Genomic DNA, 72,089 nt, shown 5'->3' with positions numbered 1-72,089 from the left:
TTCAACATTTTCTTTTGTCTCAATCCTATATCCTCTCCATTCTTTTTAAGCTTTTAACCCATGCATCTCTATTTATGTCTCTTTTCATTTGTCTCTTTATCTGTATTTTTTCTTTCTCCAGTTCTTCATGATTATTAGACCATTTTTTGTTCTTTCTTTACTTTTTATCTCTTGTGCAGTTTCAGCATAGTTTTTTGTTTGTTTGTTTTGGTGACCTTTAACACCTCAGTAAATAATTCGTGAGTGTGTGTGTGTGTGTGTGTGTGTGTGTGTGTGCGCGCGCGCGCGCGTGTTTATGCATGAATTTAGAATTACTTGGTGAATAATAATGGGGTAGAATGGGGTTAAAGGAGACACCAAAGAATGTATTCATAGAAGAAGAAACACTTCACTTATTTCTATCCCTGGGGAGGTTAATCAGAAAATTTCTTTTCTAGTGCCCATTTAATAGATATAAGTCATGTACATATGTTTCCTATATAAAAATATCCTGAATCAGTTGGAAAAAGAAAGAAAGAAAGAAAGAAAGAAAGAAAGAAAGAAAGAAAGAAAGAAAGAAAGAAAGAAAGAAAAGCATTATGTGGGATATGTCTGTGAGGGTGTTTCCATAGGTGGTTAGCATGTGACTCTGAATGGACCAAGTGGGAAAGAGCAGTCTTCAGTATTGATAGGCTCCATGCAACAAGGTGGGATCTTAAAAATAATAATTACAGGTGATGAATCAGTATATCCCTTTAGAGCTGTGACATACTCATCTCTGTCCTCAGACATCAGAAATCCAGGCTTGCCAATCTGAAGATGCCAGGACTTACAGCAACAACCCTCTATCTGTGTATTCATGTTTTGTGGGGTCAAACAGAGTTAAAACATTAGTTTACTATGTTCTGGGGACTTTCAACTTGTTTTGAGTGACACTCCCAGCATCCCAGTTCTCCAGACTACAGATAGCCTGTCATGGGACTTTTCAGCCACCATAATCATATAAGCCAATGCCCTAATAAATTCAATCTTGTCCATCTATTGACATATTCAGTGGTTTTATCTCTCTGGAAAACTCTGACTAATGCAATTTCCAATGTCAACAATAGTTTGTCTCCTATGAGTATTTTCTTGTATTTCTGGAACTTTATGATGATTGAGGTTTTCTGAGGAGTAAAGAATACTGTTGCTAATACAGACTTGACTGGGTGTTGAAGAGTGCTGAGAACTTTAAATATGAAGATGAAACTTAGTTATATTTATTCAGCATAAAATCTTGCTAATAAGGCAAAAATAGCTTGAATAAATATAATCCAGAGTTATTGTTTTATATAAAACATTCCAAACAAAAATACATTTTCACCCTCTAGCCCTCTCAGGGAATATGGTCAAGCTTAGAGGTGAATGAAACTGCATTGGATATATGGGGAGACTGCAAAAAGAGCAAAGGTGTCAGTAGAAACAAAATACAAAACAAATGGGAAATTTGAACAATGTGCTAATAATGAAGTCAGATCATTTATTGCTACCTTTTTATATTTGAGTTAAGGATGTCTAAGAGGAACCAGTGGTTTCTTTATGATAGCTCATTATAATGTAAGCAATTGCTTCCTAGTTTGTTTCCCAAACTCTTGAAGGCTAATACAGTACTCCATTATACTACAATTGTAGCATTACATATAAATAAAGTCATTATTGTTCATTTTATTTATCCCATTTCTTAGCTATGGAGATATGACACATTTCAGCAAGATAATACAAGTAGATCAAACTATAGAACTATTTGTTACTTCTCAAAGCAACTACACTGTTTAAATACTTACACAAAAGTTTTGTAAAACCACAGCATCATCCAAATCCAAAGCCATGATTATGCCAAAAAAGGAAATGGAATTTACACATTCTTTACTGATCTCAATATAATTTGTGTTATATTTCTAAGACTAGAAGTAACTTGATTGCATAATGTCAGTTTCATAGACTGAACCAATATATCTGTTTGCAGAAATGCAGTTTATTTGCAATTTAGGAATTTGTACCGTCTTTTTTATTTTTTCCTGGTAATTGAAACACAATAATATACAAAAACCCTACAGTTATTTGGATTAAGTATATCAAACTTAACCAGTCCAAAATGTTTGTAAATTTCTTCCAAATTCACTAATACAAGAGAAAATCCGGGGGGGGGGGGAGTAGAAAAGATAGTAAAATAAATTGAACATAATTTTCTTATTCATATATGAATGCACAACCAGTGTAACTCCACATCATGTACAAACTCACATATTATATCAAAATACATCCCACTGTTACATATATCTAAAAACAACAAATAAATAAATAAAAGAGAAAAGACAGAAAATGGTATAAAATTGATTTTTTTCAAATATTTTAAACACTGTTGCATGGCAAATAATTCATGATTGTGGTGTAAAGAAACATGACCTTTCAGGCTGAAGGACATTCTCATCATATGGGATGACAATGAGAGTAGAGCTGTGCTCACCCTGGACAAAGACCTTTAGACTACTTTGCACAGTTAGTTATCTATTTCCCCAGAGAAAATTTAAAAGCTATCATTCAATAAGTAAAATAATTAATATCTTAGATATAGTCATTTCCTGATGAAAGAATCTTGATTTCTCTTTTGTGGTCTCTCACTAGTCTTTAAAAACATTTTTATTTGGGTAGTAAGAAGCTTGCAAATAAGACACTATTTTGATTATGAAAGTAATGCACACATATTTTCAAACACACAATAAGCAATATACATTAATAGTATGAAACTAACCAGTTCCCAGTTAAGCTCAGGGGTTGAAAGAAAATTAAGTGATGATAGTCAATTAGCCTTGAATCAAACATCTCTACATATAATCTCTGATCCTGCTATCTACCTGAGGAACACTGAGTAAGAACATTATGATATATCTGTAACTTTTTACCATATTCCCTGTACTTTCAAATCTCCAGCCCCTTCCAATTTACTTACCACACAGCACAGGAAGAGTTTCTGGAATTAAGAACCATTTGCAAACTTATCTCCATACCGTTCTCAACAGCCTATTCTGCTATTCCTCTATAACCAAACAAGTTGCTGTTTATTTTTTCAATTTGCCCTATGGTCATGATCACCTCTTGCAGAATATTTTTCTCCAAAATTATTTTAAATATTAGAACCTGAAGGTGTTATTGTGTTCCTTCCCCATATGAATTCCACCCCATATATACAGAGTTGGGGAGCAACCTAAAGGGAAAGAGGAGTATTAGTAACTCTACAAAGCTGTCTGAACATGGACAAGCTCTTCGGGACAGCATTGTGGACCCCATTTGGTCTCATCCACAGGAAGAAGACTGGAAGTTCTCAGAGAAAATCACTTCAAAGCCCAGTGGCTCCCTGAAACCCATATCAAGGAATCTTTTTAATAATGCATGTATAGAGATCATTTAAAAATTCTTACTTTCTTCTTTTCAGTGTGTCAATCTTTAACTTGTCTTGCCATGCAATCCCCAATTCAGTTAAAGCTATTACTCTCTTTTCTTATCATATAAAAATGAGTGATTTTTCACTAACTATCTTAATCCTATTGCTTGAGGGTTTATTTATACCTCTATTCTCATTTTCCTACACTGAACAGAATAGTTCATGATACTACTTTACCCTTAAACACAAATCTATCACTAAAAGAGGCTGAAAATATCTGGCGATTTCGCTAAGTATTCTGTTGTAAGTGAATGAAATATATCGAATTTATTATGAACTGCTTTCATTTTCTTTGTATGATTTGTATGATGCTAGGCCATTATTAAAATCAATCTTCTAAAAAAGAATGTGTTTAGTATTCTCCACGGAGTAGTCAACTAAGGTGGCTGCCCCAGTACCTGGGTGGCAGGGGACTCTTGTTCCTTGGAGTAACTTCCTGATAGGCTGGGGTCAGTGGTGCTGTCCCAAAAATGTGCTCTAACATGAGTCCAGGACTCCTGTGGGCCTAGTCTCTGTTTCTCTTTTTTCAACTACCTAATCCTCACAGCGGGTGTAAATATCCCTCAAAGCATTGAAACTATCAGATGCCTCAGATCTGTACTTTGCCCCGTTCCAGGTGGGCTGCCTAGTGAATGATTAATTGAGTGTGGTAATTGTTTCCAGGATTAAATTATATTGAGCCACTGAAAGGTACTTCCTTGTTGATTTCAGCTGAATTAAATAGGTTTAAAAACAAGGGGACCCCACAAAAAGCAGTTTTTAGAGGTTTGTGATCTCTAGGGGAAATCAAGGATATATTATCCCTAAAATTATTTTCTGAATAAAAAAGTGGAGTTTCATTTTTTTTTTTTTTTTGGCATAAGAATGAAGCACTAAGTCAGAGAAGGTTGAGAATAACTATATTAGACAAGAGTAAGGAGACATTATTTCTAATTTTGGCAATCTTACCAGAAATTTCAGGAGAAATCAGAGAACACAGAAGAAATTTCTGACTTTAATGTCTTTAAGGTGAATGTAATCATGACTCTCAACTTCATATCAGGAGCCCCATCGATTTCCTTTGTAAATCATTCAGCTCTTTTGGAAATTGACCGAGCACTCACTACTAGGTACAAGATTGACATCTGCATAGTTCATCTATTAGACTGTAATCTCCTGTTTGGGGATCCCTACATGAAATTTATAATTTGCATATATGCCAAATTAATGAGCACAATCTACTGTGAAGCAATGTAGAGAAAGAAAAGCAAAGAAATTCCCACAAAAGCAAATCATGAAGAATTTAAAACAACATACAGTATCAAAAGAAACAAGAAATTCTAGTCTTCAAAATTAATATGAACATATATAAAGGACTCTGTGTTTATTCTTATTAAGTGTTTCAGTTAGAAATCAGATGATATTTAATACTCTTTTAATCATTGAAATGTTATGATTCTATTTAAGTTCCAATGCATTTACTGGACAGTAAGACCTTCTTCTTTTGTAACTTACAGTTGTGGATTAAATTCATATTCAATCATGATATGTCCATTCTAAGAATTTCTGTTTAAGCCTAGCTGGAACCTCAGAAGAAAATTGTTAAGGGTGAAGCAAACTTCAACCAAGGTATAAGTATTAAAGGAATAGCCCTCCTTCCAGCAATCAATCATGAAAGTTCCCCCAAAATTAATTAGAGATAAAAATTCATATATTTTATGTTTTTAGTATTCTGTTGTGAGGAGAGAATGTCTCTAGTAAACATGTTAAGTACTATTTACAACAATGATAATAATGGTAATAGCAGTTTTCACATCCCAAGCAATACTTTGTAATGGACAATATTATATGTGTATGTATACATTTAATTATTATAATCATGCTATGAAATATGTACCATAGTTATCCCATAAGAGAAGTCTAAAGCATAGAATTGGCAATTACTGGTGCATGTAAGTGGTTTTTGTTTCCTGTAGGAGAAAACTTAAATATCCATCAAAACATTCAACTTGGGATAATTGTAATTTACCTAATGTTGCTGGCATTTCGCCTAGAAAATGTATTATTACAAATTTCAAATTTAAGTCCGGAGACTCCACCATATTATAGAACACATCATACAAAAAAATATCAAATTTGGAGATTATAGTTCTTATTTCTCCTGTTTATTGGCTCTATGATCTTGAGGCATTGACCTTTCCAATCCTGTAGAATAGATATATTAACAGTTTTCTCTAACAAAGATAAAATTTCACCATATAAGATATGTGAAATTATTTTGTAAACTGCAAAGTGAAAAGCAAACATTAATAATGTCTATTTCTGGCCTTTTGATCTTATCTATACATTTATTTCTAGTACTTTCAGTATTTTTGCATTTCCTCAAATTTGACATATTTAAGTTACTCTTCTAGTAACTTATTTAACAAATATGTGTGAATTAATCACATTAATTAATTAATCCAAATTAATCACTAAATGGATTTCTTTATTTCTTGAACCTTTACTTAAAGGGAGTTAATATTTGGCAAAGAACTATCTGTGTAATACAATCTCTGGGAGCCAGGAAAGATCTCTCTTAAAAAAATTATAATAATAGAGCTACAACCTGAAAGAATTTAAAGGATGCTAAATAGGTCTGAGGAAGCTAACTATGAAGCTGTGGAGTTAGGGGAGAAGGACAGAACAATCCAGGCAGAGTTCAGAGCCTATGAAGTTCCCAGAGGAAGAATGAACTTTCACTAAGAAATGTTAGGAAGCAGTGTGATTGGAACATTGTCATCAGGGAGGAGAGTTATCATTTGCTTGAGAAATACAAGGTACTATGGGTAGCAAAGAACATTCTGAAGAGTGGAGTTGATAGGAGGAGAATCTAATTAAACAGACGAGGTCCTCAAATGAAGAGGCACGATGGGTGAGTTGGAGGCTGGCTCTTAACAAATCTTGAGAACCATCCATATAGAAGTAAAGTTCTCCTACAAAGAGTTTCCCTGAGCTGAGAGATCCCTTCAAGGAGTAGCAGCATGTGGATAAATAACCAACAACATCTGAACCCAACCCAAAACAGAAGAAAATTCTGAATCCTAGAGGAGAGCATGTGGTCATTATATCTAAACAGTTTACCACCAGGCAGAAGAGAAGTTTACCTCAAAAATGGAAGTAATTTTCCAAGAACAATATCACTTCAGTAAGTAATATGGTCTAACAACCCACAATGTGATCAGTGTGCATAAATATGTAATTATATTTGTGTAATTTATAAATTCAGACATGTCAAAATTTTGCCCTTGGTTTAAAATTACAATGAAATGAACTTAGGTTAAATTTATTTTTGTGCAACTTGAAATCAATGTTAAAATCCCAACCAGGAATTTAATATTCTAATGAAGACTAGATTTTTCTTACTCTGAGACATAGATTATTATTAACTTTAAAATGACAGCTTCATATTAAAGGTAAATGAAACATCATCTTGAATGGGTTTTAAGAAATATTTTCCAGGCAAAAAGGATTGGCTTATATTGTGTTCTTATATTATGATCTTTGGACACCAGTAAATTATTAAGCAAACATAAAGAGGACAAATATCAAAGAGCAAGCAAAAATCCAGCTATAGCAACATCCAAATTAATTACTAAATGGATTTCTTTATTTCTTGGACCTTTACTTAAAGGGAGTTAATATTTGGTAAAGAACTACCTACTTAAAGTACAATGAATCAGGAGGCTAAAGCAGCCATCAGTTGACCTTTGAGAGAACAAGAAGAGCTTAGTGGAGGTACATGCACAGAAGGATTAATGAGTCCTTGGCTTGGATTTGCATCATTCTGTGGTACAGATGGTGAGACTGTGTGAAGTTGGAACCAAGCCCAGTGAAGAACAAGGTGTCAATTGTTTTATACCCAAGGTTATTTTGACAAAGTAAAATCTGGGATTTAGTTGTTTCAATAGTGTAGCTGAAAATTCCTTAAACTAAAATAGAAAAATAAAAGTTATGAGAATAATTCTCTTCCTTATATCATATTCCCTTACTAAAAAAATATTGTCATTCTCCAACCACCAATATCCACATTTGTCTTCCTGTTTTCTTTTATTATTGCCTTCCGTGGGAATGTGACTCAACCTCATCTCCATTCTACTAGATCCATTATTTCCTTCCAAGTCAGCCCAAAGTGTGTCACACTTATAGCTTCATTTTATTAATTGTATCCAACTTTTTATTCCTTTATGCTTTTTCAAATATTTTTCTTTACTCATGTACTAAATATGCATTCAAGATAAGTTCTAAGGACTGGAAATATATGGAAAAGCAAATGCACATTTCCGAAGGTGAAAAATATTACTGATTAGAAGGGAAATAAATAACTTTTAAAAGACACATTTAAAAATATGGATTTACACATGTTTACAAAATGAACGTGAGCATAGGAAAGACTTCAAATCTTCCTACAGGAGCTGTGGAAGGCCATTGTAAATGGTATTAATTAAGCTGAGTTATAAACTAAAATTAGGAGTTTACAAGAAAGAGAATTAAAGACAGAGTTGTCCCTGAACCAGGTGCAAAAGCAAGGAGGCAAAGGAGAAGGAATTGGGAGGGACTGGACCATAGAATAGATAAGGTCTGAAAGACTTAAAGTGTAATGCATGTGCTTCCTCCACAAAGAAAACTTTTTTTCCCTCAGGATAAATATTCAACACATATCATAACAATACAAAAGAGATTCTGACAATTAGATAATAGTTTTCTTTTTTTTTTTGGTACCAGGGATTGAACCTAGGAGTGTTTAAAACCACTGAGCCACATCTCAGTGTCCTTTATATGTACACACACACATATATATGTGTGTGTGTGTGTGTGTGTGTATGGGGGGAGAGAGAGAGAGGTTTTTGCTAAGTTGCTTAAGTCCTCACTAAATTGCAGAGGCTGGCTTTGAACTTGCAATTCCCCTGCAGCCCCCTCCCCAGCTGCTGGTATTACTGGCATGAGTCCCTATGCTCACCTTGATCAGAACATATCTAAGGCATAGAACAGTAGCTGTGTTTAGGAGGGCACTGCTGTGCAAAGCTCAGATTTATCTGTTGCCTATTGAGGGAAAGTCCATGTTGGCCCTGAAGGCAGTGGACAGAATGGCTTTGAGGAAGAACAAGGGCAACTTGAAGAGATAAGAGCAGTGGCAATCAGCCAACTGTCATTTTAATAACTGGTGAATAATATTAATGTGACTAATAAAAACATATAATGATTTAAGAATACATATTAAAGGGTCCAGATAGAGGAAAAGAGAAACATATGTCCCTGGTTGACACAATGGAGGAGACTCTAGAGTTCTTATGATGCCTCATACTTTTACATAACATAAGGAATCCCTGGAAATGCCTATTTCTTGCAGCCTAACACCATCTACTTACCCTTAGATTCCAATCAGAAAGACTATGAGTTAATAGGATCTAAGGGGGATAATGTTGAGGTAAATAGTGAAGATTTTCAGATAGAAGTGACCAAAAAAAGGAAAAGTTCTCATGATACTGGTCTATATTATTTTTATGTAAACAAAGAGAATCATCCCTTAATAAAATACTACTCCATAAAATTGACCTTTCATAATTTAATTTTCCTTTAAGGAAAAAGAATATCAATTGTCTGCAACTTTTACATTGAACAGAAAGTTTATTGTTCTCTAACATTTTCCACACTATCTGATTCGAAAATTTATTTTTATAAAACACCTGCTTTCAAACACTCTGACAACAACCAGCTCAATAGGTGACTTAATTAGCCATAATTGAAGGACAAGAAAAAAATAAAACCATGAATTATTTGGCCTATCCCCCAGCCAATGCATCTTTACCATCCATGCTACACTAGACTACTGTCAATGATATTTTTGAACAGTTTTGTTGTCTCCCAGGAAAAGTTCAAACATAATAAATGTGCAGCATCAATAAGTTAATGGGTGAGCTACTGTACAAGCCCAGTTAGATTTTCTGAGTTCCTTTAAAATTTCATCATACATATCATAATAAGAATACATAATCATGAAAGTCTTTAAAAAGTATTGCATTGTTATAACCTGTGAATTTCTTTTTTTAAAAGAGAGAGAGGGAGAGAGAGAGAAAAAAAATTTAAAAAATATTTATTTTTTAGTTTTTGGTGGACACAACATCTTTATTTTATTTTTATGTGGTGCTGAGGATCGAACGCAGTGCCTCCCGCATGCCAGGTGAGCGTGTTACCGCTTGAGCCACATCCCCAGCCCAAACTTATGAATTTCTTTAGAGGAGATTGCACTAAGTAACTGCACCTACATCCTCTAATGAACAGGAAAGCATATGGTAAAGCTATTCCCTCTCCCCCTGCTTGCTATTATTCAGCCTGAGTATTTCTGTCTTCCTCAGTATCTTCAAGGATATAGAAAAGATTCATTTATTAGCAATAAATAATTATCTGGTTCCTCATCTTCATTTGTGAGATATTAAGCTCAATGTCCTAAATAGAACTAGAGAGAAAATGTAAAGCTTGAGACCAGAATATTAATAGCAATAATGACATCACCATAGTTCTCCTAAGGTCTATCTTGATAAGATTTTTTTAATCACAGCTATTAATAGAACACAGTTTGGTTGTTGTAAAAAGAATGTATTTTGCTAACATATTTATTTTTGCACAAGTAACCCAAACTTTGAAACATCAGTCATCTTCACATTAGATCCAAAATTCTGAGTTGTAAGCAGAGGGGGAAGAGAAAATAAATGTAGATGAGCAACTAGTAGGTGGAGTATGATTTGTGGCACAAGGAGCAGAAAGAAATCATGGTGATAAAGAAATGAAATACATGTTCTACAAAAATAATTTTAGCTGAGACATATCTATTCCTCATCCAAGGAAGCAATTTAGTACTTACCAATTATTCTCAAGAAACATACAATCTTGTGTCATCAAGGTTGTTTTAAAGCAAATTCTCTTACCCATTAGCTTATACCACCCCTAATACTTAAAGACTTGTAACATAATCAGTTAAAAAAAATTACCATTGTATGTAGTAACTCAAACAACCTTCAACTTTTAAAATATACCAATGACTTTAAAAAATTAATATTTGATTCTTTATAGTAACTAGTCATAGGCAAGGGAGATATGTAAAATGACATGTATGCAGAGGGTTTTAAAAGATATTTTATTTTATAGATATAAATCTCATGGCATACATCCATTTAACTCCCAACTAGTTGATTTCCATAGATTGAAATTATTGTAGTTATCATGTGTAATCACTGATCTGTTTATTGGCCAAAGGTGAAAGAAGTCATCATTATAAATTATGCTTTTCATCTTTTAATTGCTCACAGCATTCTCAACCTATATAAACTTCCTCCTCAAATGTTCTAATACACCATTATTTCTAGCATTGTTTTAACACTCACATTGTAAAACTTTGTTGTACAACATTGAGAAATAACATAACTATGATTTTGAAAATGTATGAAATGTTGGTATCTTTCCTGTTCATATACAAAATTAAACCACATCAAGGCAATTTTAACATGAGTATGTTATTGAAAAAAAGCAATTGTCACGGAATGAGTTTACCAAATAAACAAATAAAAAGTATTATTTAATACTAAGAATAAACCAAGAGATGATGTTTCTATTAGCTTTAAGATACATTGGAATTAGGTAATTATACATGCAAGCTCACATTTTTTCAGCTCAATGGCCTATCATGTAACAAATACCTAATATAAACTTCATGTACCAGAGACAATCTCCTTTCTTAGGATACCTGTAAAGAAACTGGAAAGAAAGAGTTACTTTCTAATAGTAACAACTTTCCAGAGGAAATAAAGACACAAAATCCAAGTTGGATTTGTTAACTTTATTGAGGTCCATTCATTCACTAATACCAACTCATCTTTAATTTTGTTTATCTATACATCATTTATTTGCTCACAAAGTGTACTCATTTTCTTAACTTCTTTTAATAATCATCATGAGTACACACGTACTATCACTAATCATATGAGTTCATACATTGTTCTACATTTTTAATATGACAGTTTATCTCTTCAGCAAGGAAAGATTTTTTTTTACATTCCTCAGAGCATTTATATTAACATTGGATGTAATGTAGGTGCTCAATAAACAGTTTTTGAATAACTAACTGATTCATTCAAATGAGTGCATAAAAATGTTCCATAAATGTAATTTGTTTAATTGAATTGCTCATTCAGGGGAATTCTTCTTTCTCTTAGGTATCAAAGAAAAGTATAGTTTAACCAGAAATGTAAGTGTTCTTTGAACATAGTAGCTTATGTATTCTGAAACAAGACACTGTATATTCCTGTTATTACTATTAACAGTACTGTACTTACTGTGTATGAGGAACATAATAATAATTTTAAGGAACAAAATGCAGGCTTTAAGCTGGTCATAATGATTAATAGCAGTGATCATTAAAAGACTCAATTATAAGTTTCATTGAAAGCTGTTTAGGACTGATTATTGTGAATACACAGAAACATACTGTTTGCCTTTTTAACACAGAGCTTAGACATACAAATAATGACCTGAAAGATTCTCACTTCTAAAATTGAGAACACAGGTTATAAAATACCGACAGTGATTGTAGTATATGGAAATGCAGAAAAGGCAACCTAATAGTGGGAGATGATGGAACCAAAGTGACTAGAACAAACATTTGGAAGGTTTAGGTACTTTAGTGGTTGAACGCGTGTATGATATTTTATGATGCAAAAAGACAACATATAGTTTTTAATTTAATAATAAAAGTGCTCGTATTTGACAAGCAAAACGTCTTATACATAATGGTGTACATAATGATCAAAAAGTCACAACTAGAACTGTAGAATTACAGGCAAACTATTAAATGTGAATAATAAATCAAAATATTATTCCTTTCTATACCTTTTTAAATTTATATATGACAGCAGAATGCATTACAATTCTTATTACACAAATAGAGCATAATTTTTCATATGTCTGGTTGTATACAAAGTATATGCACACAAATTTGTATCTTCATACCTGTAATTTGGATAATAATGACAATCACATTCCACCATCATTGATAACCCCATTCCCCTCCCTTCTACTCCCACCCCTCTTCCCTATTTAGGGATTATTTATTCCTCCCTTGTTCCCTCTCCCTATCCCACTATGAATCAGCCTCCTTATATCAAAGAAAACATTCGGTATTTTAGGATTGGCTAACTTCACTTAGCATTATCTTCTCTAACTCCATCCATTTACCTGCAAATGCCATGATTTTATTGTCCTTTATTGCTGAGCAATATTCCATTGTATATATATGCCACATTTTTTTATCCTTCATCTATTGAAGGGCATCTAGGTTGGTTCCACAGTTTAGCCTTTGTTAATTGTGCTGCTTTAAACATTGATGTGGCTGTGTCCCTGTAGTAGTATGCTGTTTTTAAGTCCTTTGGTTATAGACTGAGGAGAGGGATAGCTGGGTCAAATGGTGGTTCTATTCTCAATTTTCCAAGAAAACTCCATACTGCTTTCCATATTGGCTGCACCACTGTGCAGTCCCACCAGCAGTGTATGAGTGTACCTTTTTCCCCACCTCCTTGCCAACACTTATTGTTGTTTGTCTTCATAATAGCTGCCATTCTGAGACCCAGAATAGCTAAAGCAATCCTTAGCAGGAAAAGTGAAGCAGGTGGCATCATTATACCAGACCTTAAACTATACTCCAGAGCAATAGTAACAAAAACAACATGGTATTGACACCAAAACAGACTGGTAGACCAATGGTACAGAATAGAGAACACAGAGACTAACCCACAAAACTACAATTATCTTATATTAAACAAAGGTGCCAAGAACATGCATTGGAGAAAAGATAGCCTCTTCAACAAATGGTGCTGGGAAAACTAGAAATCCATATGCAACAAAATGAATTAAATCCCTTTCTCTCACCATGCACAAAACTCAACTCAAAATGGATCAAGAACTTAGGAATAAAAAGTTTCTTCTCAGCAAAAGAAATAATCTGTGAAGTTAATAGAGAGCCTACATCTTGGGAGAATATCTGTACCCCTCACACATCAGATAGAGTACTAATCTCTAGGGTATATAAAGAACTCAAAAAGCTACACACACACACACACACACACATCAATAATTGGGCCAAGAACCTGAACAGACACTTCTCAAAAGATAATATGAAATCAATCAACGAACATATAAAAAATGCTCATCATCACTAGCAATTAGAGAAATGCAAATCTATACCATTTTTGATCCATTTCACAGGGAATTTCTCAGTTTAGTTTAATAGGTCAAATAATCTCTTATAAAATTCAAGTGCAATCCTATTGTTTACAAGTGTTAGAAACAGACTTGTACAGGTACAGAGAAAAAGATGTATGTAAAATAGGAAGAAATCAACATTTTTCAAATTCTTACTACACGGAAGTGTGTTAACATATATTCTCTCATTTTTCACAATTAAATAAAATGAGATTATTTCCATTTCCATTTACTCATATTTATAGTTAAAAAATAATCTTTCACTACGCATTGGTACAGGAATTTAGCCCATGTTCTCCACACCACAAATCTTAAGGTCTTGATGATGTTTTGTACTAAGTGGAGAGTAGGCTCTGGGTGCTGCTATGTCTGGTGTCCATGAAACACATTCTCTCACACAAAGATGGCGTCATAGACTTGAATTCCAAGGTGATTTTATGTAGGTATCTGATTTGCTTGTTCAGAGCTCCCTCTGCACATATATGTAGTGAACAGGTTAGGTATTGACTCAAGACATGGCTCAAATGTTTAGCATCTTTTTTTTTTTTTAATGGTAAATCCATTCCAAGTTCTAAACGGTTCTCTGAAGAATATCTAATTCTTGGGCTGGGGATGTGGCTCAAGCGGTAGTGCTCGCCTGGCATACGTGCGGCCTGGGTTCAATCCTCAGCACCACAAACAAACAAAGATGTTGTGTCTGCGCCGAAAACTAAAAAAATAAATATTAAAATTCTCTCTCTCTCTCTCTCTTTCTCTCTCTTAAAAAAAAAAAAGAATATCTAATTCTTTACCAGATGATTGGCTATAAATAAAAGGTATGGCTTTTGGGTAGGCAGTGGAGTGTTGTACATTTTTGCCATAATATACCTATGAAAGTGCACAAAAATTATTGAATGGAACACCGCATAGTGCAATCTCCAAGCTAATGTGAGCATCCAGAAATGCCTGCCAATGCTATGTATATATTACCTATAATTTATTATGGTCTTCTATAAAAACAGTATTTAAGATCATGGCATTTTAGAGGTAGAAGGATTCTGATGTCATCAACTCACTCTCCTTCATTTGTGTGACATGAAAATAAGCCTGACATATCAAAGCCTTTGGTAAAGTAATAGACTCAAATAAAGACGAGTGGTATGTAGAACTGCATGTAGGAGGGCTGAGAAAATAAAATGTAGCTCTGTTGTCTTTTGCCATTATCTACTGAAAGGCACTATGGATTTGTATTCACAAAGGTGTAAGATCAAGTTATTTTCCAAAGTAGGATAAAACAGATTGTTGATGAATGTTTTAGATCTCTGAAAGAAACCATTGAATTCTCTAGAGTTCAAAAAGTTATACACTTAATTTTATTCTTACAGAAGTAATCCTAAAAAATCTGATTCTTAATAGTTTCGTTAAGAATTTTCAAAGCATCAAATGAGAAAAATGTGAATAAATTATAACAATATATGAGCTCCAAGAACAAATGTACTTTAGTAAATTTTATACCAAATTATTTTTAATAGCCATGTGGAAAATCACTATAAAATGTCAATACTTCAGTTAGACAACCAGCACAGAAATTTGAGACTATTGGTGTTACAAGTTCTGCTTCAGGCCTCATTGACCAAGATTTATATGCACAGCCAGACTTTGTCAAGACAATAAATAGGTGCTCTGACTCTCCCACTTTCTTCTTGCAACAGGTGAAGCAAATACATCATCCTGCTATAAGAACAAATGGTAAGTAGTAACTTCTTTACTTCAAGATAAACATTTTTATGCCAATATATTTATAGCTTACCAGTGGCAAAATAACATAGTTAATAAATTTATCTGTGATTTTCAAAACTATTGATAAATTTTGCTGAGAGTAATTCTCTTAATATATTCTTTTAAAGTAAATGTAACATACAAGTGGATCTATTATTTCAGAAGCACTTTTATGTAACATATTATTTGAATGACATATTTCATTCTAAAATTAGGAATTAATTAATTTCCACATATATGACTTTTGGAAACAATTATATTAGAACTATATTTAATAAAAAAAGAAAAACTATGTTTATTTGTGTGCATACTTCCATATCAGCATTTTTACAAATATGAACACATATAATTATGCATTAATACAGATATTATTAGAATGAGAAGTTATACTTACTTATAGATTTAAATTGGTGAAAATAAAATCATAACTGTGATCTTGAGATAAAAAAATGCTTTGTTAATTATTATCAACATAAAATATAATTTACCCCATGAAATCCACGCAATTCAAAAAGGAAACAAAAAAGACTTTTAGACATTTTCAATCAAGTCAATCTATTGAGGCAGCAATATTTATGTAAGTATCTAGTGTGGATATTTTATTTCAGGAGACAATTTTCACATAGAACTTTATATTTTGTGGAGAATCAGAAGTGATTCTGTAGAATATTAGGATACCCAAAGTTATGTAACGCTAACAAAAAAGGAGTTACATATCATCAGAAGAAGATTTTGCATTCAAGAAATATTTATTAATAATTTGTCCTGTATGGCTTTAACAGATAAATTTTATAATTTTGACTTATTTTTGAAATCCTGATATAAATCTACTATATCATGGTATTGATAAAGTATTTTTGAAATTAGTAATTTAATATTTTGTTAGGATGTTTGCATTTTATTTATGCAACAGGTTTAAGTATCATATAATATCATGCATTAGTCTACTATGCATTACTGTAATTCATTACCTCAGTCAGGTGACTTCCTAAGGAAAAAAAGTTCATTGTGCTCACTGTTTGGGAGGTTCAAGGGAATGGTGCAGCTCTTTTCTATGCCACATCACGGTGCGACAGCAATGTTAAAAGCCCAAGCTGGAGCTAGCAAAAACATTCTGTAACAGTAAGTCAAAGATCCAGGTGAGGCCACACTCAGACTTTTATACCAACCCTTACAGGGGCACTACCAATGTTGTATCAGAGTCATACTGTTCCCTTCGGTAGGCAATGATCTCAAGTTATCTAAGGACCTCCCATTAGGCTCCAGCACTTAATGGTTGCACACTACCTATTCATACTGCCCCCCTAGGAGTCCAAGATTTCTGTATATGACGTGTGGTGAAGACAAAAATGATGAAACCATATCATCTTCGTTATTTTAGCACTAAATTTCAGAGGCATATTCATTCACTGTCAAAGCTTTACAGGAAAACTTTCTCCAAATGCTCTTTCTTCCTAGGTGTAACTAGAGAAGTGACAAGAAATGGGTGTGATTTGGGACTGGTTTCTAAAATAGGATAATGGTAAATAATAAAAGGGCCATTTCATTAACAAAATGCAAAAATCCTAACGAATTTTAACTCATTATCTTCAAACATACATTAAAGTGTCATGATCAAGAATAATATCAATGAGGTAAAAATAATTTAAAAATTCATCTGTGAAATTAATCATATTAATTGACTAAAGAGACCATAAGACAACACCGTGTGAACTCAATCCCCACAGGGAGCTCTAAAATAATAGAAGAGTAGATGGTTAATTTACTAGTAGCAATATATTAAATATCTATAGCAAATAAAATGGTTATTTATAATCACACATCCCTAGAGGTTAAGAGGAACTAAAGGTGTAAGTGTGATAGCACTGGGCAGCACTATTACACATTTTATTTTTTTCATCTTGCACACACCAAGGTTTTTATGTTTCCCTGATATTATCTTGCTGCTGTATGATACCAGGACAAGTACTTATTCTGTTGCTGCAGAATTTTGCAGCAAATAACAGGTAAGCAGTGATTGTCTTGAGGTGAAAACAGTAACTAAAAGGAATTACTTTCATTACTTCCTCAGAACTGCCCTGCCCTGGGGTGCAGTACTACTGTGCACTACACACACACACACACACACATACACACACACACCTCACACACTGTCTCTCTCTCTCTCTCTCTCTCACACACACACACACACACACACACACATCCACCCCAGAGGTCATGAAAGACTCTCTATTTTTAATATAACTTTTTGGTGACTTGATAAAATCTGTGTTCCTCGCTTGCGTTCAATTTCTTCAAAACAAATTTTGAGGTGACATCAAGAAATCTGCCTATTTGACAGCCTGATGAACAGAAGCCCCCAAAATCTACTGTTAAATGTACCCTTTGCTGAATTCTCCTTATTAGTATCTAAGCAAAAATTTCCTACTTCCTAAAAATGAACTACTGTGGTAAAGTAAGCCTTTATAAATTTTGAAAGTAAATGTCTGTCAGTTAATATGCATTGATTTTACATCATTTGAGTAAATAATTCCTTTTCCTTTTGAAGTGACCACTTCAAACACGTTAGTGGTACTAATATCAATGTGATAAAGCAGCAATAAGTAACATCTTAATTGAGTCACATACATTAATGTTTCAGAAAGACAAATTTGCTCTTCTCTAGATCTGTGATTTAGTAGGTATAAACTATCAACACTGAAATTGCACATCTTTGAGGAAGGTACTACTCTTAAAAAAGTAAAAGAGAAGGTGGGATGGAAAATGATAGAAAGGAGAGACTCACTAATCTGCATATATGAAAATAAATATTTTAAGGTAAATAAATTTAAAAGAATTTTACTAGGAGATAGCAGAAGAAATACAAAACTGTGCAACACATAATTAGGGATTGTCAATATGAAAGTGAATGACAGGAAGAGGCAGTCCTAGTACTTTCTGAAACCCTCTGTGTGATGCTACCATATAGAGTTGAAAACATTCCACTTGCACTGCTGTTTACCACAGAACCTAGGGAAGAGGTGTGGCTCAGCTATATATTTTAGTGATAATGACAATGGATTTTTATCATCTGTACCACGTTTGAAATCCTTACATGTATAGCCACAATTTGTTCAGATTCCTCCTCATCTCTTTCCAGAAAGCACTGGCATGGGTCAGGGTAAAATAAAATAATTCATCCAGCTCACACTGTAGGTACTTGAACAATGGGTTCTCCTAATGACATACTAGAAATCCAGGAGCAGGATTCCTGTCTTACTTGATTATGTTCATCAATATCTAATATACCATCCTGGATAGTGTCTGCAAAACACAAAGTCAGTTAAAGGAAAGAACACTATTCAATTACCTTTTAAAAAGAACAAGAATAATCTGGTTCTCTCTTTTGATTTTAAAATCTTCAGGAGGTCCATTGAGGCCCTTGAGGAAGGGTTTTAAATGTCCAAGGGAACTAGGCTAAGACAGGATCCTCTGGAGATAGAGAAATCCTCTTCAGTTTCACAATGAACTGGTACAGAAGAAAAAATTCTGAGCCAAAGGAAGAAAAGGAAGGTGAATATGATAATAGGACCTTTCCAAAACACAATACAGATATAGAAAAAGGCTAAATGCATGTGAAAACTGAAATTAAAAGTATAATATATCAATCTGGAATATTGAAAATAATAAAATCTTCACTATAAGACTTAAAATGCCCCTACCAAGAATAAGATCAGTATCTTTTTAGTTTACCTGTGAGTTTCTTTGAGAAGAGGAACATAGAGATGTTCTTGAGGAGTATAGTTATTATCAGGGTTAAAGATCAACATGGTCAAAGGCACAGGGGGCACATGACCCAAGGATAGTGAAGATATAAGTAAGCAGATTGTCCTGACTAGAGTTATGGAAAAAAGATTATTTGAAGAGTTACATCACATATGGGTTCCCCAGATAATGTTAAGAAAATCTGAGATACAGAAAGTCTCCTAAGCTATACATTGTAATCAGTTCCCAAGGAAGGGAGGAGAAGGAAGCAGGGTTAGACAGAAGTAGAGGTGGAGATTTGGAGTGATGAGGCTTCAGCTACCTCAAGAGTAGTTCTGAGGCTGGGAGATGTTTCACAGTTGTCTTCAGTTGTGTGGAGAGGTCAAAACATTTTACCCCACCACCTCAATACAGGAAGAAGGTACACAAGGAGAGAGGACCTGAGGCCGGAAACCTGCCTTTAGCACAAGCAGCCCTGGAGGGCCTGGGAGCTGAGAGATTCCTCCTGGCAACACTCCTGGCTGAGGGAGCAAGCAGGCCAAGTAACACAAAAACATCAGACTTAATACCGAAACCTGGCGCATATCATGATTTTTATGTTTACATATTTCCTTATTTCTCTCAAAGTCCTTATGAGGGGACCCTATGTCACCATTACTCTAATTGGACAAATAAAGAATTTCGATTCAATATAACTAGAGATTAGCTGTGCAAAACATCATCATCAATAACCACCAATTTCCCAGAATCTTACCACTTACAGTGCTCTTTCCTTCATGATCCTATAACAGTAGGTGTCTTAGAAGAAGGGGCTGAGGATTTCCTGGAGAGAAAGGGGGACTCCAGGATCAACTGGTGGGGTTCTTGGATTACATGAAGGAAAAGAATTTTAGTATATGCCAGTCAGAGTGCAGAAAGAAGTTTCTTTAGGAAAGCAGATATATATTCAAGAGAGGATACAGGCCACCTCAAGAAGGGTATGAAAAGGTATGTAAGAATGATATCAGTCCAATAATTTCAAACCAAGTATGGTGATCTGGTCAATCTCTAGACACTGTGACTGATCAGGGTTTATCTAATCAGTAAATAATGCTGTTTAATCAATAGATAGCATCTAAACTATAGATTCCTCAAGATGATGCATTTCTCTTGCTTAATCTATTTATTTGGTGTTTAATTAAGAGTACACAGATAGATTTACAGATTTTCTAGCAATTTGGAAGTAGCAGGTTTGTAAGAGAAATTGCCTAAATGAAATTACAGGTCTGAAAAACTATTCAGAACTTTACAATTAAAAATCTCCTTCCCTTGTCCTTCCTTTATTTCTCCTTTCTACCTATTTCTTATTTCTTCTCTCCTATCCCTATCCTACTATGCCAAAATTTAGTTGTGATCAATATGGGACTAGGTACCTCAGACATCTATAAATGCCTCCTTTTGACATTGAACGTACACCTCAACTCACACAAAATAATTTTTCTCCATGTTTTTCCTTCTTATCTTTAAAAGTTTCATCTTATTGTCCTCTTTCTCTCTTTCTCCTATAATCTAAAATATAAACAAAGTCAACATTTCCACATGTTATTAGTGAAATCTCAATGGTATATAAAACCTTAAACTATAAAACTTTGTAGGAAGACCCGAATAATTTCTACACTTTATGGAAATATGCCATCAGTCTTCAGATTCCCACATGGATCTCCGTTATAGTTACTATATGGATAAAATTTCTTCATTAAAACACCCTCCAGCTAACAGAGTTCCCTGTTATTTCAGTAAAGCACATAATAAGATTTTTTCATAATGGAGTAGGTTTAAATTTCAAAATGAATAGCCTAAGAAAGTGTTATTTGAGCTCTCCAAATGTTAGGAGTTTTGCTTTATATTTGAAGGGCAACAAAAATAGGATAGACTTGATAATATCTATCAACTGTTTGTCAACATCTATAAATATTCAAAGTAATCTATAACTTTTTGATCAAGGCAAAAAATTAATTAAATGGTTTCATTTTATTTGGAAATGCAGTCCCTGAGAAAGTACAATATAGTTACTGGGATGTGAATATTGATGTACTGAGGTTCTTTCCCAATAATACACTAATTAAGAATGAGACCATCAGGTGGTCACTTAATATCTTTGTCCTTCTGTGCCTTCTGATACAAGGGTAGCATGCTGCCCAAACTTAGTTAGCTGCCCAAACTAAGGTGCAATAAAAATAACAGGTTAAATAGATTTCACAAAGTCAGAAACACATCCAACTATTAATTTTATTTATGCAAAATTTAATGGCATTAATTTGTTCTTTAAAATGTTTTAACTTATCCTAATTTGTCATATATGAAGCAGAATGCAACTCAATTCATACCACACAAATAGAATTTTTCAATTTTTCATGTCTCTGGTTGTACACAAAGTAGAGTCACACCATTCATGTTTTCATACATGTACTTAGGTTAATGATGTCTGTCTTATTTCACTGTCTTTCCTACCACATGCCCACTTCCTAACCCTCCTCCCCTTTGCCCTATCTAAAGTTCCTCTATTCCTCCCATGCTCCCTGCCTCTCCCCATCCCCATTATGAATCAGCATCCTTAAATCAGAGAAAACATTTGGCATTTGGTTTTCTGGAATCGGATTACTTCACTTAGCATTATATTTTCCAATTTCATCCATTTACCTTCAAATGCCATGATTTTATTCTCTTTTAATTCTGAGTAATATTCTATTGTGTATATATCCCATATTTTCTTTATCCATTCATCTACTGAAGGGTATCTAGATTGGATCCACAATTTAACTATTGTGAATTGTCTGCTGTAAATATTGATGGGGTTACATCAGTGTAGTGTGCTATTTTTAAGTCTTTGGGGTAATTTATAAACCAAGGAGTGGGACAGCTAGGTCAAATGGTGATTCCATTCCCAGTTTTCCAAGGAATCTCCATACTGTTTTCCATATTGGTTGCACCAATTTGCAGTACCACCAGCAATGTATAAGTTTCTCTTTTCCCCCACATCCTTGCCAACACTTATTGTTGTTTGGATTCTTATTAGCTGCCATTCTGACTGGAGTAAGATGATATCTTAGAGTATTTTTAGATTGCATTTCTCTAATTGCTAGAGATGTTGAACTTTTTTTCATATATTTGTTGATTGATTGTATATCATCTTATGAGAGGTGTCTGTTCAGTTTATTGGCCCATTTATTGATTGGGTTATTTGTTTTAATGGTGTTAAGATTTTTGAGTACTGTATATATCCTAAAGAATAGTGCTCTATCTGACTTGTATGTGGTAAAAATTTGCTCCCATTCTGTAGGCTCTCTATTCACTTCAGTGATTGTTTCTTTTGCTTAGAGAAAGCTTTAGTGTTTTAATCTATCCCATTTATTGATTCTTGATTTTAATTCTTATGCCATATAAGTCTTATTAAGGAAGTTGGGGTCTAATCTGACATGTTGGATATTTAGGCCTACTTTTTCTTCTGTTAGATGAAGGGTCTCTGGTTTAATTTCTAGGTTCTTCATCCACTTTGAGTTGAGTTTTGTGCATGGTGAGATATAGGGGTTTAACTACATTTTTTTTGCATATGGATTTCCAGTTTTCCCAGTACTATTTGTTGAAAAGGCTATTTTTTTCTCTAAAGCATGTTTTTGGCACCTTTGTCTAATATAACTATAATTATGTGGGTTTGTCTCTGTGTCCTCTATTTTGTACCATTGGTCTACAAGTCTATTTTGGTGCCAATACCATGCCATTTTTGTTACTGTTGCTCTGTAGTGTAGTTTAAGGTTTATCCTAGGGATGCAAGATTGGTTCAACATATGGAAATCAATAAATGTAATTTATCAGTTCAATAGATGTAATGATAAGAATCATATTATCATTCAATAGATGCAGAAAAAAACATTTGACAAAATACACCCTTCATGTTCAAAATACTAGAAAAACTAGGGATAATAGAAACATATCCAACATCATAAAAGCTGCCTATGCTAAGCCCCAGGCCTACATCATTCTAAATGGAGAAAAATTGAAAGCATTCCCTCTAAAAACTGTAATGAGACAAGGATATCCTCTTTCACCACTTCTATTCAACATCATCCTTGAAACTCTAGCCAGTGCAATTAGACCAAAGAAAGAAATTAAAGGAATGCAAATAGGTAAAGAAGAACTCAAACTATCACTATTTGCCAATATCATGATTCTATATCTAAAAAATTCCACCAGAAAACTTCTAGAACTAATAAATGAATTTAGCAAAGTAGCAAGATGTAACATCAACAGTCATTAATCAAACACATTCCTATACATCAGCGATGAATCCACTGAACGAGAAATTGGGAAAACTAAACCGTTCACCATAGCCTCAAAAAAAAAAAAAAAAAAAAAAAAAAACAACCCTTGAGAATCAATCTAACAAAAGAGGTGAAAGACCTGTACAGAGTAACTACAGAACACTAAAGAAAGTAACTGACGAAAACATCAGAAGATGGAAAGATCTCCCACTCTCCTGGATAGGCAGAATTAATATTGTCAAAATGGCCATTTACCAAAAGTGATATACAGATTTTTTAATGCAATTCTTATTAAAATCCCAATGACACTTGATTCAATATACAACCAGAGATATGAAAAAATGTGCTTTTTATGTGTAATAAGAATTGTAATCCATTCTGCTGTCATATAGAAAGAAAGAGAGAAAGAAAGAAAGAAAAAGAAAGAAAGAAAGAAAAAGAAAGAAAGAAAGAAAGAGATAGAAAAGGTCCTGAGGATATCAGCATCTCAAAATTTTAATTGTGCCTGTACATATATTTGAATGAACAAATAAGTATAATGTAGGGAAGTAAATGACAAGGGATTCCTTACACTTAGATCATATGCTCCTGAAGGATGTCAGCCTACAGATACTGGTTTGTAATTTGTAATATTTTTTTCAACCAAAACTCTTTTTTTTTCTAAATAAAATCTAATGTAGAAGAGTTTTTTAAAAATCCCAATGACATTATTCACAAAAATAGAAAAAGCAGTAATGAAATTTATTTGAAAAAATAAGAGACCCAGAATAGCTAAAGCAATCCTTAGCAAGAAAAGTGAAGCAAGAAGCATCACAATACCAAACCTTAAACTATACTACAGAGCTACAGTAACAAAAAGCGTATAGTATTGGCACCAAAATAGGCTTGTAGACTAAGTGAAATAAGCCAGTCCTGAAAAAACAAAGGCCAAATGGTACAGAGCAGAGGACACAGAGACAAACCCACATAAATATGGTTATGTCATACTAGACAAAGGTGTGAAAAATATTCACTGGAGAAAAAATAGCCTCTTCAACTTATGGTGCTGGGAAAATTGGAAATCCATATGTAGCAAAATGAAATTAAACTTCTATCTCTCATTCTGCAAAAATCAACTCAAAGTGGATCAAAGACTTAGGCACTAGAACAGAGACCCTGCACCTAATAAAAGGAAATAATAGGCCCAATTCTTTACCATGTTGGCCTAGGATCTGACTTCCTTAACAAGACTCCTAAAGTGCAAGAAGTAAAATCAAGAATTAATATGTGGGATGGATTCAAATTAAAAAGCTTCTTTTCAGCAAAAGAAACAACCAATATTGTAAGAAGAAAGCCTACAGATTGGGAGAAAATCTTTACCACATGTACCTCTGATTAACCATTAATCTCTAGGATATATGAAGAACTCAAAAAACTTAACATCAAAAAAAAAAAAAACACATAATCCAATTAATAAATGGGCTAAGAAACTGGACACTTCACAGAAGAAGAATTACCATCATTCAACAAATATATGAAAAAGTGTTCAACATCTCTAGCAATTAGAGAAATGCATATTAATACTACTCTAAGATTTCATCTCACTCCTGTCAGAATGGCAATTATCAAGAATACAGGCAACAATAAATGTTGTCGAGGATGTGAGGAAAATGGTACATTGCTTGTGGTACTGCAAGTTGGTGCAACCACTGTGAAAAGCAGTATGGAGATTCCTTAGATAACTTTGAATGAAACCACTATTTGACCCAGCTATCCCACTCTTTGGTTTATACCCAAAGGACTTAAAATCAGCATACTACAGTAATATAGCTATGTCAATGTTTATAGCAGCTCAATTCACAATAGCTAGATTATGGAACAAACCTAGGTGTCCCTCAACAGATGAATAAAAATGTGGTATATCTACTCAATGGAATATTACTCAGCTTTAAAGAAGAGGGAATTTATGGCATTTGCCAGTAAACGGATGGAGTTGCAGAATATCATGCTAAGTGAAATAAGCCAATCCTGAAAAACCAAAGGCCAAATGATTTCTCTAATATGCAGATGCTAATTCACTATAAGGCAAGGACCACTGAAGAAGAATAGCATTACCTCAAATTAGGTAGAGGGAAGTGAAGGGAGAGAAGGGGAGGGGATGAGGGGATAGGAAAGAGTAGAATGAAACAGACTTTATTACTCTATGTATATATGTGACTGCATGACCAATATGATTCCACAACATGTACACTCAGAAAAATGAGAAATTGTATCCCATCTATGTATGATATATCAAAATGCACAAATGCATTCTATTGTCATGTATAACTAATTAAAACAAATAAAATTTTAAGTAAAAACTATATTACATCTATCAAAACTAAAATTTACCATTGATAAATTGCTATGACAAAACTGTATTTTGAATTCCATCAGTTTTTCTAATGTCTTTTTTTCATTTTCAAAATTCAAATGAAAAATACCATATTGCCCATAGTCATCATATCTTCTTAGTTTCCTTTGATTGTGATTACCATTTTAATATTTTCTTGATTTTCATAATCTTGACTATTTTAAAATTTACTAGTCAGGCATTTTGTAGAATGTTTCCATTTTCATTTGTCTTGCTTTCCCTGGATTAAACTGGAATTACATGTTTAAAGAAAAATATCATGGAGATAAGGCCTCATATCAAGCTATTCATAATATCGGCATGATATGGTGATGATGACATTGATCATTTAGTTATGGTGATGTCTGCCCAGTGACTGAATTGTCAAGGTGCTATCATTCATCTTTCCAGTCTGTATCCTCTAGGTATAAGTCACAGATTCCAGTCTATTTTTAAACAGTGGATTGACTAAATTACATTTCCAATAGTATCTGCACATATATTTTTTTAATTCTTCCATAGAGAAGATCTGTCACATCTACCCAACTTGTTTTTTCATTAATTAATACCTATGTATATATTGGTTAATAATCCAATACTACTTATTGTTTACTCAAGTTAATACAAAATTACTTAATTAATTCTTTGGGGGCTTCAAATAATAACTTAGATTCGTCTTGTATTTCCCTTTCTCCAGTCTCCCAATCAGCCACTTACCCAATGACTCTGATTCCTTTCTTTGAGATGGTTATTTATAACCAAAAGTCTGCGCACAGGCTGTTTTTGAGGTTGTTGCTGTTGTTGGTGTTGTTTTGTTTTGCTCCAGGAATCTCACTGCTTCTATGCTTTCTTATAGATAGAACTGGGAAATAGTTTTATGCATACAAGTCATTTTTGGTTGGTAGAATAAAGGCCAACAGAGACGTTCATGCCCTGTTCTTCAGAATTTATGAATATGTTATGTGACCTGGCAAAAGTGATTTTGTAGATAAGTTACAGAATTTAAGATACAGATTTTATCCTTTTTCATCTAATTGAGATAAACTTCATCAAAATGAGTCTTTAGCAGGCTGAAAGCTGAACTCTGATGAAGCACAATTAAAAGTCAAAGACATTCCAAACTTAAGAAGGGTTCAGGGCACCATTGCTGCTTCTGAGATACAGGCACCATGTGCAGGAATCTGATGAGACTTTAAGAACTTGACAGAAAGCAAAGAAACTAGAACCTTTGTCCAATAATGTAGGAAACTAGTTTTTGCCAAAGCCCAAATGAGCCTTTAAGTAAATTCTTCCTTGAACCTCCCAATTCAACCCAGCAAACAAAACTCTGAATTCATCTTTGTAAAACAAAGAGCAGAGAAACCAGTCACACAACCTGGACTGCTGACACAAAACTGTTTAGGAACAAAACTATGCTAAGTAGCTAAATTTGTAATAATTTGCTACAATAGCAATAGAAAACTAACACATGTGAACACTTGCAGGCCTACAATTATTTCTAAAAAATAGTATGTGTATATGAGCATATCAAGCTAACACTTGTATCCCAGGGTTGTAGCTTGTTTTCCTCTTGCTTATTTATATATTTTTTCTGACAGTGATTAACTTAACTTCCACTGTCTTTCATTACTTATTTTATTTATTTTCAGTATGAACATAATTTCAGAATTGTTAATCTATATTCCTATGATAAACAAAGTTTTTATATGAAAATTAAAATTTTGTACAGTTCTTTTGTCTTTATCCTTAGAAACTGGATTTTTTTTTTACTAAAGTCATCTTCTTTTCTCCATATTGCCTCCAGTGACATGTGTTGCATGTCATTATATAATTACACTCAATTTGAACAGTCTGAATCCCATTCAATACTGAGATTCCCAAACTTCTTTGTTCACTTTTCAAAATTTGAATTCACTAAGATCACTTTTTTTTAATGTACAATTCTATGAACTTTTCACAAGCATTTACAATCTTGTATACACCATTCCACTATCATATAGAAAAGTTATATCACACTAAAAATTCAGTGGTGTGTCCCCATCATACTTGATAACTTCATCTCACAATAGGAATTACTGATAGCATTTCCAATTTTCTATGTTTGTTTTCAAATACTTTGTGACTTAAATCACATGAAATCTCAGTACTTTTGTGTCTGTTATCTTTGGTTTCCAAAGTTCATTTAAATTTCATACAGAATTTTTATGTATAAGTAGCCTTTTCTATTTGATTATAAATATTTATCTGTATGGATATATAATAGTTTATCCACATACCAGTTGAAAAATGTCATTTCATAATTATTAACAAAGCTCCCCTAGACATTCATATATATATATATATATATATATATATTCATATATATATATATATTCATATATATATATATATATATATATATATATATAATTTGAAAGAAAATGTGTTTTGATATACTTGGATAACATCTAGGAATAGTAATGATAACTCAGATGGTAGACTTATGTTCATATTTATAAGAAACTATCAAGTTGTTTCCCATAGTGAATGTAACATATTTCATCCCCCATAGCAGTAACTAAGAGTTTTTATTGTTATGTGAATATATTCAATAGTAATTTTATTGTTGGATGTTTTATTTATATATTTTATAATAAGATAATAATTATATCATTATATTAAATACCTAGGAATGGAATTGCTGGGTCAAAAGGTAACATGGTGTTTAATAATTTAAAGAAATGCCAAACTTGCCAAACTGTTTCCTAATGTGGTTGCATTAGTTCACATTCTTACTTGTAATATGTAAGGATTAAATAGTTTGTACACAGCTGTCAACACTTCTTTCTTTCTTTCTCTCTTTCTTTATTTTAATTACAGTCATTCATCCTGTTGATGGTGCCTCAAATATATTTCTGTCAGATACTTCATGCTATGTAGCAAAAAGTTGAATGAAAAAATTGCAAAACCAATTTTCATTACAAAACCAATCAGGTGTAAGTATCTGAATTTTTTAAATGCACTCATTTTCATTTGTAATAGATATTTACATCTTCAAGTAAACCATATCTATTTTCAGCTCATTTTTCTCCTCTTACACTTATAAAAATCAAATCTTTCATTATATGTATAAATATTGAATGATTCATCATTACACTTAAATTTTGTAATGATTGTCTAAACATTATTACCTTGAGATAAAAAGTTGTCATTTTGTTAATAGCTTGATCATTCTACAATGTGCACAGGTGTCAAAATATCACATTGTGTTCCATAAATACATTAAAGAAAAATAATTTTAAAATGCCACTTTTTTTCTTTTATTTTTGTGAATTATTAATGTTTTTCAAGTTCCCTTTGGAGAGGTCAATTATCTTGAATACACTTTTCAAATCAATTTTTACAGTAGTTATTATCCCTCCTTTATCTATCTCTACCTCTCTATTGTCTTCTAATTTGCCTTAACAATGAAATGAATTTTAATCCTTCTCTTGTATTTTTATTTTCCTTGAAGTAATTTATAATTTCTTGTGGATCCTTTGCACAGTATATTAATTAATACTCATCACATTTATTTTGTCTTTGTGTTTTCCTGAATCTACTTAACAGGAAAAAAAAAACCTTTCAAAATGAGTAACAAACTTAATTCATTCATTTGTTCATCATTTCCTTCACTCAAAAAAATATGTTAAATACCACATACATTTGGACTATATATAACAATGAACAACACACACACACAAACAAACAAACAAGCACCTGCCTCAGCTATATGACAAATAAAAACAAAAGTCAAGAGAAGTTAATTCTTATGAAGAAAATCAATAAAAATGAGAAGCAAATTATGAGAAGCCAATTATTAGAATGTTGGGGTTGTCTAAGTTCTGTAAAGAAGTGAGAACAAAAAGAAATAAAAAAGGAGTGAGGAATTAACCAAGAGAGATACCTGGAAATCATCCAGGTAAAAGAAAAGAAGAACAGATTGTTGTGTTTTTTATTTTCATCCACTCTTGGGCATTTGGGTTGTTTTTTACTTTTTTTTCTCTTGTTTTGTTTTTCATTTTAGAGTATTGAATATGATTTCTAGAAAGTATCTTAATGTGAAAATATATATTAAACAAATTCCTAGAAAAATTATTTTTAGACTCGGGTATATGCAAATATTCAAATTTATGTAATACCAAAAAAATAATTTCCACTTATTTCATTATTTTTCACTTCAAACAAAAATGCACACACTATATAATAGCTCCATATCAGCTACAGAACTTAAAATTGTAGCAGTTTTAATTTTTGCACTTCAAATATGAGTAAATTATCTTCAATTTGGAAATTTGTTATGGCATTAACTTAATTTATCACCATTTTAGAGAGCTATTCAATGAATTATGAACACTAATTGGACATCGCAGTGTGTACTTTTCAGATTTATCACATCATTCTTACTTTGATGCTTCCTTATTTCCCAACTTGCCCCAAATCAGGCACCACCACTACTTTGCTACTTCTACCTGACAGTTGGAAGGAACACCTGGCAACACATTCCAAACGCATATTGGCAGGACTCTGGACCAATGGGCAGGCCGCATTGCCTTCCCCGGGCCCACAGCTGCCACGTGGGAGACTCCGGACCCAGGAAGGGGCGGGCAGAGGGGAGGCGTTAGGCAGCCCCACCAACAAGCCTCCCAGCCTCCCACCTAAGACCATTCTTCAGCACCCACAGCCAGGTGTGCACTAGCCCTTCCTACTGCCAAGATGTCCCTTTCTAAGAAGCTGACTTTGGACAAACTGGATGTCAAAGGCAAGCGCGTCATCATGAGAGTGGACTTCAACGTTCCCATGAAGAAGAACCAGATTACCAACAACCAGAGAATCAAGGCCGCCGTCCCCAGCATCAAGTTCTGCCTGGACAATGGAGCCCAGTCGGTGGTGCTGATGAGCCACCTGGGCCGGCCCGATGGCGTCCCCATGCCCGAGAAGTACTCCCTGGAGCCTGTCGCTGGCGAGCTGAAATCCTTGCTGGGCAGGGACGTGACTTTCCTCAAGGACTGTGTGGGCCCAGAAGTGGAGAAGGCCTGCGCCAGCCCCGAAGCCGGCTCAGTGATCCTGCTGGAGAACCTGCGCTTTCACCTGGAGGAGGAAGGCAAGGGCCAGGATGCCTCTGGGAACAAGGTGAAGGCAGAGCCCGAGAAGGTGGAAGCCTTTCGCCAGTCACTGTCCAAGCTAGGGGACGTGTATGTCAATGATGCTTTTGGCACTGCACACAGGGCTCACAGCTCCATGGTGGGAGTGAATCTGCCCCAGAAAGCAGCCGGGGTCCTCATGAAGAAGGAGCTGGAGTACTTTGCCAAAGCCTTGGAAAACCCAGAGAGACCCTTTCTGGCTATCCTGGGTGGAGCCAAAGTGGCAGACAAGATCCAGCTCATCAAAAATATGCTGGACAAGGTCAACCAGATGATCATCGGGGGCGGGATGGCCTTTACCTTCCTGAAGGTACTGCACAACATGGAGATTGGTGCCTCCCTCTTCGAGGAACAGGGAGCCAAGATTGTCAAGGAGATCATGGCCAAAGCAGAAAAGAATGGTGTGAAGATTACCTTTCCCGTGGACTTTATCACGACTGACAAGTTCGATGAGCATGCCAACACTGGAAGTGCCACCGTAGAATCTGGCATCCCCGATGGCTGGATGGGTTTGGACTGTGGCCCTGAGAGCATTAAAAAGAATGCTCAAGTTGTGTCTAAAGCCAAGCTCATCATTTGGAATGGTCCTTTGGGAGTCTTTGAATGGGAAGACTTTGCCAAGGGAACCAAGGCCCTCATGGATGAAATCGTGAAAGCCACCTCCCAGGGTAGTGTCACCATTATAGGGGGCGGGGACACTGCTACTTGCTGTGCCAAATGGAACACTGAAGACAAAGTCAGCCATGTGAGCACTGGAGGGGGTGCCAGTCTGGAGCTCCTGGAAGGTAAAAGCCTCCCAGGAGTAGAGGCCCTCAGCAATGTGTAACTGACAGAGTCCCCTCCTCCTGTTTTCTGTCCTCAGCCTTTAGGTTAACTCAGTGCTCTAACATCTCAGCTTGACTTTGGTTAAAAACTACCAGATAACAAGACCCAGGAAATGGGAAGGCAGTGTGTTATCCACTTCTCCTTACATCAGTGAAAGCACTTGTTCACTTTAGCTGTGTCATGCCTTTGCCTACCCTCTTCAAGATCTCCTTTGGACCTGTGAACTTCACTGCTGTGCCTCATAGGGAGGATATATTCTTAAGGTGCCCATTAAAGTGAGTCAATAAAGCTGAATCTCTCATTTTTTAAATTTTTTAATAATGGGGTATGATGGTGCTTAAATTGGCAAACTATTAAACAATGAATGTACCCAAATAAACAAAAATATTTACATTTAAAAGCTAATAAGTATCATTAGGGCTCTGCTGAGAGATTTTTTCCCTAAATATGAAAAAATATTTTTTAAAAGCAAGAAATTTGAATAATAAAAAATGTATTAAATATTAAGAAGAAATTAGTCTGTAAGCATATACAAATATATATTATAGATGGAGCAACAAATTAAACTCAAATTGGAAATAATTTTTTTCCCTTACAGCACATGTAATTTAATAATAATCAACTAATTAATTAATCTTAACCTGGATTTTTTAGATTAATAAAAATATGTCTATAATTCTTGTATGAAAAATAAAACAACTCATACTAGAAAATAAAAAAATAACATTATAAATATGGAAGAAACAAAAATATTTAATAGAGAATATTTCCCCAATTCTGTAAAAAAAAAAAAAAAGAAGAAAAAGAAAATGTTTCTAGAGTGCACTGTTAGCAAGAAAGATTAAAAAAAATGCAATCACTTTTTTCAGTTTTAATTTCCTGTGTTCATAACATGAAATCAATTTTATCTATTCATTATCCTGAATAACTTTTACATAACTCTTAATACACATGAGTTACCATACTGGAATTTAAGAGAATATTAGTAATGTGATGGTCATCCCAAGAAAAAGGTAGGAGTTAAGGTATAACCTTAAAAACAAAAGAAGACAAAAGTTTCAGTATTTTTTTAATTTTAATATATATTTTAGATGTAGCTGACATACTTTTATTTTATTTATTTATATGTGGTGCTGAGGATCAAACCTAGGGCCTCACACGTACTAGGCAAGCGCTCTACCACTGAGCCACAACCCCATCCCCAAGTTTCCATATTTTAAATAAGTAAAAAAGTACACTGCTTTCTCACATAAAAGTTGATGGGTAAAATGTAGGCTTTTCTCCATGCAATTAATAAGTGGGTACCATCTGTCTAAAGTGTTAGTCTGAGATCTTGCTACATGGTTGATAGCCTGAAAGGGAAAGCTAGTGAGAGGTAAGGAGTCTTATTTTAAATACATGACCCAAAAAGTTCAAGAATAATTTTGACTTAATATGTCCACAATTAGTTGTGAGATAAAGCCTATTTGTCAAGGAATGCATGAGTTATAATCTCTCCATCTGATATCCAGCACCCAAAGAATAAACCATAGAATCTACTACTAACTGGAATAGGATGAGGGGAAATCAGCAGTTTCTAACAGACTGTCACTCTAACCATCCAAGTATTCATGATATTTTCTACATATAGAAAACAAAACTTGTCCAAGAAGGACAATAAGTTTCTTGCCTAGTCACTACACCCTATTCAAATTTGGATATCTCTGGGTGCTGCACAACTCTTTCAATGGGAGCCATACATGACTGGAGAGTCAGGCAAGCTAAAAAGCACACCATTTTTCTCATGTCTTTCACTCTCCCCATTGCATACATAACCATTATACAATAGTGGAAAGAAGTGGAAAACTATAATAAAAATTCAAAACTGATAAAGACTATTAGTTTATTACAATTTTGAAGTAAGTCATGGTGGGCCAGAATTTTAAAAACCATCTTATCTACCGATGGGAGAATTTCTGTGGCTAGACTGATTCTTTATTCTGGAAGAACAATTAAGAAATTTTCATTGTTTTTTAACTTCCGGACAGCTTCTGAAGCAGATTTTGAAGAGCTGGGTCACATCAAGCCACTTCACAGGTTTCCTTTCTTCCCTGTGCTGGGACAGTTTATGGAAACCAAGGATGTCTTCATGTATCACAAAATTAAAAGCCTTTGAAGGGCAGAATAGAGGTTTCTTAACTTTCTCAAAAATCCAGATTTCAGGTTGGGGTTGTGGCTTAGTGGTAGAGCACTTGTCTAGCATGTGTGAGGCACTGGGTTTGGTTCTCAGCACCACATTAAGTAAATAAAAGATATTGTGTCCAAATATAACTAAAAATATTTAAACAAAAAAAATGAGAAAAAAAGAATCCATGTTTCTGGTTTCTTTAATGCACTGCAAAAGAACCTAACTCAAAAATCTCTTTTAGTTATACTTCTGTAGGTATGTCTAACTCTTGCTTTTACTAAATAGGCTTCTTTGCTAGGACTACCTTGCACTTCTTTAAGGATGAGAAGCTGTGGCCATCTGATAAGCAGGCAGGAGAGCCTGTGATGAATCCAGAGCAGACAGTTTATCTTTAGGTAAGAGCATGTGAATTCATATCATTCAGCTGATAAGGAACCTGGGCAAGGTAGTTTGTGGCTGGGTCTCACTAGGGGCTCGTGCTGACAGATGAGCTGGCTTCAAAAAAAGCTGGTTGCAACATTAAGATAAGAAAACGGAGAAGAAATCACACAACACAGAAGTAGTTTTCATGTCAAGAGTGGGACTGCTCTGTGACCTCAAGGGTCCTCTTCCATGCTGGAAGGCAAGAAAGTGAGTGCACTGGGAACCCCTCTGTTTATTAAGAAAAAGACATTCGATAGAATATTCTACCCAAATAAGGCAGGGGATAATGTTTCAAAAGGGGGTTTGCCCAATCCCATTGGGTAATGCTCAAGTCCAGAGCTGAAGCATTTCCTTGGAAAGGCCTCTTGCTTTGCACAGCATGTGGTGTGCAATACCAGTCCAATACCCCTTTACTCAAGGCTGAGGGGGGGGGGGATGCTTTGCTCATGGGCATAGCGGCCCCCTCGCCACAGCTGGGTGCTCATAGGCCACGTTAAAGCTACTACTAAAAGAAAGGAGAATAACGATGAATGAATTCAAAATAACATCCAAAAGAAGAACCTATTTACATTTTGCCATACCCTGGAAGATCCATGGGAAACATACATTTGTAGATTTTTTTATCCTAAAAGAAAGAACAAGCAAAAGTATTTTTTGAAAGAAGTTAAAATGAATTAAGAAGAAAATAACATGAGATGGCAAATAAACTAGAAAAAAGTATTTAAAAAACATTAATTCAGGTGTTGGTAGTACAAAATAGAAAATGGCATTAAAAGGAATATGAAAAAGCTTTGAGATAAGAATCAGAGACTTGGATTAGAATATTGGAGAAAACCAGAAATGAATTAGAAACATATATGCATATACATATGCATATTGATGCACATATGTTGATATGGTTTGGATAAGCTCATGAGTGAGACAATGCAAGAATGTTCAGAGGTGAAATGATTAGATTAAGAGAGATGTAACCTCATCAGTGGATTAATCAGTTTGAATAGGTTAACTTGGGATAACTGCAGGGAGGTAGGGTGTGACTGGAGGAAGTAGGTTACTATTGGCAAGACTTTGCAGTATATATTGCCCCTGGTGAGTGGAGCTCACTCTCTGCTAAGTGGCTGCCATAATAACTTGCTGTTTTCCTGCACCATGCCCTTTCACCATGATGTGCTGCCTCGCCTCCGACCCAGTGCTGTAGAGTTACCAGCCAAGGACTGAACCTCTAAAACCATAAGCCAAAAAAATTTTCCTCCTCTAAGTTGTTCTTGCAAGTTCTTTTGTTCACAGAAATGAAAAACTGACTAATATACATGTCTCTCATATACATAACTGTATGACAAATTCATTTTATATAATATTTTGTGCAGTTTTACATCACAAATTAAAATTCTATATGCATTAAAATATTGAGCTGTTTATTTGCTAAATGAAAATTTCTGAAAACTTAAAATTAAGGTGTTACCATCAGAATGTAGTATCAGCTTGGATTTTTTTATTCAAGTTTACATTATGGAGTTTGTTTTACCCAAGCCTGCATTTTGCATTATTTAATTCACTTGCTTATATATGGCTATTGTTTTATTTTCTGTGCATTTTAAACAAAATTATCTCTATTGTTATTTTTATTTAAAACAACATTAGCTAATAAAACTGTCATGAAGTCAATGAAAAAATAAAATTAGGTGCTGTTCTTCATGCTTTTATTCTTCCATTAATGTTACTTGTAAGTAATTTCCAATCTTACAACGTGAGTAGGAGTCTCCTACATGTTGGCTCAAATTTTGAGATTCCTATAACAAAATTTATTCATCTTAAAACTTGAAAGATCACATAAAAACGGGTAGGAAAATATTTGGGAAGTGACAAATTGGAGGGTATGTGAACTGATATACAAGATAATGCTTTAGTTGGCCTCTACTTACCTCAGAGTCCAACAGGTCCACTTGGGGTTCCCTCCCTTCTCCATGGCCTGAGAACTTTCCCCAGGCTATCAGGGCAATTGTGGGCTCATCTTTGTTCCCTCTTCCACAGCCATTGCTTTGTTTTGCCCATCTTTTTACTTGCTTCATATGACAGTGTTGGTCCAGTCCAGGCTGTTACGCCTTAGTCATGAATTTAGAATCAGAATTATTTCTTTTGATTTTTTTTTACAACAACATTATTTTTAAGACCCAGCAGATCTGGATGTACTGTTTTTTTATTTGTACTGGTTTTAAATATTAACACAAAATACTTTTCAATGCACCAGAGTCCCTTAACTAAAAATGGATTATTTGTTTAATATTCTTTATCTTTTAGATCAGTTTTGTGTACATGACCAAATTGAGTAGAAGGTATATATGCTCCTGTCACACCACATACTGTATCTCTCCACTATCAGTGTCCTGCCCCATAGTGCTTTATTTGATTTGTTACAGTCATGAACCTACCTTCATACTTCATCAAGCAAAGTCTGCAGTTTACATTGGGATTCTTTCTTGGTGCTGTACATTGTGTAGATTTTGACAAACAAATTATGTTGTGAATCCAATATTGTAATATAATTCAGAATAATTTCATTGCTTTTATAATCCTCTATGATTTGCCTATTTGTTTCTCCCTCCTCCTTAACCTCTGGCAACCACTAGTATGTCTATGGTCTCTATAGTTTTGCCTTTTACAGAAGGTCATTCAGTTAGAATCATATAGTATGCTACTTTTTCAGATTGGCTTCTTTCACTTACTAATATCCCTTTAACAGTCCTCAACATCTTTTCACACCTTGTTAGCTCAATTCTATTCAGTGCCAAATAATTGTGTATACCACAGTTTATTAAACCATTCACCCTAACAGGTCCTACATGTCACTTCCAAGTATTGACAATTAAGTACAAACTTACTATAAATGACCACTCACAGTTTTTTTTAAATATTTTTTTAGTTGCCAATGGATCTTTATTTTAGTTATTTATATGTGGTGCTGAGAATCACCTGTGCCTCACACATGCTAAGCAAGCACTCTACCACTAAGCCACAACCCTAGCCCATTCATAGGTTTTGTTTGTGGACATTTTAAAAATTTTTTAGGACACACACACACAACACACACACCAAGGGCTGTGATTGTTGGATTATACAGTTAGAATATACTAAATTATGTAGGAAATGGCCAGAATGTATCCCAAAAGGCTTTACAATTATATAATCCTACCAGCAGTATATGAGTGCTCCTGTTGCTCCACATCCTTGCCAATATTTAGTGTGATCAACCTAACAAGCATCTTGTCTCACTTCATTGTTGTGTTAATTTGGATTCCTGTAACAACGTGTGGCATTGAGCATCTTTATATTCTGACATTTCTGACTTATAATCTGGATATCTTTTTTTACAAATCTTTTGTCCATTTTTTATTGAGTTGTTTATTTTCTAGTCATTGAGTAATAAGAGTTATTCATATAATTTGGATAGCAGTTCTTTAACGTCTTTTACAAATATTTCCTCCCAGTCTGTGACTTGTCTTCTCATTCTCCTTTATCTGTCTTTCACCGAAGATTATAAGTTTAATGAAGTCCAACTAATCATTTATTTCTTTCTGATATGGTGCTTTGGTACTGTATCTAAAAATGTTACCTATACAAGGTTATCTAGGATTATCCTGTTATCTCACTAGAGTTAACTAATCTTGTATTTCACATTTTTAATTAATTTGAATTAATTAATTTCTCTTCTTTGAATTAATTTTGTGTAGAATCTACGATCTGTGTCTAGATACTCTCCCTCCCTCTCCATGAGGATGTCCACTTGTTTCAGTATCACTTGTTGAAATTGTGTCTTCTTTTCATTATATTACCCTTGATCCTTTTTCAAATATCAGTTGACTATATTCTATGTTTATAATGGCCTTCAGTTGACTGTTCCATTGGTATAGTAGTCTATTCTTTTTCTAATATCACACTATTTTTATTCCTATAACTGGGTAGTAAATCTTGAAATTACATCACATCATTATTTTAACTTTGCTCCTTACCTTCAAATAGTTACCATTTTATGCCTTTGCCTGTCACCCCCCTTCCCCCCACACACACACAAAATAGAATCAGTTTGTCAACATTTAAGACAATAACTTCCTGGGATATTTTATGACATTATATTGAATCTATAGATCATTTTGATAAAAACTGATATTTTAAAAATATTGAATATTTCTACTCATGAACATAAGGTGTCTACATTTATTCATTTATTTTTAGATGTTTTCAGCAGATTTTACTCATATAGATCTTGCACTTGTTTTATAAGATTTGCTGATATAATGATAATGTGTTTTAAATTTTACATTCCATTTTTTTCTATTGATGACATGTAGAAAATCCATTAGTTTATATATGCTTGCCATATATACTACAATATTGCTAAATGTCTTAATTTTTTAATATATAAAGTTTCTATCATCATGTCATTTGTGATCAAAGAAAGTTTTATTTTATCTTATAGAATATATTTATTTTGTTCTTTCCATATGTTTCTGCTAAGACATCCATTATAATGTTAAAAAGCAGTGTGAAAGAGGGCATCCTTCCTCTTTCTGATTTTAGAGGGAAAGCTTTAAATTTCTTGCCATTATCTACAATGTTAATAGTAGGTATTTTGCAGATGATCTTTATTATATTGATGAAGCACCCCCGTTTCATACTTTTGAGGTCCCTTTTGAGGTCCTGTCATTAATGTACTTTGAATTTGTCACAGGCTTTTTCTGCATCTATTGAAATTATCATGTGGTTTTTCTATATTAGCCTGTTGATGTTTTGAATTATACTAATTAATTTTGAATGCTGAGTCAAACTTACATAACTGGGATGAATCCTGTAGGGTTGTAATGTGTACTGCATTTTTACACATTGTTAAATTCACTTTGTTTATATTTGTTGAAGATTTTTACATCTTAGTACACAAATACTAGTCTGTAGTTCCTTTTCTCATGTCATATCTTTTGTTTTGTTAGTAGAGCAATATTGACCTCATAGAAAACTTAAGAGCATATATTCCCACTGCTACAATCTCCTGGGAGAGATCGTAGACAATTGGTGTAATTTCTTTTTTAAACGTTTATATAAAATTTCCAGCCAAACCCATATAGACCTGGTGCTTTATGTCTTGGAAGGATATTAAATATTGATTTAATTTATTTAAAATATATTTACCTGTTCATAATGTCTATTTCTTTTGTGTAATTTTTGGCAGATTGTGTCATTCAAGGACTTTGTCCATCTCACATAGGTTATCAAATTTGTGGTTACACAATTTGTAATATTCCTTTTTTATCCTTCTCATTTCTATGAGTTCTGTAGTTATATCTCCTCTTTTATTTATTATATTAGTAATTTGTTGCCTTCTCCCATTTTTCCTTGGATAGAGGACCATCATATCTTTTCAAGGAATTTGTGCTTTTAAATTTTCTATATTCATTTCTTGTTTTCCGTTTCATTGACTTCTCTAATTTTTATTGTTGGTTTTCTTCTCTTTAGTTTGGATTTAATTTTATGACTACTAGAGAGAAGATTAGATTACTGATATTGGATCTTGCTTGCTCTAAAGAAGCATTTAAAGCTATGAATTTCCTTTTAAATGCTTCTTTCATTACATCATAAATTTTTATAAGATGAATTTTTATTTAGTAAAAAGCACTGTTTAATATCCTTGTAATTTCTTCTCTTGCCTATGTGTAACTCAGAAATATGTTGCTTGGTCCAGGATTTTGAGAGATTTTCAGCAATCTTTCTGTTATTGTTTTCTATTTTAATACCATGGATGTCTGAGAGCATTCATTGTATGATTTCTTTATTTTTTTTCTTTCTTTGTTGTTGTTGTTGTCACTGTTGTTATATTCTGGGAATTGAATCCAAGGCCATTTTACCACTGAGTTAAGTCCTTAACCCATTGATTGATTGATTGATTTGATTTGATTTTAAGACAGAGTCTCACTAAGATGCCCAAACTTATTTGGAACTTGTGATCCTCCTGCCTCGGTCTCTTGAGCCCCTGGGATTATAGGCATATGCCACAGTGTTTGACTTGATTTCTACTCTTTTAAATTTGTTAAGATGTGCTTTATGACCCCGAATATGATTGTTTTTAACCTAGGAGTCTTAACTACTGAGCAATATCCCCAGCCCATTTTATATTTTATTTAGAGACAGGGACTCGGGACTGCCTAATTTGCTGAGGCTGGCTTTGAAATCCTGAAGTTCCTACCTCAGCTTCCAGAGAGCCTGGGTTTACAAGCATGTGCCACCATACCCAGACAGCCTTTTATTAGTGAATGCTCCAGGTGAGCTTGAGAAAAAATTTATGGAATAAGTGGTTCATAGAGGTTAATTCTATGCAAATATATATAGTTTTTACCATATTCTTACTGATTTTCTTCCTGCTAGATCCATTTTTTGATAAATGGGTGTTAAAATTTCTGATAATAAAAGTAAAAACAATAACAAAATAGACTCATTTCTTGCACTTCTATAAGATTTTATCTCATGTATTTTAATGATTTGATAGGTGTTACTTATTGCTTTTTTTTTTAAGATGGGGTTTACTATATTATTCTTGGGAATCTCAAACATGTGAGCTTCAGTTATCCTCCTGCCTCAGCCTCTTGTGTAGCTACATCACCATGTCTTGCATCTGCTTTCTGTTGATGTGTGTAGCATAATATCTTTCTAAAATTCTTTACTTTTAATATGTACATATTTCCAATTTTTAAATGGTTTTCTTGTAGACAACATATAGGGTTCTGGTTTCTGAGGGAAAGTTTGTTATAATTATTTTCTTTTTTCTTGTATAGTTAAGATTTCCCCTATGACTTCTCTCTAGATTTATTTTCATTATCTTTACTTTATTCAGTTTGAATATTATGTTGTCTAAATGGTTTTTATTCTTTCTTATAATTCTCTGAATTTCCTGGATCTATTGTTTGGTGTCTGACATTCTGAAAATTTGCCTGAACTTATTACTGCATCAAATATTTCTCTTGTACTTTTCTCTCTTTATTGTGTTTGTGGAGCTTATATTACATGTATGTTACAACTTTTTATAATTTTCCTACAATTGTTGGGTATTCTGTTATATTTTTCTCCATCTTTTTGCTCTTAGCTTTTCAGTTTTGAAAATTTCTACTGAAATTTCACAGGCTCAGAGTTTTTCCTCGGTTGTGTCTGGTTTACTAATGAGCCCATCAAAGGCATTCTTCCATTCTGACAGTTTATCTAGAATTTTTAAATTTACATCTCTTTCATTGTATTATCAATCTGTTTCTGCATCTTACCTACTTTTTCCATTAGGATGTTAACATAATTAACCTAGTTGCTTTTTAAAAAATGATGTCTAATAACCCTACTATAAATGGTTCTGATGTTTGCACTGTTTCAAATTGGTTCCTTTTTTGTTTTTCTTCTTTATTGTGCCTTGCAACTTTGTTTGGAAATGTAGGCATGTGTATAAAAGGAAATGTGGTAAATAAGCCTGTAGTAATATAGTTGTAATCAATCAAAGAAGAGGAAGTGTTCTATAGTTCTAATATTAAGTCAGTGTTTTTAAAATTTTTGACACACACAGATTCTATATATATGTATGGTATGATAATTGAACATATGATATAATGTGTAAAATAATAAAATAAGCATAATTTATACTTTCATCTCCTTAAATATTTATCATGTCTTTCTTTTCTATGAACTTCTTTATGAAATATGTAATATATTATAAACTATAATTCTCTCCTGCTAGAAGACACTAGAATTTACTCTTCCTAACTATATTATTATACCCATATCCAATATCACTCCACTCCTTTCCACAGCCTTCATATTCTTTAATGACCACTGTTCTACTCTCTACTTCTATAAAATTAACTTTCAGCTGCCACATACAAGAAAGATCATGTAGTATTTGTCTGTGTCTGCCCTGTTCTACTTAACATAGTCTACTCCTCTCTCCATTTCATCTCACCACAGGGTTTTCTGTTTTGTGACTGAATAATACTTCCTAATGCTTAAATGCCAAGTATTTTTAAATCCATTCATCTCCTATGGACACCTTGGATGATTCTACATCTTAGCTATTGAAGGTAGTGCTGTAATAAACTTAGGAGTGCAGCTATCTCTGATGTTAATCTTTCAGTGAGCTTATGCTCCTGGGCTCTGATTTTTCTGAATGCTTCTTTGTCTTGTTTTCTTTAACCACTCTTTAAGTGGTAAAAATAGTGAAAGGGGACTGGAGTGAGATATTTCCATTTCCCCACATGAAAACTAAAGACAGCTAGAGTTGGGAAGTTTCCCTTCACCCAGATCAGTTAAGGTCTTCTAAAACCCTAGTGGATTATATTATAGTAAAATAGTTCCTCAGGAACACAGAAAGAAATTTATGTGGAGTAAAATGCTTTGGTATATATTTCAATGATCCTCTGGGAACTTGATGGAATTTGTCTCTGCTTTTTAGTGTGGAAAACCTATTAAAGTCCCTGGAAGCAAAACCTGAAAGTACAGGGGTCCCTCTTAAAAACTGGATCCCCATGGGTTTCTTATGACTCATAAAATTCCTCAATTACATTTTGAGTTCTCCTCCGGTATTGATTTCCATGGAGCTTTCTATGGGTGGGCACCTGCTCTAAGAAGTTGTTATTCTCTATAACTTCTTGTCCTTTTCTCCAATTTAGGAGAAGTTGTATCCCTGGGACCTTACTTCATGACAAATCTAAACACGGGGGTTTTTCATTTGTTTAAGTGTCTATATTTTGATAGCAAAGAGTGGCAATTTCTAAGCTCATTTTATGTTGAAGAGGAAAGTGAAAATCTGATTTTGCTTAATTTATAAGTTCAAATGTGTTTTTAAGTTCTTATACATTTCACATATTATAACATCCAATACTATCAGATAAAACAAAAATACAAAGATTTTGAACCTGCCAAAATTGTCTGCTCATTGACAAAACCCTGTGTCAAACCTCAGGGCTGTAAAAGTACTGTTTGCCTATCCTAAAGAAAGAAGTGGTAGGACTCCACAGAGCTCATTTGGACATGTCGTTATTCTCATGCTCCTTGGTGGTAGTATACTGGGACTAAATGGAGAGTTACTCCACACCTTCAAGCAGAGAGAATATTTAGGGTAGGTTACACACCCAGGGTGCAGGTGGATTTCTTTAGATGTTTTATAAGAACATTGTTTTACTTTGCAACCAACATTGCTCTGCTTTGTCTGCACCTAAGTCCTGGAGACAAAAGATGAGTCCAGTGTCCCTTCCTCATTTCCTCTTAGAGTCCTTGGTATTCACTGCCAAGAACAAGCTTAATTGGTTGTTTTTACTTATACATGACAGTAGAATACATTTTGATATAAACACTGATTAGTGTGTACCCTGACACTTGTCCATTATAAATTTTATACACAGGATTATTTCACTCAGGAGACATCTATTCCTAAGTTCACCATGTAATGCAGCCTTCGGACCTTCTACTTCTATGATAATTGGAACATCTGGAATATCATATTTGTGTATGCTTTCTGTGAAGGCATGAGCTATATCAGCTTTCTCATGTGGAACCAAATCACTATATGTTCAGTATCATATCAATTCTTTCTTTGATATGATATTTGGATATATGTTTTTTTCTTTCATTAGAAATGTAAAATGATGGGTTTTGTTTCTGTTGTCATTTTTTTACTTTCAGTTTTGATAAATTAAATCATTATGCTGTCTTAAAATACAAAATATTCTTGAAGATAAACTATAAGGTAAGAGAAGAGAAAGATAAAGATGTGGTGATTCCAAAGAGTATAGAGTATTGCCAAATAATACTGATGATTTGTAGTTGATTTTCATAAGTAGATTAACTTTGAGAGCTAGCTGTAGCTTTCAAGAGTTTCTTCTGAGTTTCTGTGAAAGCTGATTAAGACTCAAAAGGGAAAATTGAGAAATAGTGCATTTGGCCTTTTGCCTGCAAAATTAATTACATAAAAGCCAGGAAGCAGTTATTTTTGCAACGCCAGATACAACAACAATCTGAACACATTTTTTAACCTTATATATTGCAGTGCCGTTAAGATTCTGGAGTGTATATGGTTTTAGATACCACATGTGTATACTTTGAAGATGAGTTTTTAATTTTAATTTTTGTTTTTCCCTCCATAGACCACACAAGCTTTGAGAAGTCAGGCTATACTTTGAAGCCATCTTAAGGTAACAGCATACTGACTCAAATGAAATCATGGATGGAGCTGTCCTGCTGCCGCCAGTCATACAAGAGGAAGTCTGACGTGAGTTCAAGGTACATAAACAAATGCATTGCCTGCTAAGAAGAGACATCCTGTTCTCTCATCATTTATACAGATGTACTATTATATAACAATAAATCAATCAGAATAAGAGCTTTCCTCCTAAAGATTAAAATTATTTACACATGGAATTAAGTATGTTTTATAAGTAATGACCTTGCTCTAAGGGTGAGTCTCATTCACATTAGAGTATTAATCCCATATACATTTCTTGAGCAGCAATTCTGTATAGTCTCTGACCTTGTAGCAAGATGTAGCAAATTCCTCCCTGAGTTCACAAAACTGAGTAATATAGAAAAATAAACAAATGCATATACTTCATTAGGATAAGTACAGTTGCTCCTCAGTATCTAAGGACAATTAGTGTCTTCTTGTATACTTTATATCACTTATGTACTTCTATAATTCATAATTCAATGTAAACATTATGAAAATAATCATTACATTGGATCACTTAAAAAATAATGACAAGAAATAATGGTATATAAGTGCTCATACAGACAAGTTTTTCTCACATATTTTCAATCCATGATTGGTTGCGTCTATGGATACAGAAGCTGAAGATAATTAAGGCCAAGTAACTGTATAATATAGTTGAAGTGTATTGTGGTAAAGTGCCAAATAATGTGACTGATAATATGTGGCACCCATTTTAAGGGAAAGGAGGGTCATGTGATTTTCAAAGCCTGTATTATTTTAAATTTCATAAAATTGCTCATTGCCATTTCCGATATTCTCCAAAGATTACTTGAGCTTTGTAATGGAGAAAAACTCCAATTTGCTTTTTACTTAAATTATGTTTGTCATTGAAGACATCTAATTAATTGTAAGGTACAGATGTGCTTCAAACACATGCAAACCATTCGTCCCTGCTCCGTTTACTCTGAACTCCTAGAATTTTCTTCTTATTCAGATGAATTGAGCTTTGTAACCCAGACAAAGCTCCATGGTATAACTGTCACGCAGGCCCTTCATCAGAAGGGCACTGACTTTGGTTTAATGTTCTATTGTCATTAGCATGGAACCCAACATCACTTATACACTGCACACCTCCCCCTGAAAAATAATATAGTCAGTCCTGCTGAAGGCTTATCCTCTAGGTTCAAAGTTAAGGAGACTAACATGAGACTCTGGTTTCTCTACTTGGATACTCTCAGGTTTCTCTAACCTTTTAGAATCATACTGAAAAATTAAGGCTCATAAAATGCCTCAAACACTTCCCATTCTTCCTACCAAAGTTTTGTTCAGAAACAAGTCTCCTCTCAAATATTGTCTCTGTAGTATGTGTTTAAATTCTCAAAAAACAAAATTAATTCTTACTTTCACAATAGCTCCATGCTTGTCCAATAATTGCTGCTTTACCAAATTATGAAGAAAGGAAGAACTGAAGCCAATAAACAGGAACTCTTTCAATTTCTTCACCTGGGTTGTGGTAAAGTGTCATGATAATTCTTTATTTTCTATGAGGATCTTCATTCCAGAGATAAGAAGAAATAGTCGTAGTTGATTGAATATTTGCTTCAAAAATCCTAGTTAGTTTTTATCTAAATGTTTGAATTTTTTTCCTTCGGAAAACATACTTAATTCCTTTAACAAAAAAGCAATGTGGTGCTGGGACTGTGGCTCAGTGGTAGAGCGTTTGCCTTGCACATGTGAGGCACTGGGTTAGATCCTCAGGACCATATGAAAATAGATAGAGATATTGTGTCCATCTACAACTAAAAAAATATTTTTTTTAAAAAAGAAATGTGTGTCCAGCAAGTGTAAGGCCCCAAATTCAATACCCAGAACCACACACACAAAAAAGGAATGTGCATAAAAATTTAATGTATGTAAGTAATTGACAATTGACTAGAAAGGCTCTAAAGTTGCACTATAAGACACAAAAGTGACACGTTGATGTTGAAAAGTGTTTTATTTTATTTTTTAAATGAAGCAGTTAAAGCACTTAGGTTTTGGTTTTGATTATGGTGAAGGCGATCCTCCACTCACTGTCTTGACAGGGTCACAGTGAGAAAAAGTGCTGACAAAGCTGCTCTCCCACTGTCTTGACAGGGTCACAGTGAGGATGAATGCTGGCAAAGCCACGCTGGTTGGTGGGAAACCGAAACCATGAGACCCTTTTTTATGTAACTGGGACTTTTCATTTTCATGCTTATGTTCCTGACAGGAGGCATGAGTATGTTAAATGCCAAACAAATGAAATTTCAGATGGCTAGAACATAACAGGTAGTTCATGCCTTGGAGGCTGTTCTACTACCCCTCAGCATATCAAGGACAAAGTAGAAGGCTGTTCTTCTATCTCAGTACATTGTGGACAAATCTGATAATGGACAACAATCATCCTCTGAAAGGTCATGAGAATTTTAGGCACCACATTGATTATATCAACTAGAACCCAAGCCCATATTTCCGGCCTTTAAGAAAACCTAATCATTATGCTTATTTTACAAAGCTCACCACATGTAGTCTCATTGTTGATTAAGGAAAGTTATATTATACACTTAGGAAAGTTAAAACATATAAAGATGTATTCTTCTCTTTTTATAAACCCTTTTTTACTTTACATAAGGATTTATGATGAGCATAGTTAATATTGGTGGAAAGTGGATTGATGTTTAGAACTTACTTTCTATTGAGAAAGATTATAAAGATATGAGAACTAGTGCACCTTGACTGAGAAACAAAGAAACTCTTTGAGAAAGCAACTCAACCAGTTTTATGAGAATAAATTTAGGAATTAATTAAAATAGCTTTATAAGACGCAGTTTTAGAATAATGTTAGAAATATTATTTTATTTAGATTCTTAAGTTTAGAAATTCTTAAGTTTTTAGTTGTATGGGTTTCTGTTATGTTTTAAGAATGATTTATAAACTTTAGGATGTTTTAAGTATAAGATTTAAGGGGACTTTTTTATATGGGAATTTTAGATTAGAAATAAAGTACAAGTGTACTTTAAACTTAAAGGTTAATGATTGGTTAGGAGACTTAGAGTCTGGTTACGTAGTTTGGCATTAGTTAATAAGAAAATAGCACATCTTGGGGAAAATAGTAAATCCTGGGAAAATCTGAAAAATGTAAATTAGTGACATATTTTATTAATGATTCTGTACTTTTAATAATTAACTAACTAAAGGTCATATCCTGGAAAAATGTAAATTAATGTTACATTTTTTGTACCCCCAATCATGGTTAAGGAAATGTTATGTCTTGGCAAAGTTTTAAATTATATAATCAATGACGTATTCTGAATCTATAATTATGAGAAAAATTGTAATAAAAGGTGACCCAGAGAAAGCTGCATTAGAGATCTCTCTCTGGAGATTGCTCCAACAGAACGACTCCTGTCTCATCTTTTCGCCAACACCACTCATCCTTCAGGACTCCCTGGACCCCGCTAGGGCAGGACCCCAGGAGTATTATATTTATAAAATCTTATAAATATTTAGAAACTATAATTTATTTAAAAGAAGGATGATTTTAGTCATCTTGTATCTGTGAAGCAAAACAAATATGATACTTGGAATGCAACTGGCATGACCAGCTGAACTTGGGGAAGATAAAAGCAGGACAAGGGGCCAAAAGGGGATTAGAAAGTATGACAGAATAATCCTTGGACATTGTTTACGAATTAGAAAGAATGGGAAATTTAGGAATGGTGTTGGAGGGCAGTTTTGAACTATGAAAAAAAAGGGCAGTAACATGATAAAAATGTGTTTACTTATTCAGTATTTTAAGAAGCAAGCATATGTTAACTGGCTCTAAGTTAAATAAACAAGTAATTTCTAAGAGAAAAATCTTCAGGTCCTAGACCAAACCTTTAACAAATAAACCCTTTAAAAGTACTGCAGAGAGGGCTAGAGGTGTAGCTCAGTGGTAGTGCTTGTGTAGTTTGGGTAAAGCCCTGGGTTTAATCCCTAGTACTGTGAAACAATGAATGAATGAATAAATAAAACTGTACTATCTGGATAAGATAGATGATATGTCTTATCCAAAGGAAAGAAATATAGGTTTTGAGTAAGAAATTGCTAATACTGAATTATCAGAAGCTAGGAGTTAAAAATACTTATCAAAGTTCTCAAGATTCATGCCACATCACATGGCTCAGTGTGTGCAGAAGCTTCTTGGAAATGCAGATTACCAGCCTATCTATAACACTCACTGAATCATAAACTCTGGAGGTGGGATCCAACAGTGTGTGCTTCAATGGGATCCCAAGTATCTTTATTTCTCCTAAAGTTGTAGAATAGAACAGACTACTTAATTTTTATATGAAATAGAGATTATTCCCAGTGACAGTCATGCCACTATTTATTTGTTTCAACTTTAGTTAACAATTTCAATTTCTAGGCTCTTTCTGCAAAATTATATATTCATCTATGTGTTATCTGGGTTTCCCTCTAGAAAACATATTATATGGTTCCAAAACCCTGGTTAATGTACTTGAGATTGCTGCACTGTTTATTTACCAGTACTCTTTGACAACTCATAAAAAGAAATAACAGCCTAGAAGCCAAGAGGAACTTTAAATAAGACATCTAAATTGTTAGGGAGGAAAAAAAAATGTCAGAGTCTTATCTCTCCAACTAGAAACTCCTTTCGCAATTTGACTTTACTTCTTGTATATGAAAGCAAATTTCTGAAATTTCAATGGTTGAGAACATAACGAAATCTAAATAGAATGATATACATCTATCTATCATCTATCTATCATGTCTCTATCCCCCACAAGACTTGGAATCACAGTCTACATTTTACTCAAATCTCCCTTTTATGACATAGCACAGGATTTGGCACATAGTAGGTACACAGCTGAATTAATTGTTGACAATATTGTTGTTTTATAAACTGAAAGTTTAACCTACATGATATTGGGAGATATCTGGTAAAACATTTCACTATAAGGGGATTATCTTTTTTATCTTGTCAAAAGATACTGAATGTTCCATTAAACACAATAGGCCACAGAAAAGAATGTGAGCTACCAAATTGTAGGATAATCAACATTGGGGAAAAACAAACCAAAAACAGAAAGTTGAATTCCAATATATCAGTGAAATATCCTTACTGGAAGTCATTAAAAAGTTATTAATAAGTAGTACAAACTGTCCCAGAGGGAGGATTGATAGAAGGAGGGGAACCTGTGACCATGATGACATACTGAGAGAAAACTTCTGAGTTATGTATCAACAACATATGATCTTTGGTAAATATTAACAACTTCAAAAAATTAACAGTGGAAAATTAGTTACAGGGAATGCATCTGGATCACATCAGGGCAGATGTAATTTTTTCTAGTCCCAAATAAGTTGGAGATGATTTCCTTGTAGATGATAGGTTGAAATTTATATCAAAATTCCATTCACTACATATTATTTCCACTTATTTATAAAATTATGCCTAAGTAAATTATGTAAAGAAAGTGCAAATTCATTTTTATTTATTGTTGTTGATGTAGAAATTTTCAACTTATGTCAGGCATATACATATAAAATTGTGACATAAACATATTTTGTAAGGTATTATTATAGATTTTTAGATTGCTGTAAACTTATTTAATAATTGTAGGCAATTTTCACATACTTAGCACGTTATTTGTACTTTTTTACAGAGTACTACCTTAGTACAGCACTTTTATGACATAACTAAATGAATATTATAGAATCAACAGCCACAGTTCCTGATATGCTGTATCGTATCAGGTACACCTTATATATTTATTTCTTATTCTTGCAAAATTTCTCCAAACTTTCTACATCCTTTGCTACAAAAAAGCCAATTATCTTGAAACCAAATGTAACCTTTTTTTATTTCCAAATGCCTCCCCATCATTCTACCAAATAGCATATTTTTACCAAAACTTTAAATATTTTAGCCATCTATATTAGACACACTCTTATTAAAAAATACAGAATAACCAACCATTACAATTTGCACAGGGCTAAGGACTGAGACTTTCAAGATGAAAATAAAATAATGAGTACCACTCCATCCAGAGTGGCTGGTCACCCCAGGAGGCACAATCAGAGACTTTATCCACCACAGTTTACTGAAAGGATAATTTATGTAGGGGTAGGGCTAAGGATTAAGATAAAGAACCTGATAGTCAGTAACTAGTAAACCTGAAGTAGTAAGGAGAGGGGGCTGTGGTCAGAAGCAAGTGAAAATTGTAGTTGGAGAGAGGTTGCTGAATAGGTGGTACAGAGAAAGCCACTACAAAATGTTTGCATTAGTGAGTTGTTCAGATTAAATACATCAATTCTTTCTTGATAATGTCTCCCACCAACAGAAACAAACAAGAAACCAGAAAAAAAAGTATTTCTTTAACTCCCAAGACAGGGCTATGAGTGGAAAGAGATTGAAAGCGGATCAGGAGGGGCAAGCAATATCTAGTCTCTCAGTCTTTGCTGGTAAAGTTATAGTTTTTGAGTGACTTTTAAAATATGTTGTACTTAGTCACTCAGATATAGCAGATTCCAAGACATAGAGATCTCTAATTTGATCATAAAATCAATATATTATCTGAATATTTCCTCACATCCATATATTTCCCCATTCTCTGTGTATGCATGCATATGTGTATATATATATATATATATATATATATATATATATATATATGTGTGTGTGAATATATATATATATATATATATATATATATATATATATATATATATAAAGGTAAGAATAAATGTCTGTTATCCTTCCATAACACTTTTACATTTATTTGTTCAACCACTCTATCAGTTAAGTTAGCCAGGTAAAAATTTAACACTATTCAGGTTAAAAAATCTTGTTTAATTTCTATCAAATAACTAGAACCAGTAGTATTATACTGGTCCTTGAAGCAAGTAGACATACTAATTAATAGTAAAGCTGATTATTTATCTAATTAATAATATTAATCTGCTACATAAAAGGATTCTAAACACCATAAAGACTGAACATATTATTTTGCACTGAGCCAAGAGGAAAGATAACTCAATTAATGACTAAATTTTAGATGTGGTATTTTCTCATTTCAAAAACATAGGGTTAAAAAAAACATACTTTTTATTTTAATTTATTTATTTATTCTAATTAGGGACATATGACAGCAGAATGCATTTTGATTTATTGTACACAATTGGGGCACACGAATGTTTAGTTTCTTATTTGCATAAATACTATTAAAAATATTAAGTATGTATGTGTGTGTGTGTGTGTGTGTTATGAAAATGTTAAATTAAATTAGCAGGAGGCCATTAGTGTGAGGCTGTCTCCATATTTTTGGTTTCTAACTAGTGAACTACAGTCTAACGTCTATGTAAAACGAACCCAAACCTAACTTCGTAAAACCACTAGACAACTCTCAAGCAGTCATAGGTAGTCACATCATCCCCCAAAAAAACACATGCTTAGCTGTAACTCAACAGGTTAATTCTCTACTTTCTTCTGTGTTCAGCCTATAAATAGATGCTCACAGTTACCACCACTGAGCTAAGCTCTCTGAACCTCTTCTGGTTCTGAGTGCTGCCTATTCAGAATGAATCTTAATTCATTCAAATAAACTGTGCCAAATTTAATGAGACTAAAGTTTTTCTTTTAACAAGACACAAGGTTAAAAATCTCTAAATTGCTTTACCAGTTTGTCAGAAAGATTAAAAACTTATAAGTGTTTATATTATTAATAATAGGAGAATGGCTTATCTCTGCTGCCACCCTTAGGGTTAAGAACATTTTTGCCAGATCAGAGTTTTCTTGAAAAAGAGAAACATTGACAGGAAACCGTTTATGTAAATTGTCATATCATTCCTATAAAATGCCAACCTGCAATCTTTTAATGTCCTTAAGAAAATTTGGGCTGGATGTGTTCTGAAATCAATTAATGCATATTCTCCTTGACTTCCAGTCATTTTCTTGGTATTTAAAGCATACTTTGATGATTGAGTTGCTAATTCATGTTTTCCTTAGTGATGAAAGAGGCCAATAAATCACTACTAAAATTTTGATATCTATATCTTTTCTCTTATCTTTTACATGCTACTTTAAAGGAATAATACAATTTTGATGATTTTATAGCCACTAAATGAGTCAGGACTGCCTTTATCTAGAGAGCTGCTACAGTGATAACTAGCAGTTTACTTCCTGTATTTTATCTGATTGTACATATATTTTATATTACACCTTTTGAATACATAAAAGCTATCTGATACATATTCAAGATGTTTTTCATTAAATAAATCAATTAATTAAATGACAAATTATGACTATAGTACCCTTTCCTCCTTTTCACATGAGTAAATATGGATTCCATACACTGAGAACTTTAACCTTTAGACAAAGGACTTTATCAACCACATGTCTCTTAAGTCTTAGAATAACAATATATTTATTTCATTTTAGAACTAAAACATCTAAAGGAGAGAGAGTATGTCCCAATTTGCTCTGGACTAACAACTGAGACTGAGACATCCCATGTTCAAGATTGTTTCTTTATGGTCTGTTCGGTTACCACTAGGGAGCGCCATCTCATGGGAAACTTTTGGAATATAAACTGACCAAGGTAATGAATGAATGATTTCATAGTATTTCAGAGACATCAACACAGAGAAAATTTAAAGGCCATATTCTCATATGAGCATTATTTTATGGTCTGTTATATTTGCATGGATCAATAATAGGAAAGCTTTATATTTCATGTTGAAACAAACACAAAACAACTATATGAAGATTGCTGGTACGTTAATAAGTTTTAAAGATGGAGACATTTGTTGTCTTTGAAGAATGTATTCCTTGTTTAAAGAAAAAAGAATAGGCTAGGTCCCTTTTGTTAATGCTTTTTATGAACATATAACTGTGAGCTAGAAACGTGCACTTTTAATTTTAAAAGGTCGAATTGTAATATTTAATGAGTATAAATAGTCATGAAAATATATAAGTCCATATTTTATGTTTTCTTTAATCAAAATGTAAATGTAGGGACTTTTGCTTCTTCCTTATTAAAACCATACAAAGTATATAGTTGAGACACAAGTTAGTCAGAGGGCCCTGAGACCCATTTCTCCTGAAATTGGTAAAAATAGAAAAAAAAATCAATTACAAGTGATAATTAACAATTGGTTTTCAAAATTATCTTTTACATTTAACTCTTAAGATTTTCACGTAGATTTGTAGAAAAATTAATAAATTTACTCATATTTTAATGTTTCTTGACAAATTTCTTCACTGTTCATAGAGACCTATCCTTTAAGAGCAAGCTTCTTTGATAATAACAGGATTATAGAAGTTGCAAAACATTATTTGAAAATTTTAATCTTGCTACTGCCTCCACTCCATAATGTATCACTGTGCCAAACACTGTGACACAGCCTAAATATCTATATATAATACCATGTCTTGCTCTTAACATAATCTAAATATGACAAAGACAGATTGAAGACATACCACAGCATTTTCACACTACAATTAAAGGAAATGTTCTCTTAGACCAATGACTCAGCTTTTCCCTTTATTGAGGGTTCTTTTCCTTGAGGCAATATGGGGTGTTGAAAGATGGTTTTCTTTTATAAGAGTAGAAGCATAAAATTGTAAATAAAATGATATAAAAGGAAATTTGGTATGGAGTTTTAGTGAATACAAAAAATGCAAAATGAACATTGAAAACACCAAAGCCAAACAAAAGCAACTTCCTCACCCCAAACAATAGGCATATTCTCTAGCTCTTTTAGAAAAGAGTCCAAACAGAATTGGATGATTTCCCCAAAATTACCTAGGCCCACATTTCCCTTGAAACTATTTATGCAGCTGTGGGTGGTACTCCAGTAGGGATAACAACAGTCACATGTGACTACATTCACATGCACATTAGCAAAAGTTAACAAATATCTTATTTACTATTTTAAAATGTAGAGACAGAAATGATGGTGAGAATAATACAGAAAACACTGTTTAGCAAACAGAATAGTCCTGGTACTAGCCTGAGGAGAAAAAAAATCTATATCGAATGGCAAATGGAACTAACTAAAGAAAAATGTGTTTTACTTCAAATCGAGTGTGTGTGTGTGTGTGTGTGTGTGTGTATCTGGGACTCTAACACACCTTATATGCACATGTTAGGGAAGTACTGTAACTAAACTACATCCCAGCATCCAATTCTGTTTTTATAAGGCAGATGATTAGAGATGATTGATTCATAGAACTGGCCCAAAAGTAGAAATAAGAGAAAAGGCAAAAAGATTCCCAAAGGAAAAAGTGACCTCAGAGGGCCTGTTGTGTGACATCCCAGCCACTGTGATCATGTAAGCCAATTTCCTAAAAAAGTCACCTGTCATGCATCTGTTGATATACTCATGTGTCTTTCTCTCTGGAGAAACTGACTAATTCAATGTCCAGTGTTAACAACCATTTGTCCCCTAAGAACTCTCTTGTGGTCCTGAAACTTTATGATGATTTCTTCCTAGGGAAGAAAACACTGGAGTTAACACAGACTCAATTGGATATTGAAGAGTACTGAGAATTTCAGATCTTGATGGTGAGACTTAATTATATTTATTAAGCAGAAAACCTTGCTAAGAAGACAAAAATAGCTTGAAGGAATGTGATCTAGTGTTATCGTTTTATGTTAAATATTCCAAACAAAATCCCATACTCATCCTTTATCTTTCTCAGGGGAAGATGGTCAAGTTGAGAAATGAATGAAATTGCATTAATATATACAAAGACTACAAAGAGAGCAAAGTTGTCAGTAGAAGCAACATACAAAATGTGGGAAATCTGAATGATATGTTTAATAATGACATTTAATCCTAACCTCTAAATACTCGAGTTATGAATGTCTAGGAGGCACCAGTGGCATTTTGGAGGCTATTTTTATAGTAGCCAAACCTAGTAATTGTTTCTTATTTTTAATCCCAAACTCTTAAAGACCGACATACCCATTATAATATAGTAAAATGGTAGTAATCAAGTATATAAAATCATTATTGTTCATTTTCCTTTATCCCATTTCTTAGCTATGGAGATAGGATACATTTCATCAGAATGCATGTAGAACTAACTATAGAAAACATTATGTTTCTTCTTGAGTCAACCACACTGTTCAAATATGTGCACAATGAATTTGCAAATCACAATGTACCCAAATCCAAAATATTATGATTATATTAGTAAATAAAATATCATTTATACCTTCCCACTTTCAATATCAATGTACTTTATACATAAGACTGGAAAGAATTTGATTGCATAATGTCAATTTCATAGTTTGAACCAGTATTTCCTTTGTGAAATGGAGTTTACCTGCAATTATAGGCATTTGCAACTTCCTTATTTCTGTCAAAATAAATAAAGTAATAAAAAGCCCTATAGTTATCTAGAGTAAGTATATTAAATGTGACCAGAGCAAAACATCTGTAAATTCCCACCAGATTCACTAACACATGAGAAAATCCACAAAAATGTATGAAATTGAATTTTGTTCCAACCTATGATAAACTGTTATTCATGGTTAAGTATTCATAATAGTAGTCCAAAAACAAATTTTCCAGCTTAAGGGCAATAATGCCCTGAGGCTCATGTCATAACACAGGAATCTCTTTAACAATGCATTTACAAACACTAAGCTCATTTACAAGTTCTCACATCCTTATTTTCAATTTGGCAATCTTTGATTCTGATATGTAACACCCAATTTTTAAAAAAGCATTTCTCTCTCTTATCGTATATAAATATGAGTGGTTTCAGTATCCTAATCCTATTTTTTTCTAGAATCTGTTTATTCCTCTGTCCTTTCATTTTCCTACACTTGTATAGGATGGCTAACAGTAACCCTTTTCTCTTAAACTCAAATCTATTCATTAAAAAAAGGCCAAAATCATCGAGGATGCAGAGGGAAAGGCTCACTCATTGCTGGTGGGACTGCAAATTGATGCAGCCAATCTGGAAAGCAGTATGGAGATTCTTTGGAAAACTTGGAATGGAACCACCATTTGACCCAGCTATCCCACTCCTCAGTCTATACCCAAGGGACTTAAAAATAGCATACTACAGGGATACAGCCATATCAATGTTTATTGCAACACAATTCACAATAGCTAAATTGTGGAACCAACCTAGATGCCTTTCAGTAGATGAATGGATAGGGAAAATGTGCTATATATACACAATGGAATATCACTCCACATTAAAATTAGAGAACAAAATAATGGCATTTTCAGGTAAATGTATGGAGTTGGAGAATGTTACGCTAAGTGAAGTAAGCCAATCCCAAAAACCCAAAAGCCAAATGTTTCCTCTGATATAAGGATGCTGACTCATATTGGGGATGGGGTGGGGCATGAGAGGATTAGATGAACTCTAGATAGGGCAAAGGGAGGGAGTAAAAGGGAGGGTAGGAAAGATGGTGGAATGAGATGGACATCATTACCCCAAGTACATGTCTGAAGACACTAATGGTGTGAACCTACATTGTGTACATCCAGAGACTTGAAAATTTCGTGCTCTCTATATGTAATTAGAATTGAGTTGCATTCTGCCATCATATATAACAAATTAGGATAAATAAAGAATTAAGAAAAAAAGGCCAAAAGCATCTGAAAATTTCATTAAGCCTTCTGACAGGCATGAAAAGCATATATATTTTATTATAAATTCTTTTTCTTTTTCTTTCTTTGTATATTGGAACATTATTAATATCAAAAATTGTAAAATATGTTTAGTATTGTCTTTAGATATAGTCAAGCAGGATCATTGCCCCTTGAAAATATCTAAATCTCCTTTTTGTGGCTAGAAAATCCTGGGGCCTGTGATTTTATCCCAGAAATGTACTCTAACATGAGACCAGGACTTGTGTTGCCCCCAGTCTCTGTTTCCACCACTGGCCTGCTATTCTACTTCCTAATTCTCATCTGAGGTATAGACATGCCCCAAAGTATGGTTATTGAATCTGCATCTACAAATTGTCTCAGAGCTGTCGCAGAGCCTCAGTTCAAGGTGGGCTGCCTGGTTGGTTGGTACTTATTTTTTACAGAATCAAATGATGATGGGACACTAAAAGGTACTTACCTCTTGATTTTAGGTGCAATAAATGCTTTTAATGAAAAGGGAGCAACACTCAAAATAATTATTTTCTCAGGGCTTTGCACCCTATAAGGGAAGCCAAGGAAATTCTTAAATAATTTTCAGAATAGTAAAATGGGGTTTAAATTTTTTGTGATAAGAAGTAAATGTTGATTCTGGTAGGTTTGAGGATCACTGTATCTGACTAAGCATAGGAAGGCATTTCTTCTTACCTCTGCAATATTACTTGAGATCATAGGAAAAGTCAGATGGAGGGAAGAAGTTTCTGAGTGTAAAGTATTTAAGGAGCATATAATCACTGCTCTTTTCTTTTTGTCAGGAATTCTAGCAACTCTTTTTGTGAATGGAATCCTGTCTTGGAAATTGACAAAGCACTCCCTACTAGGGACAACATTGGCATCTGCCATTAGAATCTAATTTTGTGTTTGAGCATCCCTATGTCCAAAATGTAATTTGAATTAACAAAATATGCCTTGAAGCAACAGGGAGAGAAAAGCAATCCAATCTCCCTAAGATAAATCTTGAAGAGTTAAAAAACAAAAAGAAACAAATAATAAAACCACAGTATCAAATAATTCCACGTGCAAAATATTTCTAAGGTCTCTGCAATTTTGGTAAAGAGGAATGAAACACTGTGTATTTACTCATTAAGGATGGATTATAAATTAGATGGTATTTAATGATTATTTTGTCAACAATTATCACAATTAAAATTAGCAAATTAATCAGTACCTATGATGTATATTTGATATCTATTATTTGTTTATATTATAAATGAAAGTTTTAATTGATTGAATTATCTCTGCCCATTTCCTCCAGCCCAAGTTTGTGGCAGCCAACATTCAACTTTCTAGTACTCTGCGTTCAAATTTTTGAAATTCCACTTTGTATATGCTTCTAAAAGTGTTTTATATGGTATGAAATGATGATTCATATCTTCAGCAAAAATCAGTAAGGTATACTTTCAAATTTTACCTTAAGTATTTTATTTTATTTTCCGGGCTGCAGCAAAATAACAGGGGGGTGATGAACAACTTGTGTATGTTGATACAGCAGGAGTGGAAGCCCTTTATTGCAGGACAGGAGCAGTATTTATACATTCCACACAGCTTATCTAATTAGCATAAACTAGATACAGCAGTCAACCAATCAGGAATCTCCACACTTAATGGCTCGCTTTTGTTACTTCACAAACCACTCCCTCTGGCATTTTGCCAGGCATCATCCAGACTTGTTTACAAACTCTAACATTCCCCTGGCAAAATGCCAGGTGTTATTTTGACTTGTTTACAGACTCTAACAATTTTATTTTCCAATCAGCAAAACTTAAAAGAATATGCTACTTGGTAATGAGACTAACAGGTCATCCACTGCTTAGTTTCTAATTTTATTTTTGATGATTTTGCTGTTGGAAGCTATTTTATTGAAAAGAAGATTTTGTGTAAGACAGATTCTTGTTATACTTTGCCAAAAATACCATATAATTAAGAAAAGTGAAGTGTCTTTTTAAATTTTCTAAATGTTTTTATGCATCATACTTAAAGATAATAGTGTGATTCATTCTGATATAATCATACATGCATGCAATATAATTTGCTTTAGTTCATCCCTAGTACTTCCTTTTTCCTTCTCCTCCTCCCTCTCTCTGTTCTCTTTCCTCTACTCTACTCATCTTCCTTCTATTTGTTTATTTTTATCAGTGCATTATAATATACATAGTAGTGTATGCACCATATGCATACATGTACATAATATAACTTAATAAAACATTTGAAGTGATGTTCAAAAATACAAATTTTTACTGAATCAAAATTGCTGAAGATGTGAACTGGATGTTATCATATTGAAGGAATTTATCAGTTTCAAAGATGATTCTTTTTACATTTTATGTATTAGTGCATTATAGTTATATTTATCAGTGGAGTTCATTTTGGCATAATCATACAGGTATAGAATGTAATTTGTTCCATTTAAGTCCCCAGTGTTTCCTGGCTCACTTTCTTCTCCCTCCAACCTGTTCCTCTATCTCTACTTTTCTTCCATCTACTTATTTATACTTATTTATTGTTTTTTTTAAATTGGTGTTTTATAGAAACACATAAAGTGGAATTCACTGCAGTGTATTCATATCTGTACACAGCATAATTTGGTCAATTCATTCCTTAGTTTCTCCCTTTTTGCATCCCTCTTCCTTCTCCCTTTATTGTCTTGCTCTACTCCACTGATTTTTTTCTGGATATTAATCTGCTATCAAAGGAGTAGCTGGCAAAGATTTTTTTCTCCCATTTTGTGGGCACTTTATGATCTTATTTCCTGTGCTCTACAAAATCTTTTAAATTAGATGCTGTCCTATTTACTGACTCTTGATCTTATTTCTTGAGCTTTAGGGACCTTGATAGGAAGTCAGAACCTGCACCAATATGTTTTATGGATGATCCTATGTTTTCTTGTAGAAGTTATAGTTCCTGGTCTAATTCCTAGGTTTTTAATCCACATTTTTTGCAGAGTAAAAGTTATGAATCTAGTTTTATTCTTCCATGTATGCATATGCAGTTTCCTAGCACCATTTGCCAAAAAGGCTACTTTCCCCCGACATATATTTTTAGCACCTTTGTCAAGAAGGATGACCGTGTCTATGTGGGTTTTTCTTTGTGTCTTCTATTTCATTAATTTGGTCTTCACATCTATATTAATACCAATACCATGCTGTTTTTGTTACTATAGCTCTATAGTATAATTTGAGATCAGTATTGTGATGCTTCCAATGTTGCTCTTTTTGCCCAGTACAGCATTGGCCATTCTGGCTCTTTTATTTTTCCAAATTAACTTTAAGATATTTTTTTCTAGTTCTGTGAAGAATGCTTTCAGTTTTTCTCCATTCAGTATGATGTTGGCCTTGGGTTTGTCATATATAACCCTCACAACATAGAGGTAAGTTCCTTCTATCCCTAGTTTCTCTAGTGTTTTAAAAATGAATGGGTGCCGGACTTAGTCAACAGCTTTTTCTGTATTTAGGGATTCTCATCCTTAAATTTATTTATGTGGTAAGTTACATTTATTGATTTGCATATATTAAAACAACTTTGAATCTCTGGTTTGAAACCCAGCTGATCATAGTGCACTATTTTCTTAATGTGTTTTTAAATGTAGTTTGCTAATATTTTATTAAAAAATTTTACACCTATGTTCATTAGGGATATTGGTTTGTAGTTTTCTTTCCTTGATGTGTCTTTGTCTGATTTGGGTGCCAGAGTGATACTGGCTTCATAGGATAAATTTTGGAGTCTTCCCTTATTTTCTATTTCATGGGATAATTTGAGGAAGATTGTTGTTTAGTTCTTTAGAGGCCGGGTTAAACTTGACTGAGAACTCCTGGTTGTGATCGTGAGCTTTTATTTGCTGGAATGCTTTTAATTGCTGCTTTAATCTTATTGATATTAGTCTGTTTAGGTTTTATATACCCTCATGGCTCAATTTGTGTAGTTCTTATTTGTAGAAATTAATCAATATCTTCTAGGTTTTCTAGTGTGTTTCAGTACAATTTTTCAAAATAGTTTCTAATGATCCTTTGGATTTCAGAAATGTCTGGGATGATATTTCCTTTTTCATCCCTAATTTTGTTTATGTGGGTATGTGGGGATGTGTATGTCTGTCTGTCTGTCTCTCTCTCTCTCTCTCTCGGTTAGTTTGGCTGAGCATTATCAATCTTGTTTCAAAGAACCAAGTCTTTGTTGCATTGATCCTTTGTATTGTTTTTCTAGTCTCAATTTCATTAGTTTAGATTCATGTCATCTTAATTATTTCCTGTCTTCTACTGAAGCAGTTTGTTCTTCCTTTTAATCATTGAAGTATTATTGAAGTGCTTTAAGGATCAAGTCACATTCAATCAACATGAGAGAATTAAAAAGGAACCTTCTTCTTGCAAGGTCAAAAAATCAATTACTGATAAAACTCATATGTTTTATATTTTTAGTGTTCTGTTGAGAGAAGTTCTTTAGTAAGCATGTAAAATAATACTAATAGCAATGACAAAAATCATAAGAGCAGTTTTCATATAGTAAGAAATACTTTATGATGGGCATTGTTAAAATTCTGTGCATGTTAAGAAAGTTAACTTAATTATCACAATCACCCTCTGAAATATGTGCTGTAATTATCCTCATTTATAGATGAGAAAACTATAGCAGAGTTAGGAAATGATGAAACAAGTATGAAGAGGTTAAGTTAGACATAGCACATAGGACTACACTTAAATATTTTTGTTTCCTATAGAAAAAAAAGGTATTTGAATATCCATAAAATACTCAACTTGTGATAATTGTCATTCACCTAATATTATTGGCATTTCATCTAGAACATGTATTGCTAGCAATCTAAAGTTTAAGTCAGGTGAATCCAACGTATCATACAGGACAAACCATTATACTTGTGAATAAGATCGTAGCTCTAATTTATCCTATATTATTAGCTATATTGACCTTTCTAACCCAATAATATTTTTCTATTACTAAGGTAAAAGTGTTCAAATGTGCAACATATGTGAAGTTACTTTCTAAACTCTAAAATGTTAAGCAATTGTTAGTAGCATTCATTTTTATCTTTCTCATCTCATCCACACATATATTTATAGTACTTTCAGCATCTATAAATTTCTGCAAATAAAATATGCTAATGATAGACTCATTTAGTCACTTATTCAACAACTATACATGAATAACTTTAATATTCAACAAAATCTAGGGGAACCTGAACAAGTCTACAATATGGAAAAATTTAGAGGAAGCTAAATAGATATAACAAAGCTCACTATCAAGCCATGGGAGAAGGATGGAACAAACTAGGCAGAGTCCAGAATATATGAAGTTCCTGGAGGGAGAATGAACTGAGAAATGTTAAGAAATACTATGTTTGGAACATTGTCATCAGGGAATAGGAGAATTATAATTTTTCCTAAGAAATACAATATACTGTGAATAGTAGAGTAAATAGGAGAAAAGTCTACAATATAGATGATGTGTTGGATGAGTTGAAGGCTGGCTCTTAACAAATCTTGAAAATCATCCATCTAGAAATAAAGCTGTCCTTTCAAGAGTTTTCCTGGGCTGAGGGATCCCTTCAAGAAGTAGTAGCATGTGAATACATAACCAACAACATTTAAACCAATCGAAGACAAAGGATTGTTTTGAAACCTAGAGGACGGCATGCAGTCATTGTACCTAAAAATTTCCTCAGTGGCAGAATTTATTTTACTTTACTTTATGAATAAAAAAAAATTGCCAAGGACAATATTGCTTGAGTAAATGACATGATCCAACATCATAAAATGTGATGAAGATGTACAAATCTATAATTGTAAAATTTGTTTTGTAAACCTAGGAATGTGAAAGATTTTGCTTTGGGCTTAAGACTACAATGAAAGAATTATGAATTACCTTCATTTGTGATTAACTTGGAATAAATGTGAAAATCCTAACCTGGAATTTAATAACCTAATGAAGGTTAGATTTTTTTCCCATCTGACTGTGAGTATTCCAAAGATTATTACTAACCTTTCAAAGTTAGAAAGACAACTACAGTATGTCTCCAAATAAAAGGCAAATGAGATATATTCTTGATTGAGGGTTTAGAAATAGTTTCACAGCCTGAAAGATTGGCTTTTATTGGGTTCAAACAGATCTTTGTACACCAGTGAATTATTATATAAATATAAAAATGTCATATGTCAATGAGTGAGATATCACAGCCAACTGTAGCAACATCCAGATAAATCACTAAATGGATTTCTTTATTCCTTGCACCTTATTTTGAAGGGAGTTAACCTTTGGCAAAAACCACCTGCTTAAGAGACAATGAATAAGGAGGCCAAAGAAGTCATCAGTTGACCTTTGAGAGAACAAGAAGAGCTGAGGGAAGGTACATGTACAAGAGGATTAGTAAGTCCTCACCATGAATTTGCATCATTCTGTGGTATAGATGGTGATATTGTGTGGAGTTGGGTCTAAGCCCAGTGAAGAACAAGGTGTCAATTGTTATGTATCCATGGTCATTATAAATGAATACAACCTGTGAGTTACTGATTTCAGAAGTGTAGCTGTAAATTCACCAAATTAATATTTTTTAAAAAGCCATAAGAAAAATATTCTTCCTTTTGTCTCTTTCACTCATTTACTTACCCAATATTGTCATACTCCAACCATGGATGTCCTCAATTTTCTTCATGTATTTGCTTCAATTATTGCCTTCAATGGGAATGTAAATCAGCCTCATCTCCATTGTTCCATGTCCATTATTTCCTTCAAAGTCAGTTCAAAATATATTACATTCATGAAGCTCGTCTGACCATCTTAACCAACTGTTTGTTTATAGTTCATGAATTTCAAATAAATATTTTTTATTCATAAACTCAATATGCATTCAGGAAAAGTATTAAGAACTGGAAATAAATGTACATAAAAACAAATGGGTCCAAGGGTCAAGAATATTAATGTTTAGAAGGGAAATATACATAAGATAAACAGCCATATTCAGGAAATTATTGAGGTAGAAATGTGTACCAAAAAGTCACGAGCATAGAAAAAAAGCACTCAAATATTCCTAAGAAACTAAGTAAGACTATCATGAAAAAATATTAATTATATTATAAACAATATGTAGGAGTTTAGAAGGAATAAAATAGGGAAAAGAGAGTGATCCATGGAGCAGGAAAAACAGTGAGGAGGCATGGATGAGAAACTGGGAGGGGTTGGACCATAGGATCTCTGTGGGGAGAATATAGAGCATGAAGCATTTTCTTAATCCAGAAAGGAGAGTTATTTTCAAGGATCATGATCAAAATATTTATAACCAGTACAACACAAGACTTATGGTTAGAATATTTACTTATGATTAGAATATTTAAGTCATAGCACTGGAGTTACGTTAAAGAGGGAACAGCTGCACCAAGTTTAGAATTTTCTCCAGTTGAGGGGAAGTCCACGTGGGCCTTGAAGGCAGGAATCCAGGGTTCTAAAGCAGAGCAAAAGGAATTACAGGAGTAAGAACAGTGGAAATTTGAGAACTGATATTTTTAACTAATGATGCATAATATTAATATGAATAATAAAATATAAAATGTGATAGACAAAGGAGCTGGATAGAGGAAAATAAGAACATAGTGTCACTGACTGAAAGTATGAAGAAAGCTTTTTCTAGTGCTCTCAGGCAGTCTCAAAGTTTTAAATAACTTTGGAGATCTCCTGCAAACTCTTCATTGCTATAGTCTAATGTTCACTATCTTAACATGAAATTCCAATTAAGATGACTAGGAGTTAATTAGATCTAACAAGGATGTGATAGGGATAAAAAGGAAAAGATCTTTTCAGGAAAAAGTGACTGGGCAAAGGCTCTCCAGTTAGGATTCGCATTATTTAATATAAACAAAGGGAATTATCCCTTGGAAAAAATATTAATCTCCGGAAAATTTGCCTTTGATGAATAATTTTTCCTTTAAGGAAAATATTAAATATTTGTAAATATTACTGTAAATGGAAAAGTTTCTTGTTTATAACATTTTTCAGAGGAGTGTATGTTATTTGATTTTAAACAGTTTTTATAAAACACCAGTTTTCAAACATTTTTTTCTTTGACAATAATTTAGGCAATTAGTTATTTTCTTTATTGGTAAATGACTTAACTAGTTAAAGTCAAAGGACAAGCATAGATATTAAACCAACAGTTTGTACCATCCCCCATTCAATGTATCTTTGCCATTCACACTACATGGCTACTGCCAATGGAATTTTAACAGTCTTTCTGTCTCACAGGAATTTCAAAAGTAAGGAATTTGCAGTTTCAATAAGTTAATGTGTGAGTTACTGTACAGGCCCACTTAGATTTTCTGAGATTTCCTAACAACTCATTATTAAAGACATTTTCTATTTTAAGTTTTTTTTGTGGGTTTTTTGTTTTGTTTTTTTTTTTTTTTTTTTTTTTTTTTTTTGGTACTGAGGATTGAACCCAGGGGTGCTTAACCACTGAACAACATCCTCAGCCCTTTTAATTTTTATTTTGAGACAAGATCTCACTAAGTTGTTTACGGCTTTGGTAAATTTTAAGGGTGGCCTCAAACTTGTGATCCTCCTGCCTTAGCATCCTGAGTCACTGGGATTACAGGTGTAGGCAGCCACATCCGGCTTCATGTAAGTCTTTATAGAGTGTTTGGTCATTGTGACTTTTGAAGTTCTGTTAACAGAAGAATTTACCCTGCAACAGTGAACCCATACATGCTAGTGAACAGGATAGAGGATGGGCAAACTATCTTTTCACTCTTTTCTATTTCTTGTGCACAAGTAAATGCTCTCTTGCTATTTAGCAGAAGTATCTCTGTTTTCTATAGTATCTTCTAGAATAAGTGAAAGAGTGACTTGGTAGAAATAAATGATTTATCCATCTCTTAATCTTTTCTTAGTCTGTCCTATAAAATGTTTAGCACAGAGAAGTTACAGCACTTCTCAGCCTGAGCCCCAGAAAATTATTACATCACTATGTTTTTATCAGGATCTATCTTGATAGCATTTTTATGACCATAGGGATTAATGAAACCAAATTATCTAATTTAAAAAAAAAATCTTGTGTTTGTGTGTTTATACATAGATATATAACTAAAGTTCTTTTTCAGAACCAATACTCCTTCAATTAAAACTTCAATAAAAGCATTAGGAAGTGAAATTGAGTAATAACAGCTGAGCAACTGGAGGCAGAGTGTGATTTGTAGCATAAGGAGCAGAAAGAAATCATGCAGACCAAGAACTGAAAGGAAGTAAGTAATCTAAGAAGAAAATAATCTTGGCTGAGAAGTGTCTATCCCTCATCTGAAGAAAAAATTAGTTTTCAGGAAACATCACCTGTTTCATCAAGTAGACTATCTATAACAAATCAGCTATTCCAATTCACAAACTCCACCTCTAATATTTGAAGAGTTATAACATAGCCATTTTAGAAATATGCAGCAGCAGGCATTTGATAAAATAGTGTTCAATATGATAATCATTTCAATATGATAATTCTTTTTTCATTTGAGATTTGAATTTTTTTTAAGAACTAGTCATGAGCAATTGCAATATGTGGTATGACATATAATTTGGAGATCTTTATCAAACATTTTAAATTTATAGGCATAATTCTCATGCTGTACATAAGAAAAACTTCTCATAATTACAAAAATTTCAGTGTATGAAAATCAACTAATCAGGATTTAGACTAATGCTGCAAAACAAATGAGAATGATAACTTTTTCATGATAAATATATCTTGAAATATTGAATAAAGTAGCAAAAATAAGTAACCATTGTTTGATTGTCATCTTTAATTAAATGAAGAGTTTACACTGCTTTTTCATTGTCAAAGATACAAAGCACTTCTTGTTATGTAAAAATCAAAGAATGCATTAATAGTTTTAAACTTGGCATTAAACTACCTCATATGGATAAGCTGGCTGTTCAATTATAGTCACCTTTAGTGGAAAACACTGGCACTGTTCATTGGAAAATATCTAAAAGATTACTTACAAATTATGCATCATTAATTTCTGATTTTTACATGCTTTTTATGTGTAATCACTGCTGTGTTTATTGGCCAAAGGTAAAATATGTCATCATTATAAATTATGTTGTTCATCTTTTAATTGCTCACAGCATTCTCAACTATAAACTTCCTCTTCAAATAACAAAAGACATAATCTTCCTTCCTCATATTTTTTTCTTCAACAATGAATATTTAATACCTACTAATTACACATACATGCACATACACACAGAAAATTGTACTAGGTATTTAAAGAAAATGCAGTGCATGCAATTTATGTCAGTATTTTTAACCACTGGTTTTATAACACATTATATTGATACTTATAGCCATACACAGATTATGGGCACATCCACATTACACAGATCAAAGTTTGCAAAGGCATGGTTAAATTATTTTTTCATGCATCAGAACTCGGGACTTTAGTTTTGTATTGCCCTTCCTAAAGCCTGTTTATGTTTTGGCTCTGTTATATCCACCAAAGTCTCACGTGTTGAAGGCTTCGTTCCAATAGAGTTCAACAGTATAGCTTTTGGAAAATGATTGAATTATAAGGGCTGTTACTTATCAATGGATTAAATCACTGAGAGATTCACAACTGAATGTACTATTGAGAGGTGATGGAAGCTGTGAGAGGGGAAACCTATCTGAGGGTATGCCCTGGAAGATTTTATCTTCTCACTGGCCACATCCTCTGTTTTTGCTTCCGGGCTGGCGTGAAGTGAACAGCTTTCCTCTGTACTTCTGACATGATATTCTGCCCAAAGCAATGGAGCTGGCTGACTATAGACAGAAGGCTATCAGTCAATATAAATCTTTTCTTCTCCAAGTTGATTCTCTCAGGTATTTTATCACAGCAATAAAAAATCTTAGTTACATACTCTGTTATTTCCAGCATCAATTAAATGTTCTGATTTTCAAACTGTTTTAGAATATTGAGAATTGACATAGTTCTAATTTTGAAAATTTATTAAATAATCGTTTATTCTTGGCCTTATACAAAATTACTTGGAGGAAATTTTTAACATAAATATTTTATTAAGGGCGAAAATTGTCACAGACTGTTTTTACCAAATAAACCAAAGTATTAAAAATAAAAATAATTTTAGGGATATGATATTTTATTACGTTAAGGCACTAAGTAATTAAGTAATGTGATTGCAATGTCAAACTTTTTCACCTCAATGACTGTCATTTAGCAAATGTCTAATATAAGCCCCATGCACTAGAGATTGCTTCTCTTCCAAGAATGCCTATAAAGAGGCAGAAATACAGAATAAGTTTTCTATTAGTAGAAGACATCTTTACATGCAGACATAAGATCCAAGTTAGATTTGTAATTTACTAGGCTCAGCATTTATCCAGTTGCAATGCCAATTCATATCTTCAAGTTGCGGTAAATACGTATCTTTCATTGTCTATAAAATATGTTCCTTCCTGTGTATTCTTTAACCGTTTCAATGGACATCATACATATTGTCACCAACTGTGTGGGCTCATATAGTGTTCATGTTTTTGCACATATCATTTTTGTCTTTTGAGCAACTAAGGACAGATTTTTTTTCATTGCTCATAGTATTTATGTTAACGCTAGGTATGTTATAGATAATTAGAAAATTATTGCTGACTAGTCTGGTTTTCTGATAATTCCATTCTTTAGAAAAGTGGCAGTGAAACTTGTATTATTACAATGTGGGGAGCTTTGAAAGATTACCACATCTAAGACATACCCCAGACCAAAAAACATAGCGTTTATGGGTAGGACCCAAAAGTCGAGGTTTTTCAAGCTAAAAATTTATGTTACCTATATTGAAAAATTCACAATAAAAAATTTCTAAGTCTTTAGAATTTTGAAGAAAATAGTGGTTCTACCTATAAATTTTATTTTTAAATACATTATTTGTAGTGTTCTGAAGTCACAAAAAGAGAGCATCAACAGTGCAAGAGATTCTATGACACTCATTTCATTCTTGAAACATTTTTTCTACACGTATGCAAGCCACTTCAGAGAAAAAGGAGATTAACAAATTCTGACATATTCTTATTTGTGGAGTTGACTTCATTATGGGTCTTAAAGTAACTTCAATGTGGCATTTGAATTACATAGATTTTTGTGTAAGTTATTCTTCTGCTTCTATTCTTTGACATCATGTGTCTTTTGAAACAGATTCTTTAGGACCAAAGTTCATAGGATAACTACTGTATCGCTAAAAATGCCTAAGTGAATTCCATGTTTTGTATACTTCTGGGAGATCACTATCATTTTCACCTTTCCCTCCAGCTTGGAAATCAGAATGTAAATAACATGTAGTGATATTAGTATTTCTCAATAAACTGAAGTAATGAGATTTTGCATCTTTATTATTTGTTCTTGGACTGGTTCATTTTGTGTTGTTATAATAACATACTTTAGACTGGTAAGTTAAGAAGAGGCTTATTTTGGCTTATGGTTGAAGAGGCTGGCAAGTCCATCCTATTGACTCAAGAGAGCTTCAAGGTGAAAAGGGGAAGGGATGCAAGCTTGTATGGAAGAGGTCACATGAAGAGGGAGATCATGGAGGTGCCATGCTCATTTTGCAGCAGTCTTTTCTTGTGGTAATCGATTCAGTCTCAAGACAATGAGAACTCACTCCCACAAGAAAAGCAATGGACCCTCATACAGGCCCCAACACCTCTCACACAGTACATTGGAGGCCAACCTTCTACATGAAATTTGGTAGGAACAAATTTTGTTGAAACATAGCTGTTCTAAAAAACTCGAGAGGGAGGGAGAAGATGGCGGCGATGGGAGTGCATTGCCCCCATGTGCTGCGTCACTGTGTGAGATTATGACGAGTCAGGACGGCTAAAGGCTATCTTGTTAGGAATTTCCAGCAATAGTGGGGTGCTCCGGAACCTGGAGGAAGGATTTCCATCCCACGAGGATCGGCTACGGGGACTCAAACGCAAGAGATTTGTCGCACGGAGGGTAACACTGCTTACTCAGCAAATCGCCCCGCGGCTAGAGTCTGCAGCGCGCGCTGGGAAACGAGGAGATAGCGACGCAGGGATACAGCGCTGTAGTTTCTGCCAGCCGTGCAAGCACCGTACTCAGTGCTGAATTCTGGGTTCGAGACAGGGGAAGGAAGCGGTCCATTTCGGTTCTCCGCACCAGTCAGACCACAGAGGAGGCCAGCAGCCACCATCTTGGAGAGCTGATGTCACCATCCCTGTTTTCGACTGACCGCAGCTCATTCAGCCATAGAACAGGTAATTTCAGGCTGCCATTCACCTGCGGCTTGCAGACAGATTACTCAGGCTCAGTGCCTGAGTGCTTCTTGGAGCCTGCTCTTATCAGAGCATACACCGAGCACGGAGCGGCTGAGTTCCAGCTCCCGGAGCTGCCCTGGGCCAGGGCTAAGGAGCCTGCGGAAACTGCTTCTTGGAGCCTGCTCTTATCAGAGAATACACCGAGCATGGAGCGGCCGAGTTCCGGCTCCTGGAGCTGCCCTGGCCCAGGGCTAAGGAGCCCGCGGAAACTGCTTCTCGGTCCGGGTCCTGCTGAGGACCGGTCAGGAATCACCCGTTGCTTTGGTTACCCGGCAAAGGGAATGAAATGCTGCCATTCGCATAGGATACCAACATGGCAGAGATCTGATGTCATCAGAAAGCGGCGGAGGAGAGAACTTCATCAATACCAGCGGCGACAGAAACAGTTGGTCTCCTGGTAGGGAGGGTGAGGCACAGACAACCGAGTCTCTCTCGATTTGTCGTCGAGCCAGAGTGGAGGAGCCGGGCCGCCGCCCGCGCCCGGAGCAGGCCCAGTGGCTCGCCGGCGTGGTGATCGCGTGACCCCAATTGGAGAGGGGACGGAGCAGAGCCGCCACCCGCGCCCGCAAGGTGGGCAGACCCGCGACCCAGTGGTACACGGGCATGGTAGGAGGGGCAGGGCAGAGCCGCCGCCCGTGCCTGCAAGGTAAGCAAACCTGCGACAGACTGGCAGGTCAGGCCCAGCAGCCTTCCAGCGTGGTACACACGTCACCCCAACTGGAGTAGGGGCAGAGCAGAGCCTTCGCCCTCGCCCGGATCAGGCCCCACCGGTGTGGTGGTCACGTGACCCCAATTGGAGTGGTGGCGGAGCGGAACCGCCACCCGTGCCCACAGGGTGAGCAGACCTGTGACCAACCTGCAGATCAGGCCCAGCGGTCCGCAGACGTGGTAGGAGGGGCAGGGCAGAGCCGCCACCCGCACATGCAAGGTAGGCAGACCTGCGACAGACCGGCGGATCAGGCCCAGGAGCCTGCCAGCGTGGTACATACGTCACCCCAATTGGAGTAGGGGCAGAGCAGAGTCACCGCCCGGGCTAGGAACAGGCCCAGCGACCTGCCGGCGTGGTAGTCATGACACCCCAATTGGAGTAGGGGCAGAGCAGAGCCGCCACCTGTGCCTGAAAGGTGGGCACACCTGCAACGGACTAGCGGGACAGGCCCAGTGGCCTGCTGGTGCGACAGACACGTCACCCCATTTGGAGTAGGGGCAGAGCAGAGCCGCCGCCCACGCCTGCAGGGTAGGCAGACCTGCAACCGACCGGCGGATCAGGCCCGGTGGCCTGCTAGTGTGGTACACTCGTCACCCCAATTGGAGTAGGGGCAGAACAAAGCCGCTGCCCGCGCCCGGAACAGGCCCAGTGACCTGCCGGCGTGTTAGTC

General features: G+C 34.2%; 1 protein-coding gene across 4 annotated transcripts; it reads left to right on the top strand.

Annotated features, from left to right (window-relative positions):
• The first annotated feature begins 15,252 nt into the window (after window positions 1–15,252).
• Window positions 15,253–65,743, top strand: LOC124080255 (phosphoglycerate kinase 1-like). 4 transcript variants are annotated; one of them, XR_009225100.1, is made up of 7 exons: window positions 28,524–28,875; window positions 30,364–32,162; window positions 34,340–34,449; window positions 44,638–44,773; window positions 53,167–53,326; window positions 55,224–55,294; window positions 60,688–65,743. XR_009225100.1 is itself a non-coding variant. In XM_058573173.1 (2 exons), the coding sequence occupies exon 2, from the start codon at window positions 30,635–30,637 to the stop codon at window positions 31,886–31,888; it is 1,254 nt and encodes a 417-aa protein (XP_058429156.1). In that variant the 5' UTR covers window positions 28,524–28,875; window positions 30,364–30,634; the 3' UTR covers window positions 31,889–32,403. The 4 variants fall into 4 exon arrangements, 1 of the variants encoding a protein (XP_058429156.1); XR_009225101.1 differs by lacking the exon at window positions 28,524–28,875 and having other exon boundaries at window positions 30,151–32,162; XR_009225102.1 differs by lacking the exons at window positions 28,524–28,875; window positions 30,364–32,162; window positions 34,340–34,449 and adding an exon at window positions 15,253–15,457.
• Window positions 65,744–72,089: the final 6,346 nt, after the last annotated feature.

The sequence above is a fragment of the Marmota monax genome, unplaced genomic scaffold (assembly GCF_021218885.2).
Source record: "Marmota monax isolate L192 unplaced genomic scaffold, Marmota_monax_Labrador192_F-V1.1 WCK01_AAM20220418_F8-fsc01275, whole genome shotgun sequence".
Taxonomy (NCBI): domain Eukaryota; kingdom Metazoa; phylum Chordata; class Mammalia; order Rodentia; family Sciuridae; genus Marmota; species Marmota monax.
Note: the sequence above shows the minus strand (reverse complement) of the source record. Positions and strands in the feature narration are given on the sequence as shown.

Excerpts from the sequence above, each read along its gene's own strand:
- LOC124080255 (XM_058573173.1), top strand. The coding sequence starts at position 30,635 with ATGTCCCTTTCTAAGAAGCTGACTTTGGACAAACTGGATGTCAAAGGC.